Source organism: Polyodon spathula, chromosome 9 (genome assembly GCF_017654505.1).
Source record: "Polyodon spathula isolate WHYD16114869_AA chromosome 9, ASM1765450v1, whole genome shotgun sequence".
NCBI lineage: Eukaryota > Metazoa > Chordata > Actinopteri > Acipenseriformes > Polyodontidae > Polyodon > Polyodon spathula.
Window position 1 is genome coordinate 24,171,163 of NC_054542.1, and position 63,453 is coordinate 24,234,615.

The 63,453-nt window shown below is 38.0% G+C and overlaps 1 protein-coding gene across 4 annotated transcripts; it reads left to right on the forward strand.

Moving 5' to 3' along the window:
• Nucleotides 1-3,868: 3,868 nt before the first annotated feature.
• On the forward strand, nucleotides 3,869-55,189 carry traf3ip2l (TRAF3 interacting protein 2-like). Of its 4 annotated transcripts, XM_041258937.1 has the most exons (11): nucleotides 3,869-4,045; nucleotides 5,751-5,782; nucleotides 28,357-28,440; nucleotides 38,606-39,252; nucleotides 46,808-46,850; nucleotides 48,391-48,458; nucleotides 50,421-50,518; nucleotides 50,994-51,062; nucleotides 52,518-52,637; nucleotides 54,109-54,183; nucleotides 54,862-55,189. In XM_041258937.1, exons 3-11 carry the CDS (start codon nucleotides 28,400-28,402, stop codon nucleotides 55,006-55,008), a joined length of 1,308 nt encoding a protein of 435 aa, XP_041114871.1. In that variant the 5' UTR covers nucleotides 3,869-4,045; nucleotides 5,751-5,782; nucleotides 28,357-28,399; the 3' UTR covers nucleotides 55,009-55,189. The 4 variants fall into 4 exon arrangements, with proteins under 4 accessions (XP_041114871.1, XP_041114870.1, XP_041114872.1 ...); XM_041258936.1 differs by lacking the exon at nucleotides 5,751-5,782; XM_041258938.1 differs by lacking the exons at nucleotides 5,751-5,782; nucleotides 28,357-28,440.
• Nucleotides 55,190-63,453: the final 8,264 nt, after the last annotated feature.

Sequence of the window (63,453 nt, forward strand, 5' to 3'; positions counted from 1 at the left end):
TTAGTAATTGAATCTCAGCACAGCTGTATATAGTCAATTTTCACGCACACAAGGTTGAATGTTCAGTAAGTGAAGAAGGGGAAAATTATTAAGAAATAACAATTGTTATGCATGCTGGCTTTTAAACCCAGCATGATACTTGTTATTGTTTGCTTGTTTGTTTGTCTGTCTGTCTCTTTGTTTGGCCATTATGCCGTTTATTTTCAGTGTTTGTGTTTTGTTAAGTCTTTTTATTGTGTTAAATAATGTGCTGCAGCACTTTTCATTACCACAGTCTGTTGTGGAATCCATTCATTTGTGACAGTTGCACCTTCTGCAGCCTCTTCTAAAAGTGTCTTGCATGATGGGAAATGAGATTCTGTGAAATCAGGATTTTTCCACAACCTAAATTTAGTTGTGAATGTGCTCACTTCATCATGCATTGTGCTCACCAGCTGCCCAGGACCTTGTAGCTTCAGGTTCAGGTTGTTCAGTTCATGTGTTATATGGCTCATTGTTTTGGCTGTGAGTTTGAGACCCCTGTTTTTATAGACTGTAATGGCACCTCATCCATACATGGATTGTGCAGAGGTTAGTCTTCAATAAGTTGCTGGAACGTCTAATATCCCATTCCAGGTAGTGGATTTCCATGACTACTCAGAGACCTTACTCTTAAAATCTGAAGTAATCAGATTGTCAGTTTTTGATATACAAAGCAGGCTGGAAGGGATTAGATTATATAAACATAGTGTTATAATAACACCAATTATATTATATTACTAAAATAAACCTACAGTAGAAATTGCACAGGCTGAACAAAGCAGTACAGGAGGGACTGGGTAAAACCAATAATGCCAGAACTCAGAATAATCTGAGCCCACAGACCTCCAGGACATGTATAACTCTACAGAAAGTGCATCTTCTTCAGCGTTGAATGGTCTTAATGCTTGGGGTAGCTCTTCCAAACAGGACTTCTTTGATGACAGCATTTAAGCTTTATATACTTACTAGAAAATAAACTAAATGAATAAATCACATTTCTAGATGTAAGACACACAAAACAAAAACAAATATATGTAAAGAACAGAAAAGTTAATAAACAACAACAAAAAAAAACTGTTATATTGGGTTTAAAATGTGAGATTAACAACTCTCCGCCACTTCCTTATCTTATCTGAATGCTCTAATTGGAACATCTCCACCTAGTAACACAAATCCTAGAAAAAAAACCTAAGAAAAACATCAACATTCTCCAGGATTTGATATAAAGTCACTGTTCAAATTATATAGTGGTTTTAAAATGGATGAATAAAAATACTTTTTAACCATTTGGACCCATAATATGATTAACAACCTAGTGTATTAGTGTAAGGACTAGTGCAATTATGGTCATCATCAGTGATAGCAGATTAAATACCCTGACAGTAATACACTATACACAATTAAACTATAATAATAATAATAATAATAATAATAATAATAATAATAATAATAATAATAATAAAAGCCTCGAGAAAAAAGAAAAAAATATATTGTTATTGGACAAAATGATCATAGAGGGAAGGTAGTTTGATTGGCATTTCGTATTTCAGGAATTATTCTCCAGGACAAAACTATTGCAGTTTAATAGGGGACACTTAGTCCTATCACAATGAGGTGTAATTATTTTGGGGAGTTGTTTTTATATACTGGGGCAAAAGCCTCTGAACACTTACAGGTGTAATATAATAGACCTTGTTTATATACCAACTTTGTGTAATTTAGATAGCCTACGGGCACCTCATGATGTACACAAATATATATTTTAAAGGATTAATAATATTAAAAGAAAATATGAAGACAAGATTTTGTTATTATAATAAAAATACAAACTTTTATTCTGCGTTCTACTGTTCCGGCATTCCACCATTCCGGGATTTACCCAGTCCCAGTTCAGGGAGGGGTCAGACTAAAGGGACAATACTGGTGGCTGTGAAATTTCACTAAACAAAATGAGGACGCGTATGAGAAAAGAGAAGCCCTGGCAATTGAAGTTGCTGGGCTTTTCAAAAACAGTGAAACTCAATATGCGAGCAATGATACTTAGATACCATAAAAATGGAAATCAGCTCAAATGTAATTTGATGCTGCTTGTTTTCAAAGTCTCAAGCAGACACCTGAAGGGCTGGCATTTGTCCTCTAGTGGCCAGTAACTCACCGAGCTGCTGGGTATAAGAGGCAAATAGTTTTGCATTGGGATTGAAGAATGCTCACTGACTTTCAGTTCTTCTGAGCTGTTGGGGGAATTGCTGTGGTGAGGGCACCCAAAAAGAAAGGAAGGTTTTCCAGTTCAGGAGAAGGCTGAACATTACTATGTGTGTAGATAAGGATCTAAAAGAAATAAAAACACTTATTGAACAGCGTCTCTATCACTTAAGTGTATTTGTGTACTTATTTTAAATTAAATTGGTATATTCTTCAGATCTTTTATCTGGTTTGCAGGCCTCATTAATACACTAAGTGGTTTACATAATCTTTTATGAAAGATATGCAATCAAATTTGTTCTCTCATCAAATCAGGAAATGCAAATCTTCCACTTTTATTTAATCCATTTGTATTTACATTTGGCTAATTTGATACTGCAATAACAGCATACAGGGAAGATTACTGACAGAAACAAGAAGCATGGTTCTGTAGTCTTTATAATCAGTCTGGGTGATTTTTATGCCATTCTACCCAATATTTATTTCTTACAGATTTGTTGTTTCTAATAACACTAGTATGCTCACAGAGCCTAATGCGGCGTAATCCAGTGAACTGGAGTGGAGCCAACCAGTCTACCTGAGTTGGATCTCCTGATAGGACATGTTGATACTGTGCTGCTTGTATGGAAAATTAAGCTTCTCCCTGGAATCCTTCATGTACTTGAATGTAATTCCGAGAGCCATCCATCAATTATCATTAACCACTTAATCCTTTACAGGGTCGCGGTGAGCCGGAGCCAAACCCGGCAGACACAGGGCGGGACTACACCCTGGACGGGATGCCAGTCCATCGCAGGGCACCACACACACACACAGAGAGGGCTATTTAGAGTGACCAATCAACCTGAACAGCATGTTTTTGGACTGTGGGAGGAAACCCACGCGAACACAGGGAGAACATGCAAATTCTACACAGACAGACAGCTTAGACCGGAATCGAATTCAAGACCCTGGCGCTGTGAGGCAGTAGCGCTAACCACCACGCCACCATGCCGCCCTATTTCCAAGACAAACATCCTAAATATAATGAGTTATTCATATTTATATAAGGCGGGTTTAAGGTGTTCCTGCTTTGTAAAAGTGCCAAGGGACATGTGCTTGTAGTGTTAGCAGCTTGTGTGCCTAAACCTCAATTCATTATGTCTGGCTTTTGTACTTTCATGCCTCTTTCAGTTGCTCCAAATCGTGCCACCTATTTACCAGTTCCAATTCCAGCACTTAAAAAAAAAAAATAATAATAATAATAATAATAATAATAATAATATAAATAATTCCCTCTCACTGACATCACATCTAATGAAAAATCAGTGTCATACTTCTGTTTAGTTTTACCTGGTGAAGTCCAGTGTACCGTCCCTGTAGGTGTTAGAACCCCTATCTGAACTCTGAAAGTAATTTTGCTGCAAATATACAGTACAGTAGGTAGTACTGTCAATACATTGTTAATCTAATGAGAGTTACCATTGTATTTTTGGTCAGTACCCCTTTAAGCAAAAACATAATCTACAGTTGCCCGTAATATTTGCCAAACACTACAACAATATTCAGAAACGAAAGCACCTCTTTCAATCATAATTGGTCGCTCGTCATCCTGAATTTGGAAGGTAGGTTAGCAAGAAGAATTTTTCCAGTAGTGGTTCAACAGTAGCTCCTCCCGACGAGACGTTGGTAATCTCGAGCGCAAAGTACACTTGTGCGCAGAGCGAGGGCGATTAGTAACGTCAAACTGAATTGAACTGAAACTGAACTGAAAGTAAACTGGTTACTTGACCTCGTTTGGACTTTTTGTTGTAGCGAATGTGACGGAATTCAGAATGAAGAAGTAAGTGCTGTATCTAACTATGGATGTATGTACTGTAATTATTTATCTATATATTTCATAACCTGATCTTGCTGGTTATTACTTAATCTGCTTCACCGAGACTCCTAGCCCCCACCAGGTGTTGGTTTAAAACTTTAAATATATCTCATTTTCTAGATTTATTTATTTTTATTTTTTTGTAGAATTTCTACAGCGTTGTCGACAGTTTGTAGTTTACTCTTTTAGATCGACCAATTACTAATATTGACACCGGTGCACAACAAAAACACAGTGGGGTTGTATAAATTAAAAAAAAAAAGGAAAACATGCTTACTAGACTCCAGTGAATCGACACGTCAGATAAAATGATCTGTATGTAAGTGTTATCTACATTACCTGTAGCCAACTTCCGTGTTTTGTTTCGTAGTTTGCTGCCATTTCGGCTGCTGTACCCGTAAACACACAACTAAGGTCGGATAGTATATTTCAGATTAAGGCGGATGCTAAAACACCGGTTACGTATTTTTTAGAGCTGGCTAAATTAATACCTACACTCGGTGCGTTAAAATGATTCCAGATGAAGATTAAAGTTTATTAAATTAACAAGATATGTGTGTTCGTTGGTGCATTTATGTTTTGATTTATGTTCTTTTTCTCCATAGCTTTGTTGTGCATTTAGTGCAATAACAGGGTTTGCGCCTTGGATGGATATTATTATTATTATTATTATTATTATTATTATTATTATTATTATTAGCTGTACTTTTTCATTTTATTTTAAATAACAAGATGTTTTATGATCAGTTGTTTATGTACAGTTTAAGCGTGTCTCCAAATTAAAGCGCAGTATACATATTCTATAGACTCCTGTACCGGGAAATGGATTTGAAAAGTAACACTTTTGACATTGTGCCCAGTAGTTAAACAGTTAACTTTATTGTAATAAAATTATTACAGCAAGGTTGTTGGTGCATTTATAAATCTGACACGATATTGTTGTCTTATGCACGTTATGTAGGCCTACTTAAAATACAGTACCTGAATGTAATAACCTCTTTTCACTTAAATCATAGTACGACTACGACTACTACTACTAATACTAATAATAATAATAATAATAATAATAATAATAATAATAATAATAAATTTAATTAAGACCTTAATTAACTTTTAAAAAAATTTAAAAAATCTGTCTAGAACCCAGGTAGTGTATTGTTGTTGATTTTATGTAGAAGGTGTTAAGTTAAGGTTTTATGTAATGTTTCAGTAGCATTCATGGTACATGGATACATACATAGAATTACAGTCTTTTTAAAGTACAGTTGTTTTATATTTCTAACTTGAAAAACATGGTTTTATATCTATGGACAATTGTAACTGAACATGACTCAGCATAATTAAATACAGTATAAGGAAATAATAAGAAAACAATATCTGAATGCATTACTTGTTTGTAGTGGACTGCACATTTATTTAATAAAACAAGGGAACTAAGTACATTCACTGTACAAGTGAACACATTTTTAATACATATTCAAAAATAAAGGCTATACTGTAGTAAAATTAGTAGAGGGATTAAACAGTACAGTACCTATGTTTAAATCTGAGGTGTAAACAGAGAAATGTTTACTCAGAGACTTTAGCCTGTCCTCGGGTGTTCAGTGTCTTTGTCATGAGGCTGCAGTGCTTGAAATCTGTTTATCAGAAACAACCTTTTCTTTTACAGGGTAGTTTGCTCCAGTTTTATGAAAGGATACAGTGAGTAAAAGCTGTTTCTCTTGTTTAAAACACTTTGGAAATCATAAACTTGAAAAAAAAATGCAATAGTTTGGCAAGACTTTAAATTATAGTGCATTAACAGTGGTACAATTACATTGTGCTGGGTAAATTCAGAAGATTCCTGTTGTTACATAATAACTTCTGTGTATAGTACCAGATGTAATTACATGCAACGGTTATGCTCTTATTACCCGCTGCTGTCAAGGAGATATATTGGTGGCAGTTTGTACCTATGGCATATGTCACATTTGTGCGTATACCTGGAGAACCACCTACCCACTTGTACTGAAACTTGTTCCACCAGTAATTTATACTTGTAGTTAAACCCAATTTCTATCCTGTTATTACACTGCTCACACTTTTAGCACAGCAGGAATACGTCACATCTGAGTGTGAGTTTATTATTAGGAGTTGTTCAGTTCATACAGCTTTGGAGGAAGAACATTTTAATAATAAACTTATTTGAATGCAATTTTGTATTGGTGCAGAGCTTGTGTGAGTTCCTAACCATGGTATGTTCTGTATGCCCTGTAAAGATAAAGTAAAGAAGGATCATGTTAACACATTTTCGTGAAATCAGGCCATTATTTCATCAAGAAATATTTTGTTTAAACAAAGCACTGGGAATCTACTAGTGCCAGTTTGCAGTGGTACTGTACACATAAACTGAAGATAAGGCACTACTTCACTATTAAGAGAAAATATCGAAGCATTCAAGCATTTTTTAAGGTGACGTTTTGCTTTTTGTATTCAGACTTGTGCATCAGATATCACAGGCAAGGTGATGGAACATCTGATTATAGCAGTACAGAATATATAATTCTTTATGATAAGCAGCACAGAAAATATCTTGATAAAGAATACAAACAGAAATTCTGGAAAAATGAGGATATCGGAAAGTAAGCACTATTGATATTTTAAAATAAACACTACAGGTTTTCATTAAATGTCCGGGCATAGCTCTAGAAAGTGCATGCCATGAGATGCAACGGCCCATTATTAAATATAGACTGAACTACAAAACAAAAGAGGTCCTGTCTGTACTTCTAATTTTGTTTAAACAATGTTTGTGTTGCCAATAACATTACTTGAGATTATTTGTTACCAATACAGCGGCCGATCTGACATGACTCACACAGTCTCCCAGTCACTCTCTCATGCTCCGTTTTTATTGGCACCCTGGGCTCAGTGTGCCTGTTTGTGCAACACATACAATCAACCATATATACGGGACTCGGACATGAGTCGCTTCTGCAAAAGACTTGGATTCGACTCGGACTTGACCATGTTTGACTCTGACTCAAATATTCAGGCTCCGTGACTCAGAGATATTAATGATGAGTCCCTTTTAATTTTCTGTTACACAAGTATTATTACAGTTACTAGGAAACTGCACAATAAAAACCCACCCAACAAAACATCCAATTACTGGTTAGCCCTGTTGTCTTTGAAGCCAATCATAGTAAGAAAAAGAAATTGGAAGCGAGTTAGGTTGTAGCATAACCCCCCCAAATTCATTGTGTAAGGATTTGCCTGTATTTAGCTCCATCCATTTTGCCCTCTACCCTGACAAGCTTCCCAGTCCCTGCCGATGAAAAGCATGCTGCCACCACCATGTTTCACAGTAGGGATGGTGTTACTGGGGTGATGTGCTGTGTTGGATTTGCACCAGACATAACGCTTTGCATTTAGGCCAAATAATTCAATGTTTGTTTAATCGGACCACAGAATCTTTTGCCACATCTTTTCAGAGTCTCCCACATGCCTTTTTGCAAATTCCAAGTAGGACTTTACATGGGCTTTTTTCAGAAATAGCTTCCTTCTTGCCGCTCTTCCATACAGGCCAGATTTGTGGAGTACCTCAGCTATTGCTGGCACATGGACCGTTTCTCCCATCTCAGCCATGGAATGCTGTAGTTCTTTCAGAGTTATCATTGGCCTTTTGGTGGCTCCTCTGAGCAATGCACTTCTTATCTGGCTGTTCAGTTTGGGAGGACAGCCTGCTCTAAGTAGACTCTGGGTGGTGCTGTATACCTTCCACTTCTTAATAATTGATTTGACTGTGCTCTAAGGGATATTCAATGCCTTTGAAATCTTTTTATACCCCTTCCCTGATCTGTGCCTTTCCACAACTTGATCCTGGAGTTGTTTTGAAAGCTTCTTGGTCTTCATGGTATATCTTTGCATGCACTACCCAACTGTGGGACCTTACAGAGGCAGGTGTATTTAATCTGAAATCATGTGAACCACTTTTATTGCACACAGATGAACTCCATTTAACTTATTTTGTGAAGGCAATTGGTTGCACCTGAGCTTATTTAGGAGTGTCATAGGAAAGGGGCTGAATACTTATCTAATGAAAACTTCTCAGGTTTTTATTTTTAATTGATTTGTTTTACCCCCCCCCCCCACCAACCCCCCACCCCCCCCCCCCCCCCCCCACCCCCCCCCCCCCCCCCCCCCCCCCCCCCCCCCCCCCCCCCCCCCCCCCCATTTTTTCACACATTGAAAGGGTTGAGTAGGTTGTGTAAATCAAAGGGAAAAAAATCCCATTTAAATGCATCACGATTTCAGGTTGAATACTTCCTATAGGCACTGTATGTACATATATAGTGAAAGATTAACTTCGACTGCCCTTTTTAATGCAGACACAGACACATAATTGGAAAGTTTAACCACTTTCATGTGAATCTATTATTTACAGAAATAAAAGAAAGAAACACAACAAAAACTAAATCTCACATGGAATACTAACTAACACTTTAGGTGAAATTTTCTAAACTAGCACTGGACAGCTAAGCTGTTTACCAGTCACATAAAAATCAAAAACAAAACAAAAAAAAACTTTATATTCAGGTTACAAAAACAAACACAAAAAGAGGTTTACACGCTACCTTTTTATTTCTATTAAACCACACAAGTCTCTTCAAAATGATTGCCCCTTGTCTTCACAATGACTGCAAACTGCCCTGAACAAACATTTGTGAACTTCCTTTATATTTGCTTGGTTGATCACAGGCAGGTGACACTCATTTATTAGAGTGACAAGTGAATCTTATCATAGACCCTGGAGACGGGTGGGCCAACGGGCCACTGCCCACGCCCACGCTTTTAAACAGAGGGGCGAGAAGAAAAAAAAGTATATTTTTTACTATAGCTTTAATCTAATCATTCTTCCAAAACACAGATGAGTCAGATAAATCCATAAAGTTAAGATGACACCAGAACTGTGTTGATAGACAATAATCCTACAGTTTTGCTAGCTGTGCCTCCAGCTTCTACAGAGATACACTGAATCTTTTAACAAATCATATGGAAAAGAATGAGCACAGAGAAGCTGAGTTTATGTGTGGTAGCTAATGTTGCTACATTTGTCATCTTGTAATACTATAGAGCTGTTGAAACATGTTGAAACATTTGTTACCGTTTCATGTAATTTGTGTCCAAAGCAGTAAATATCCGTAGAACTTAAAAAAAGAAAAATAAAAAAAAACTAGCTCCATAGGTTATAAAACTAAACAAATACTTTGTAGTCAGCTGTTTTAATATTCTTGATCAATGTAAATGCTGTACAGGGTCATTTTCTTTTTTTGTTTGTTTTACAAAACAAACTATTTTGAAGTTGTTTGTGGGATACCACTCACTGCTCAACATTCAGATAACAAGCTCATTATTATTATTATTATTATTATTATTATTATTATTATTATTATTATTATTATTATTAGTTGTAGTAGTATTGTTGTTGCAAACTTAAAATAACCAGTAGACTATAAATATATAACTTGATTCAATATTTGACTTAGTTGTTAAATTAGATTAATTTATCCATAGAAATAATTGATGCCAACACCCCCCAACCTTGGCGCCCCCACTTTTAGAAAGGCTCCAGCACCGTTGAGTCTCATCCTGGCTCCCTAACCTGGCATTCTGGGGGATGCAGTCATATATATATAAGGATATTCCATACACATACATACAGTGGCTTGCGAAAGTATTGACCCCCCCTTGGCATTTTTCCTATTTTGTTGTCTTACAACCTGGAATTAAAATTGATTTTTTGGGGGTTTGTATCATTTGATTTACAGAACATGCCTACCATGTTGAAGATGCAAAATATTTTTTATTGTGAAACAAACAAGAAATAAGACAAAAAAACAAAAAACTTGAGCGTGCATAAGTATTCACCCCCCCAAAGTCAATACTTTGTAGAGCCACCTTTTACAGCAATTACAGCTGCAAGTCTCTTAGGGTATGTATCTATAAGCTTGGCACATCTAGCCACTGGCAAAACTGGTCCAGCTCCTTCAAGTTGGATGGGTTCCGCTGGTGTACAGCAATCTTTAAGTCATACCACAGATTCTCAATTGGATTGAGGTCTGGGCTTTGACTAGGCCATTCCAAGACATTTAAATGTTTCCCCTTAAACCACTCGAGTGTTGCTTTAGCAGTATGCTTAGGGTCATTGTCCTGCTGGAAGGTGAACCTCCGTCCCAGTCTCAAATTTCTGGAAGACTGAAACAGGTTTCCCTCAAGAATTTCCCTGTATTTAGCGCCATCCATCATTCCTTCAATTCTGACCAGTTTCCCAGTCCCTGCCGATGAAAAACATCCCATGGTGTTCTCAGGGTGATGAGAGGTGTTGGGTTTGCGCCAGACATAGCGTTTTCCTTGATGGCCAAAAAGCTCAATTTTAGTCTCATCTGACCAGAGTACCTTCTTCCATATGTTTGGGGAGTCTCCCACATGCCTTTTGGCGAACACCAAACGTGTTTGCTTATTTTTTTCTTTAAGCAATGGCTTTTTTCTGGCCACTCTTCCGTAAAGCCCAGCTCTGTGGAGTGTACGGCTTAAAGTGGTCCTATGGACAGATACTCCAATCTCTGCTGTGGAGCTTTGCAGCTCCTTCAGGGTTATCTTTGGTCTCTTTGTTGCCTCTCTGATTAATGCCCTCCTTGCCTGGTCCATGAGTTTTGGTGGGCGGCCCTCTCTTGCCAGATTTGTTGTGGTGCCATATTCTTTCCATTTTTTTATAATGGCTTTAATGGTGCTCCGTGGGATGTTCAGAGTTTCGGATATTTTTTTATAACCCAATCCTGATCTGTACTTCTCCACAACTTTGTCCCTGACCTGTTTGGAGAGCTCCTTGGTCTTCGTGGTGCCGCTTGCTTGGTGGTGCCCCTTGCTTAGTGGTGTTGCAGACTCTGGGGCCTTTCAGAACAGGTGTATATATACTGAGATCATGTGACAGATCATGTGACACTTAGATTGCACACAGGTGGACTTTATTTAACTAATTATGTGACTTCTGAAGGTAATTGGTTGCACCAGATCTTATTTAGAGGCTTAATAGCAAAGGGGGTGAATACATATGCACGCACCACTTTTCCGTTATTTACTTTTTAGAATTTTTTGAAACAAGTTATTTTTTTCATTTCACTTCACCAATTTGGACTATTTTGTGTATGTCCATTATATGAAATCCAAATAAAAATCAATTTTAATTCCTGGTTGTAAGGCAACAAAATAGGAAAAATGCCAAGGGGGGTCAATACTTTCGCAAGCCACTGTACATGTTTGTGTAGGTCTTTCTTTGTTCTTCCATACTGCAGCTTGCACCTGATCCATATTGCCTTCAGTTTATATCCAAGTTTTGCATGACAGGGTGGTGATTGCTGTGTTTTTCGTCCAAAAATTGAAGCTGTTTAGGTTTTTGTTTACGCAGCGAATTACACTTTTTTTTTCTGCAGCGATTACACTGAAGTGTGAAAGGTAGTACTCATTTCCATAGATTCATTTTTTTTTTTTTTTACCATAGAAAACAGTGAGTAAATGCTGTGGCATGAATAGCCCTTAAATTTTACTGTTTTTTTCACGTTTTGAAAAAAAAAACATTGCACACTGGAGTTAAAAGTTTAGCAAATCTCCCAAAAGACTAAGACCCTGTCAACATATCTAACCAGTGGCGACATGCCTGGTCAGGTGCCTCTCCAAATTTCTGACATTGGCTTTTGGTGGCCTCAATACGCTTCAGTCAGTACCGCTTTCAATTAGTATACACATGAACTGCCATTCACAACTGACCAATGACATGCTTGCTATCTGCCAAAGCGCGTATTTCAAATTTCTGTTTGTGATTGGGTTGTCATTTGTGAGAGGTTCAACCTTGAACACTTCTGAATGGACATTGCACACAGCTTTCACACTTTACAGTCCAAACGGATGCGCAACATGACTTAACACTGAGTGAGAGACGTGAAGTATGACTTGACAGCGGTAAGAGAAAGGGAAAAAATGCTATTTGTTTTGGTCTAAACGGCAGAAAACTGTTGATGAACCGTCTGAAGACAACAAGCTAGCAGCTACCACCGGCACTCCTGCGCCAGTCAAACGGCAATTAAATTAGTCAGGATTTGTGAGATTAAATAAAATGGTTTGCTTTGCTTTTAACAGAAAATGTTAGTTAACAAAAATGAACAACCATAAATACGAATGAAATTATATAGTTATTTTTATTTATTATAATGTGAAATTGAAATCTGATGCACATGTTAAACATTCAATTAATTTGCTTTGTATTTCCTGTTTTGTTTTTAATCAGAAGTGTTCTAAACTGAATATATTTTTTAACTATTTTGCACAATGGTGTATTTGATTATTGGATCTAATGTTAAAAAGAAAAGATTGTTCTTTATTTTTCGAAAATAAAACATCAATGCACGAATAAGGTTGTCAATTGCACCACTGTGATTACTCACCTTAAGGTTGTCATTTTCATCCTCTCCCGAAAAAAATCCTGGCTATGCCACTGCTGCCAGGGTTTATTATTTAAAAATAAAAATATATATTTTTATGTTTTTCGTAAGTGGGTAGAGAATATGTAAGTGCACAGTTTATTTTAAACTTTCAAACCTTAATAACATAACTAAAGAGTGTCAGTCAGTGAAAATATGTGCTAAAACGGAATGAATTTGATGTTGCCCTGTACAATGGTAAAACGACAGCTACATTTGGAGTTTTTCTACAACAAAAAAGCTAAACCACCAACGCCAGAGACAGAAACTGAACCCGACTCTTCAGTAGTTCAGAATGTTATTAACAGCACGAGAGTGTGACGATACTTCTATTTGAAATGCTCAGGTTAGTGCAGTTGCAGCTGTTGATGAGAGACCCTTGCCTGTAAAGTGTTGTTTCCAGCTCTTGATTTTGACAATCAGGTGTTCGTGATGAAAGATCTGGTAATGTTAGAAAGCTAGCTTAATGTTTACATAAAAATTGTTAAAATCGTGCATCAGGTTTGAGCAAGGTTTCGCTTCTTTAATTATTTTTTCTGGGGGGAGGGGGGTGCTGTGCCCCACCAGTTTCTCAAGCCACAAGTTGCCACTGTATAAAACTGTGGCAAAGTGCCCACCCCTGTGTGTATTTTGTGTTGTATGTTGTGTGTTAATGTTGGTGTACAGTCATTGGTACACAGGATATAAACGGGTCTGTGTAACACAAGTGTTTAAAATGTATATTTGTAGTTAGGCACGAGGATTGCACAGCATTTCACATGCAAATAAAATGTAATAATATGTGAACACGGGGAATTGCACTTTATTAATTCACGTGCAGTTGTACCGCGACTCCAGTTGAATGATTGATTAGCAATCGGGTCTCGGTACAGCTGCATAAAAGCTGCATGTTTTCACCCACTTGGGATTGTGTGTTCGATGAGTGGAGAAAAGGATTGGAGACGGAAGTAATAATAATAATAATAATAATAATAATAATAATAAATAATAATAGTTAAAATAGAAGCTCACCATGTTTTGTCTGTATAGTCCATTTTGTTTGTCTCTTTATTTTGGCTACCAGTGCCCTGTCCTGTGTTTTTATTTGTCTTACAACCATTTATTTTCTGACTGTCTGTTCATTTATTAAATGCTGAGCGAGACCATTCGCACAGCTCCACCAAACTCAACCTCTCTGTCGTTTGTTTCCTGGTTCCTATTTCTGGGCTGACGTCCCCCACTCCGTCCGTCTTTGTGACAATAACATACAGTATAACTAACACGAGGAACAAAAAGCAGCAAGTGAAGTGTTTGGTTAAAAATCAGGCCTGATTTGGGCCAGCCCTGCCCAATATAAATCTGACTAACTTTGGCCCTTACCATCAGAGTGAAGTTGTCAGTACACAGGTTCTAGAGGCACATCATGCCATGATCAACAGAAATTCCTGAAAACATCTGGAAAAAAAAGTTGTTGATGCCTATTAGTCTGAAAAGGGTTATAAAGCCATTTCTAAGGCTCTGGGGCTCCACCAAACCACAGTCAGCCATATTGTCCAAATGGAGAAAGTTTGGGACAGTAGTGAATCTTCCCAGGAGTGGGGCCGTTCTGCCAAAATCTCTCCAAGAGCAAGGCGTAAAATCGTCCCGGAAGTCACAAAGAACCCTAGAACGACGTCCAGGGATCTGCAGGCCTCTGTCGCCTCGGCTAAAGTACGTGTTCATGACTCCACCATCAGAAAGACACTGGACAAAAATGGGATTCATGGCAGAGTAGCAAGGCGGGAACCACTGCTCACTAATAAGAACATGAATGCTCATCTCAAGTGCATTCCACAGTAAGAACCTCATACCAGTGGTCAAGCATGGTGGTGGCAGTATCATGATTTGGGGATGCTTTGCTGCATTAGGACCTGGACGACTTGCCATCATTGAAGGAACCATGAATTCTGCTCTGTATCAGAGAATTCTACAGGAGTATGTATGTCAGGCCATCCGTCCGTGAACTGAAGCTGAAGCACAGCTGGGTCATGCAGCAAGACAATGATCCAAAACACACAAGCAAGTCTACATCAGAATGGTTGAAGAACAAGAAATTTAAATTTTGGAATGGCCTAGTCAAAGTCCAGAGCTAAACCCCATTGAGATGTTGTGGCAGGAACAAGCAGTTTATGCTTGAAAATCCACAAATGTCACTGAGTTGAGATTTTGGTTGAAGATCTGATAACATTCAGTGTCAAAAATATACAAAAATGCACTGCAATCCGGCACGCTAAATAGTTACACAATAGTAATTTAATCTGGCCCGCATGAAGCTGCATGCATAAAACTCAAGTAAACAGTTGTGAAACATGTGTAGGCGATGTTGTGCATTGTTTATGGTTAGTTCTGTTATAATACCTTGCTACCACTTTAAGAACTGTCGCATTAGCTACCGTAAATTGACACAGTCCTGGTTTACAGCAGAGATAAGAAACCATACAGACCGACACGTGTTCGGGAGGAGCAAGTAAACTGACAGCTTTTTGTGCCATAAAGTCCAACATTTTGTGCCATAACAATTGACAAAAGATAATTGATCAGATCTAAACTTTTTTTTTTCTCCGTTGAGTCAGCATCAGTACAAAAAATATGAGTGGCACTGAGACTATATGACATACTCATCGTAGCAGTCACTCGAAAATATATCGTGCTGGGATCCCCAACAAACGTAAATGAGCAAAGAAATGTCTCAGTCTAAAAGAAAAAATTGACCACGAACACAGGCAATTTCAAGAACAGTGGACGTTTGATTGTTTTTTGTAGAGTACAAACAGAGAGCAACATGTTTGATTTGCAAGAAAAGAGTTGCCGTTTTAAAAGAGTACAATATTAAATGGCACTATACAACAAAGCATGCAGAGCAGTACGATAAATGTCGGGGAGGAGAGAGAGAAGACAGCTTTGCAGTTAAAGAAAGGATTAGTGTTGCAGCAACAGCTTTTACAGAAAGTGAAAAAAGAGTCAGAGGCAGCAGTTTTGGCAAGTTATGTGGTGAGTGAAATGATTGCTAAGTCTGGGAAGCCGTTCACTGATGGTGAATGTAATAAAGACTGTATAATCAAAGTGTCTGAGGTCGTATGTCCTGACGGGAGAAATGTTTTTAGCAATATTAGCCAGTCTGCAAATACAGTAGCAGAGTGTGTTGTTGAGCTTTCTAAAGGTCTAGAGGAGCAGCTCTGCGAGAAAGGCAAAGCATTCAGTGCATGCTCTGTCGCGCTTGATGAGAGCACCAATTTGGTTGATACTAGTGCGCAGCTGGCTATATTTGTTGAAATGTGTGAACTACATTCGCTTCAGGGGCTTGCAGCACAGACAGTTTCGTGCTTTCTTGGAGGAAATTGAATCCAAATATGGTGACTTGCTATACTTCTGAGAGGTGCGTTGACTAAGCAGTGGCACTGTTTTAAAGAGATTGAGTTAAAAACAGAGGTGAAAAGGTTAATGGAGGAGATTAATATGTCAGAGTTTGAAGACACATAATGGATGATGGATCTTGCTTTCCTTGTTGATAGCACTCTAGAGTTGAATAATCTAAACGTGAAGCTACATCCTGAAGGTTTCAACTGCTGAGGCCAAACATCAGCAGACTCACAGAACTGAAGCGTTGCCAGGTGTCTGGCAAACACTAAAAAATCTTTGGCAAACCCAAATTGCTAAAAAGTTCTATGACAGTTCAGTGTAATACTTCATGAAAGAAGTTATTTTTTTGTTTGTTTGTTTTTTTTAACCAATACCATCTTTCGTGATGTCATTGGCCCTACATTAGGATTTCAGGGTCGACATTGGCCCGCATGTAAATTGAGTTTGAGACCCCTGCTATACATGCTTTCACAGAGCACCAGATGTTTTCTTTGTTGTTTTTCTTGTACTTAGCGATTAGTCTCTCTGATGTGAAAAAGACTCCAGTGTTGTCACTGATAACTATCTCATAGACTCACACTTGAGCAGTGTCGCTAACAGGTTTTTGCAGTATTCTGATCTAATAGAAGATAAAACTTATGAAGATGTACTTAGTTGTGCACTTGCATGCAATGACAGATGACCTACTTACTGGAAACAATTGGTTAAATTTCTGTGGGAGAGTTATATAACCCACTTCATTCATGGTCTTAGGTGAACTGAATATAAGGCTGTACATGATCAAAGGTCCGGGGGCTGCTGTGTTTGGGATGATACAGAATTTAAATTGCCCTTTTAATTATCTCCAGAATCTATACACAGCATTTTATTCCAGTTGACATGGAAAGATTTCATGTAAATGTTTAATAAATTACACAGCAGCAATACTCTTACCGAAATGTCAGGATTCAGAATGCCTTATATATTGTTCTACTTTTGGCTGCATATGCTTTGAAATATGCAAGTGCAATCCTTGATTATTTTTGGATTAAAACATACTTCTATTTTACAATAACTGTACTTTTTTAGTTTGTAGAATTTAAATGTTTTTTTTGTGTGTGTGATCAATTAAAGCAACTGTGTACTCATTGTATTCATGGTTTATTTTGTTTATGAAAAAATTATTGCATGTATCACTTTTTTTTTTAAGAACAAAAACATTCACACTGTGCCACTTAAAAAACTGTGTTTTAGAATTTGCTTCAGTTAAAAAAACTGGTTAAGGCAGGTAATAGACTACATTCCAACAATGTGCAGTCATGTGGTAAAGTGCTGCTTTAAAGTAAAAGAAAATGCAGTGCCTCATAAAACTACTGAAATGTCGAAGAAGCAAACAAAATTTGTTTTCCCCAAAGGTCAGTAGCTTACTGTGGTGAACCCTAACAAACAAGTTTCCAAGATATAGTATTTAACTGGTCAGCAAATTAGCTGCTAGTACTGTGAGTCAATATGGCCTAGATTGTAATACCCTCAATAGTCATTAGGCAGTCATTCTGTATAATCCATTTAAGAATAATGGTACTCCAGAGGTGGTAATGTGCTGAGATACAATATGCAACACAACGCATTTTAATACATTTAATACAATCCAAAAAGAGCTGTACTTTATCTTACCAATTTCCAGTCTGAGAATTCACTGACTAAACAAACAAAACCAAAAATGATTATGTGATTAAGATCTGAGAATAAGAATTATTTAGACTTTTGTGTCTGCCATGTAATCTAGCAGACTACCACCATTATACAAATGTTTGCCTGGGATGAGGATTTTGAGTGGAATACATTTAAGAAATGGGCATCTTTGCTTATAAGTGCGCTCCATTTTTATAAATCTTTATAACCGTTATCTTTATAATCAGAATTGTCTGCCACTGAAAAAAAATAATGAAAGTAAAAGGCTATAAATCTGGGTGACATTTTAAATTAGAAGTATTTCCTCGTCATAAATTTTTAAATGCTGACAGATATCTCAGTCACTTTGAAGCCAACATGTCGATGACATAATTGCAATTTCGAAAACCATGCTCTGTGGTTGTACTCAGACATAATTTGCATGTGCTTTGCCACTTACAACCGACCATATCGACAATGGGGGTACTAGGAAAATAATAACACAAAATGTTAATATCTCTTTATAGATTATTTTATTCTTTCTGCATTGTGTATAATTGTATTACATACATTAGTATGAACAATGGTTAAATTGTGCCAGATCACACTGGCTCCAGTACCTTTTTGTCTGACAGGGAAGAATTACAGTTTGCAACTTATTTTTTGTTGTAAAAAAGAACTCTTTGTAAATAAAATTTACAATAAAGCTTTCCTGTTCATGAAGCGAATGACACAGGTGTGCTTTAATTAGATGTTTTAGGATGTGACATCCATGAGTAAGAAAATAACTTTTTTTCACTTTTTTCAGTATTTTTCACAACCCAAATGGCAAAATGCCAAAAAAAAAAATAGTGTTTGTAGCTCCAGTTCATTAGATTAGCTGGCACTGTTCAAACCTGAAGATTATGTTAAAATATGGCTATGCAAAGGTTGGCATGCAGCTACCGACACCAACAACAATAGTGTACAAAAAACAACGAGAGTTTATATGGAAAGTAGTGCAAATCAAGGTCAGTACATTAGATCTAGAAACAAAAATGCTGTCCCTCTTCCTAAATTATAAGCTCCATAACTTCTTGTTTATAAATTTTCACGAAAACCAATTGGACATCAAAAACAGCTGAGTGGAAACTTATAATGTCTTAAAGTTAATTACTCGGAACATAAGAGTGACACGCCCTTAAACTTAGCGATTAACAATTAGAATTCTAATGAAGAACGTTTGGTTTTTGGCTTTAGATTAAATGGCTTTAGGGAAATTCTTATGCTGAGAATATAGCTGTAATATAGCTGACTGTATTTGTGCTTGAGTCAATGTGAGAAAGATAAAGTAAAGCTAAATGTTAATTTAGGAACTATAAACATTTGAATTTAAGATAACTGGGTTTAGTCTGTTTCTGAAGCTGTTAAAGGATTTGCTGTGCCCGGTGTACTGGACAGGTCAGGAGAGAGGTTTTCAGGCAGGGAACCACACTTCACAATCAATCTAATTTGAATTATTTTATTAATGATTAATGTCTTGTTGGGTTCAGTACAACTTACATTATTAACTAAATTAAATCTGCAATAAATATCTTTTTTGTAGAAAAGCAGGACCTCAAAGCACAGAGTTCACCTTTTGTAGTGTGTTTTGGCTTATTTGCACTGGGACAATTATAGCCCTGTTAAAAGCAATGCAATCTTTAAACTTGCCTAACATGACATGCTTTTAACAAGGCAAGTTTAAATTAAGGGAGACGCGGAAGCAGGTCCGTCCTGATATTAATCAGTCATCTCTGTTTCCTCAAGTCAAGATACCCGATAAGATTAAATTCAGCTTTTAGAAAGCAATGCACTGACATTTTATGTGCACAAGCAAGCATTTATATACAGTATATTGCTTCATAAATTAGGCTACACATAGAAGCTCATTAAAAAAAATATTATGATGAAACTGAAATTGAAAAGAAGATTTTATTTTGTTTGAAATGCCATACACACTTACACATATGTTTTGGCATTAAGGATGAAAAGTGCATTCATGGGGGTGGACGATGGTAGCTAATCTATCAGTGGGTTATTCCTAGTCTCTTCTGTGTGGGTGCTGGTGAAAGTAGGCAATGCAGTTGGTGTAGGTAGAGTTTCGATATTGTATATTTTGTTTTTATGCTTATTCTTTGAAAAGAGATGCAGTGTTTTCCCCAGGTCAGTCCAGGAATATCACAGTGTCTGGGGGTAGTCCAAAAACCACAAGCACTATGACTTTCCATCCCAGTCTCAGTGCACTACTGGCTGAATTCATGTTTATGACCAGTCAGACTAAACTACGGGTGAATTCACTAAAGATGTGCTATTTGTGGACCACATTTTACACAGGGGCATTTGTTATGAGATTCTATTGTGCATGGATGTGGGTCATGGTTGAGCTAGACCTGGATGGGAAAACATAGAACAGGGTTCTCCCCTGGAAGACAAAGAATTAGAACAGTAATAAGAAACTGAATAATGAATAATAATTCACCCTAATTTGTACACAGGCTACACCCTGATAATACATAAAAAAAAAAAATTCACCGTTTATCTTTTTAGCAGTCATTTTAACATTTCAGCCTCTCAAAGTGCTTAAAATGGAAAACCCAGCCCTTCAACTCTCTGACTGGTTAAATTTAATGTCAAGACCTAACACAGGAACATAGGTGTCATGTGGGTCCAAAATTTTTCTTCACCCAGCGCGTGCATGTGATCTAGTCTGCTAGCAGCACAATCAATCCTTATTGTTTAAGGCAGGGTTCCCTAATTCTGGTCCTGGGGGAACCCCTGTGTCGTCTGGTTTTCATTCCAGCTGAGTTCTCAGTTACTTAATTGAACCCTTAATTGAACTATTCATTATCTTAATTAGACCTTTTTAATTATTTTCACATTTTAAAACAGTTGGAGATTTCAAGTTAACAATACCATTTTATAAGTAACTTGAAATCGGCAACTTTTTAGGAGCTGAGAACAATTAAAAGGGTCTAATTAAGCACATTAATAGTTCAATTAAGGGTTTGATTAAGTAATTGAGAACTCAGTTGGAATGAAAACCAGCAGACACAGGGGATACCCTGGTTTATGGCACAGTAGCATCTGCAAGACGGGTGACGCTGGGCGGCAACAGCCTCTTAGCCGGGCACCCTGTCTGGCTGAAAAGCCCTTGGGAGAACTCTGTAAATATCTCAATATTATGTAGGAGCGCTGACTCTTAACAGGGCATGATTCCATGGTGTAAACAGCAGTTAATATCAGACTTAGGTGTACTATAGTGTTGTATCTCATTACAGTATTGCGCGATTGAATTTAAGGAAGGCAACAACAACTTTTAACAAAGTTTTATGGAGTCAAAAAGCATGGTTATCAAAGGGATATTGTTTTATATTTATTTTGATTATAATTTGTTTTAGGGAGTTATAGTATTTCATACTGGAACACAATAACTGTTTTACCCCTTAACATGTAAATATTATATACAAGGCAAAAGAAAAAACCCTCCTATAATATGACGTAATGCGCTGGTTAAGAAAAGGCTGCAAATAATTATTTTATTACCTAAGTTATAAGGCGTTTCAACCACATACAGTGTTTATTTTTGGCACATGTCATGGCTGATATAAAACCACTGTTGATGCATTTGGTTACCTCTGAATGTTTCAGAAAGCAACTGTTTTTGATAACCAAGCTGTCAGTTGTCACACCAATACACTGAATTACAGTAGGGACTTGTTTTGTAACTTCACACTGTTTCAGATCAAAACCAGGGATATGCAACCTTGCTCTTCCAGTCCATCCAGTTTCAGTATGGTTAATTCAATAATGAACAATCTGCTAAACATCTGATAAAAAAAGTCTGTTACTTATTATCACACTCTGCTCAATATCTATCACACAAATGATTTCCACCCTAGTTGATATCACTTTGGGAATTAAAAAGAACATGAAATAAAAGTATTTGAACATTAGCAAGAAATGTGTTGTACAGTACTATAATAAAAAATTGACAGACTTATTTTTTGTTGAATTCACTGCAGCTGGCTGTAGCAGATGTGTTCCTATTGGCTTGTTAGTCTTAAGTCCATTAGTTGGCTACATTGAAAAAAAAAAAAAGTAGTTTTATTCTGCCAATACCAGTGTCAGGATTTTTTGCTCCACTGACATCACTGTGATATAATTTCTTATTGAGCAGTGTTAAATCGGGTTAATGATGTATTATTCCTTCTGGGGATATAGTGGAGGTGGGTGGGCACCAGTCCATGGGTTTAGATTATAACTAAAGAACCACTTTTCCTATGTGGTCATAGTTACTGACTTTTCTAATAATGATGGCTTTAAATTTGAATTTCCAGCCTTGGTAGGGGATGTAAGACACTGGAACGCTGGTACTTCTTAATAATAAGGTTATTTGTCTAACAAAGTAGATAAGCAACCTAAAAACTCCCTTGTGTTTCGTTTGGCTTTTCACTGTGGTAAATGCTCACTCTTGTGTCTCATACAAACCCTTTCAAAATAAAGTAATCCTCCTTAAATTCATGTCAACAGGATGTGACTACGAATAAAAAGAGAGAAAAGTGTCGGGTTCGTAACTTTCAAAGCTAATTGTCATCAGATAAGATTTGCGAGTTTCCAGTGACATATTATATATTGAATGACATTAAATAATTTGTGCAGTGGAAGGTTTGTCATGCAGTCTATCGCGACTAGGGTTTGATACAAACTGGTCTTTTAAAGTCCCAGTCCAGGAAATCCGTTCCATTACACACAACCGTTTCCCCAGCAAATCTCATTCTAAACCACTAAGGCCAAATGTTTAACAGCTTTTGGAATTTGTGATGTAGCAGCGCTGGTTAAAAATAGTTTTCATTTTTTTTTTTAATATTAAAAAGAGGAAAACTGTAGGTGTATTTTTAGTTTATTACTCTGGGCTGCCAGACTTTCTAGATTAGCATCACCATTATGGAATCTTGTATGAGTTTGAAAATCTGACTTTAACTTTGTTTGGTGTGGGTTATAGAAGACACTAGAGCCAGCAGTCATTACAGTCCAAGCCAAACACAACACATGTGCCTTTTTAAGGATAAAGACCTGACATTTCTAGGTACTGGCTTTATAATAGGTGCACAACTTGGTGACTCACTAATTCTAGTTCAGATATGGGTATTGTAAAAGAAAAATTAACAATAAGTTCTTTATTGTTTTAACCTCTAGCCATATTAATGATACAAACAACTCCCTTTCAGACAGTGGCTTATACTGGGCAACAACGGGCAACTGCGACAAGTGTGAGTGGTGTTGTAAACAAAGTGAATGTCCAGACTGTGTTCCCAAAAACGTCTGTGTTTTTATTGAAAAGAACAGAAAAGGACTAACCCTCTATCAGCGATGGTATTGGGGGAACACGGCTGGCTTACAGGCCCAAAACAATAACAAAAGTAACAATTTATCACAATCCTGTGCACGAAAGTATGCTCTCCAATCAACGGGGTTGGTGAGGAGTGCTGGTGTCATGAGGTGAGGGTAGAGCTCAGTAGGTCGGGCTGGCTCTGTGGCTGCAGCCCCAGGCTTCATACTCCTCCCCTGCGAGACACAAAAACAAACAAAACAAATACGCAATGCTCCGGCCATATGTTATGTTTCAGCGCAAGGGCCATGCTCACGCAGCTGCATCCCCATTGTACTGCCCAACTCCTCCCTGCAACCAGCCCTATGCCCTGGTGTAACCAATCACTGCCTGGCCCGCAGCTGATCGCATTGGAATCGTTTCAAGTACGTGCAGCTACGTACTACCTCAAGATGGCCAACTTCCTGTTTCCGACCACCGTCGAGTCGACCCGTCTATGGGGAAGTGTACTACCAGCCTTTTAGAGGCTCTCAGAAGTATTCACCCCCCCTTGGACTTTTCCGCATTTTACTGTGTTACAACATGAAATCAAAATTGATTTAATTAGGAGTTTTTGCCACTGATCAACACAAAAAAGTCCATAATGTCAAAGTGAAAAATAAAATCTACAAATTGTTCTAAATTAATTACAAATATAAAACAGAAAATGATTGATTGCATAAGTATTCATCTAATTAAGCTCTGGTGCAACCAATTATCTTTAGAAGTCACATAATTAGTTGAATGGAGTCCACCTGTGTGCAATTAAGGTGTTTTACATGATTTCAGGTTAAATACACATGTCTCTGGGAGGTCCCACAGTTGGTTAGTACATTTCCTAACAAAAACTACATCATGAAGACAAGGAACATTTAAAGCAAATCTGGAATAAGGTTCTTCAAAAGCATCGATCAGGGGTAGGATATAAGAACATTTTCAAGGCATTGAATATCCCCTGGTGCACAGTAAAGTCCATTATTAAGAAATGGAGAGTATATGGCAGAAAAGGCCATCTTCAAAAACTGAGTATCCGGGCAAGAAGGGCACTAGTCAGGAAGGCCACCAAGAGGCCTATGGCAACTCTAAAGGAGTTACAGTCTTCCATGACTGAGCTGGGAGACACTGTGCATACGGCAACAACAGTCCGGGTGCTTCACAAAACTGTCCTTTAAGGGAGAGTGGGAAAAAGAAAGCCATTGTTGAAAAAAACTCACATTAAATCTCAGCTAGTTTGCCAGAAGGCATCTGGGAGACTCTGAGACCAAGTGGAAGAAGATTATATGGTCTGATGAGACCAAAATAGAGCTTTTTGGTCTCAACACTAAGCGCTATGTTTGGTGCAAGCCTAACACCGCACATCATCCTGAGAACACCATCCCTACCGTGAAGCATGGTGGTAGCAGCATCATTTTATGGGGATGCTTCTCTGTGTCAGGGCCTGGAAAGCTCATGAAGATAGAGAAATGGATGCAGCAAAGTACAGAGAAATCCTGGAGGAAAACCTGCTGAAGTCTACAAGAGACCTGGGAATTGGGAGAAGATTCATCTTCCATCAGGACAATGACCCCAAACATACAGCCAAAGCCACACTGGAGTGCCTTAAAAACAAAAAGGTCAATGTCCTGGAGTGGCCCAGTCAAAGCCCGGACCTCAATCCAATTGAGAATATGTGGAAAGAGTTCACCAAAGGTCCCCATCCAACTTGACGGAGCTTGAGCAATTTTGCAAAGAAGAATGGGCAAAAATTGCAGTGTCCAGATATGCAAAGCTGGTACAGACTTATCCAAATAGACTCATGGCTGTAATTGCTGCCAAAGGTGCCTCTACCAAATATTGACTCAAGGGGGTGAATACTTATGCAATCAATTATTTTCTGTATTTGTAATTAATTTAGAACAATTTGTAGATTTTATTTTTCACTTTTACATTATGGACTTTTTTTGTGTTGATTAGTGGCAAAAACTCCTAATTAAATCCATTTGATTCCATGTTGTAACACAATAAAATGTGGAAAAGTCCAAGGGGGGTGAATACTTTTGAGAGCCACTGTACATAGAACCCTTTGTGGTCGTGAGGGAGATTTAAAGCTTCAATTTGATCTCTCTTTATCACAGCAACTTGCAGGAAAATTGCCCATTCTATAGCAAATGCAAAATTGGGCACAATTTAAAGTACAGTAGTCCCTGTGATTGTTATTAATTGGGGTCTGTGATCAGTAGTAATACATTTTATACAGACTTGAAAAGTTTTGCCATGCATTAATGTACTGTGCTCAGTTCACATGAAGATTATATTTCAATTTCACAGTGTGCTAACTGTGCACAACTTCATTACTGCAACATGTGGCTAATGAATCCCACGTGCAAAACCAAAGCTACTGTATAGCGACTGGTGTAATGTGGGCATTGAAAGAGAAAGTGGTTACAAACTGAATACATTACTTACCAAAAGAAGGTGTGACTTTAAGTTTCTTCAGTCTAAAAGACAGTACACAATTTGAGTTATTTTTTGCAATGCAATGCAGTGCAAAAAATAATGCAACTACAATGCAACTGTTGTATTCTTTGATTTTCCCAGTTAAAAATAACAATTTTACTCCCATATTGATTTAGCCTCCGGACATAACAATGATGTAACTCTTTTACAAGCCATTCGGAGATGCTTTGTTTTTGCTCACATATCTAGAAAACTCTAGTTGTAACTAAGTTAAAATCATAAAAACTAACACAGTAAAATCATTGGGAGGGAGCTCAAACGTATTAGGTATTTAAAGACTTTATTTAATTAGAATATAAAATACAAAACAGTTTCATAAATATCAGTAACAGCATCGTTTTCAGCTTATTTTCTGGTACGGCAAGCACATTTTGCTTCTCTTTCAGCATGTTACTTGCTGTCATGCTTCGTCTGAAGAAATTTAAAATTCGCTTAACTCTACCCAGCAAGCGAGCTACAGAAAGTATTTTCAGTGTACACTGAGATGCCAAATTCAAAGTGTGAGCAAAACACTTAATGGGTGTCATATTAGCTTCATGAGCAGCAACAACCGTATTTGAGGCATTATCAGTCGCTATTGCGGGGTCCTTGTCTGCAATGCTCCATTCTTCGATAGACGATTTTAGCAGATCTGCAATATTCTCACCGGTATGGCTTACATGTAAAGCCCTTGTCTGGAGGATGTTCGAGACCAATGTCCCGTCCGTGGATATATGGTGACAGGTAATTGTCATGTATGATTCTGTTGCTTGTGAGTCCAGCTGTCATCACTCTTGCATGACGTGTCGTTTAACATGCTGGTATAAATCAGGAACAGCAGTTTCAGTAATGTAACAATGGGTAGGAACAATGTATCTTGGCTCCCTTTATTTTCCACATTACAGTAGGGACGCAGATCCTTGCAAATAAAATGCACTGTGGACTAGGTTATATTTTTAGCTTGCACTGATGTTGCAGATAATTTAGAGTTTTCTAGTGTAGGTAATGCATAACGAGTTCTCATGCTTCCTTTGCCATTGCAGTCTGTAACTTGTGACGAAGTGCTCGCCTGTGTGTATTTTCTGTTATATGTTGCGTGTGGTGTGTTAAATGTTGGTGTATAGTCATCGGTACATGGGATATAAACGGGTCTGTGTAACACGAGTGTTTAAAATGTATATTTGTATTTAGGCACGAGGATTGCACAGCACTACTCGGGGTTGTGTGTTCGGTGAGTGGAGAATGGGATAGGAGACGGAGGTAATACTTGTGATAAGAATATTAGTTAAATATCTGCTCACCGTGTTTTGTTTAGTCCGTTTTGTTTGTCTATTTATTTTGGTGAATGTGCCGTGTCCTGTTTTTGTATGGTTACAACCCTGTATTTTCTGTCTGTTCTGTTCAGTCATTAAATGCTGAGCGAAACCATTCGCTCAGCTCCTCCAAACTCCACCTATCTCTCTTGTTGTTTTATTTCCTGTTTCTGGTCAGACGTCCCCCCCACTCCGGCCGTCTTTGTGACAAACTGCAATGGTGATGGCGATGATGGTGGTGTGCCGTCAGTCTGATGGTGTTGTTTTAAGTGAAACCTGAGATTAGTTGTTTTCCCTGAATATTGATTCGATCCATGCATATTTTACACACAGCTTGAGGTGAGTCCTTGACCAAAAACTATAATTAATCCACACTGTAGATTTTAAACAAGCTGGAGCAGGCCGCATTTCGCCGTCACCCTCCATAGATTGATGTGATGATTAAGAACATTAATAACCCGCCTCCGCTCAGCTTCCCGTGGGCTTGTCGTAACATCCTTAGCTACACACTTGGTATGTGAGTCTGCTAGGATACATACGAATAAATAATATTATCAGTGTTGACACAAATTAATTCACAAAAAAAAGCACGGTATGGGTCGCTGTATTGATAATCGTATCGTCAAAAAAACGTTTGCAGTTTATCGATGTATCAGCACACCCCTCCCTACATGTGACCATGTGGGTATAAGTCGTAGTGCATTAATTTGAAAACTCCTTCTGTATGAAACAATACAATATATGGTTTCCCATACCTAATTATATTTTAAATAACTTTTATGATAATATTTAAATTTGTATCAAAAGTAGGTTTAGCAGTGAAGAGGTCAATACATCTGAAAAGGGGGAAAACACCCTAGTGATTGAAGTTTAGATTGGTCACTAATATAGAAACTGGGTTTGAACACATACTGTAGTGTCTCAGTGGCTGAGATAAATTCAAGCCCAGGATCTTATTAAATAACTCCCGCCTCCCCAGTGTTGAAAATAAATGCTGAGAAAGACTTTTGGAAACTTCGCTTCATCATTCTCCACCTGGAAGGACTGTTGGTGTTGCTCTTTACAGTGATGCAGGCTGTGTTGAGTCAGATCGAAACCAATGCGGTATTCTCAGAAAATAGATGTAACAGAACTCTTACCACAGCCAACGCATTTACCCTAAGCCACATGTAGGTACAGCGTAAAAAAGATGATGAGAGTTTTTTAGAGCTTGAACATTAAACAGCCCCAATTATAAAGAATGAATATGCCAGTAAGTAACAGCACAGCATTTTCAGCTATATATATATATATATATATATATATATATATATATATATATATAATTAGTGGGCTTTATTAATGATAGTCGGAACAAATGGCAACTTTTTATATCATTCAAAATCTTCGTTTATAATACATTAGACCCCTCTTTATTGGCACACTAAGATGTGATGAAATACAGCTCCCTGTTTATATGATCACAGAACATGTTAATAGGTGTCTCTAATATCACATGTAGAATAAAAAATCCAAAAGTTCCAAGGCAGATTTTGTATTCTTTTTTTGTTGCAGGTATCTGAAAGCTGTGCTGGATTGACCAGGGCATCGTGTTGCAATGATGATGTTACCAACATTGCCTCAGATTTCAACACAGAGGTAACATTTCAGACACAACAAACCAATGTTATGATCTGCAATGACTCTCTACCTCAAGTGACCGAGATGGATGTTTCATGTATGCAGCCTTAGCTGAAGGCTGGGTTCACCTTCTTGTTATATGATTTTATGGGTACCTTTCAACAGCAAACGGATATAGTCCAGACTAGTTTAATGAAAAAAGAACATTCATATTGAGAGGTTTTATTTATTTTTTTATTTGTTATTGTTGTTTTCAGGTTATATGGACAATGTCATTGTTTTAACCGGATAGTAAGCTAATAGTCTGTAGAGTGGATACTCCTATGATCTTGCCTTACCTTGCATACTGTTAGAAGCCTGTTCTTGGCAAGCGACTTGTTGATTTATAAATCAATATAGTCAATTGGTACAATCTTTCTTATACTGTTGCACCTTTGGAAGGTGTGGCTTGAATACATTCTTCAAAGCTAGTAACAGGCACCGTCTGTCCTTGAGTAAGAGAGCTTTCAGTGTTTTTGTTTATTTTTAGACCACATGTGTACTTCAGATAATTGCAGGGTCTGAAATAATCGCCTGTCTGTAATATGCAGCGGGTCTGCTGGCAAATATTGTAAATAAATGGTAGGTTTCTATTAAACTCCAGGTCTCTGTCATTGCCATTGAAGCTGAGGAATGTGAGGAGGAACTTGAGCGTAATGAGGTGACAGCGATAAGTGACTCAGGATTAATAAATAATAATAATGTAAAAAACATAATTTAAAGTACGCCTACATGTAATGCATATTTGTTTAATGCAGTTATTATGTTATTAAAAGTTCTGATAATTTGAAGCGTACGGAAAGTAGGCCAGTGTGACAGGTGCAAGTGGTGTAGTGCAGAATACAATGAAATCCAAGCAGCGATTCTTCAAAAAACGTCTGTGTTTTATTAAATAAAACAGCAAGAGCCGTCCCTCTACCAGCAATGGTATCGGGGGTACATGGCGAGCGTTTCAAGCTCAAACAAAAACACAAACAATTGCAAGTTCCCGTCCAATGCATGAAACTGTGCTCTGCAAAAGTTGGGTCTGTGGTGGGTGCTGTTGCTGTGCGGTGAGGGAAGTGCTCGGTGAGGTGTGGACTGGATCCGTGGCTGCAGCTCCTCCTCTGCAATAGACAAAAACAAACAAGTAACAAAAATCACAAAACGCAGCTCCGGCCGTCAGTTTATGTTTTCAGCGCAAGGCAGCGTACTGACGTAGCTGCTTCCCCTTTGTACCCATACACTCCTCCCTGCAAACAACCCGTTGCCATGGTTTCTCCAATAGAGGGCCATACCGCAGCTGCTTGCAATGGAGTCGTTCCAGGTACTTGCAACTGCGCGCCCCTACTAATATGGTCACCTTCCGGTTTCCACCTGCCATCAAGGCGGTCCAACTGGGAGGTAGCATACCACCGTCCTTACACAGCGCCGTTTCTTGATGGGAGGGAGATTTACAACAGCCTACAACTCTTTCTCTCTCTATCACAGCCAGATACAAATCTCTTAGTGTATTTTAACATGTTTTGTTGTATTAACAATGTACAAGTTTGCGTTTAAACAATATATTATTTTTGATAGTGATGCTTGTTGCTTTTATTGTTTGGTGGTGCTGGGGGGAGGGGGTACGTTTGCTGTTATTTTTTGCACAAAGTGCAGGTGTCGTTTATGCAGCTTATTTTTCGTGGCTTGGAGAAAAACAGCCATGGCCTTCAGAAACTGGAAGTCAGTAAACCTCCAGGTTGTGTTTTAAACTTCAACACACAAATGTTAATTCAGGCAAGTGAACCTATAATAGATCATTGGAGGAGGTGTCAAAATAAGTTAAAATACTGTCCCATATAGATTATTAACAGCATTATACTTCATTGGTAATTTACGCTATTCACATCGTATAATCGTTAGTTACACAAAGCATTTCCTATAGAGTTACAAATCAATCAACCTATTATTTATTTTTTTAAAGGTTATAAACATACCATGGTGAGTGTTGTACAGCCAGGGGCTGTACCTGGGGTCCTTTACCCATTCCAGGGCTTTATGTTTAGATTTTTAACTGGCCCCTTGGGCAACTGAGCTATTGTTTTTATTGTCCTGAATGCAATTTTATGTGGCCCAATATATTTATATATAATTTTTCATGATGGTTTTTATTTTCAGTATGTTTCTAACTGTGTATGGTAACCAAAGAAAGCCCACATCTTAAAAGAAAGTGGCAAAACGAAGCCTTTCAATGTATGTTACTTCAGCCATTAAACATGCACACGTGTGCTTGTTGGAAACCAAAATACTATAGTCATGATTTGAAAATGTATGTATACAAATTATACAAATTTTCACAAGCAAAGACACAACCAAGTTGTTACCATATGGTCACAGCAGCGCTAAAACTGAATTATAATAATCATAATTAGGGATGGGTCAGTGTAGTCAAATACATGATTACATGAAAATAAATTAAAAAAAAACAAAAAAACAATTTGAATAGCATATTACATATATCGAATACACAAACCTTATACATTAGCTACTAGTAAAAGCCAATGCATCTTTATTACATTTTTTTACAGTGGCTCTCAAAAGTATTCACCCCCCTTGGACTTTTCCACATTTTATTGTGTTACAACATGGAATCAAAATGGATTTAATTAGGAGTTTTTGCCACTGATCAACACAAAAAAAGTCCATAATGTAAAAGTGAAAAATAAAATCTACAAATTGTTCTAAATTAATTACAAATACAGAAAATAATTGATTGCATAAGTATTCACCCCCTTGAGTCAATATTTGGTAGAGGCACCTTTGGCAGCAATTACAGCCATGAGTCTATTTGGATAAGTCTGTACCAGCTTTGCATATCTGGACACTGCCCGTTATTCTTTGCAAAATTGTTCAAGCTCCGTCAAGTTGGATGGGGACCTTTAGTGAACAGCAATTTGCAACTCTTTCCACATATTCTCAATTGGATTGAGGTCCGGGCTTTGACTGGGCCACTCCAGGACATTGACCTTTTTGTTTTTAAGCCACTCCAGTGTGGCTTTGGCTGTATATTTGGTGTCATTGTCCTGCTGGAAGATGAATCTTCTCCCAAGTCCCAGGTCTCTTGCAGACTTCAGCAGGTTTTCCTACAGGATTTCTCTTTTTTTGCCCTCTATCTTCACGAGCTTTCCAGGCCCTGACGCAGAGAAGCATCCCCATAGTATGATACTGCCACCACCATGCTTCACCGTAGGAATGGTGTTCTCAGAATGATGTGCGGTGTTAGGCTTGCACCAAACATAGCGCTTAGTGTTGAGGCCAAAAAACTCTATTTTGGTCTCATCAGACCATAGAATCTTCTTCCACTTGGTCTCAGTGTCTGCCAGATGCCTTCTGACAAACTCTAGCTGGATTTGATGTGAATTTTTTTCAACAGTGGCTTTCTTTTTCCCACTCTCCTATAACAGCCAGTTTTGTGAAGCACCCAGGCTGTTGTTGCCATATGCACAGTGTCTCCCAGCTCAGCCGTGGAAGACTGTAACTCCTTTAGAGTTGCCATAGGCCTCTTGGTAGCCTCCCTGACTAGTGCCCTTTTCGCCCGGATACTCAGTTTTTGAGGACGGCCTGTTCTAGACAGACTCACGGTTGTGCCATATTCTCTCCATTTCTTAATAATGGAATTTACTGTGCTCCGGGGGATATTCAATGCCTTGGAAATGTTCTTATATCCTACCCCTGATTGGTGCTTTTGAAGAACCTTATTCCGGATTTGCTTTGAATGTTTCTTCATCTTCATGATGTAGTTTTTGTTAGGAAATGTACTAACCAACTGTGGGACCTCCCAGAGACAGATGTATTTAACCTGAAATCATGTGAAACACATTAATTGTACACAGGCGGATTCCATTCAACTAATTATGTGACTTCTAAAGATAATTGGTTGCACCAGAGCTTATTTAGGTGTGTCATAGCAAACGGGGTGAATACTTATGCAATCAATTATTTTCTGTTTTATGTTTGTAATTAATTTAGAACAATTTGTAGATTTTATTTTTCACTTTGACATTATGGTCTTTTTTGTGTTGATCAGTGGCAAAAACTCCTAATTAAATCCATTTTGATTCCATGTTGTAATACAATAAAATATGGAAAAGTCCAAGGGGGGTGAATACTTTTGAGAGCCACTGTAATGCTGACACTTAACACGTGATATGTCAGTCTTAAATCAGTTGTTATTTGCATATTGTAGCGACCTGGGAATACTGCTTAAGGCACTGCGCCTGAAAGGACACTATATTTGTCTGTTTGTTTTACGGCAGGTGCATGTATTTTTCGGGCAGGGACCATGCCGGAGAGGGTTGGGTTGAGAGAGCAGGGCATAGTGTGTGTGTGTGTGTGTGTGTGTGTGTGTGTGTGTGTGTGTGTGTGTGTGTGTGTGTGTGGTGTGGGGGAAGGTAGAGTCAGAGAGAGTGATGTGCTACAGTGATTGGAGGAGAGCAGGTTAGGGTGGGGAGCCTGCCAGATGGGGGGTATCATTTCTTTTTATGTAGACATGATTCAAAAACTTCGGTGCAGCAGCTTTCAGAAGAATAAGGACATCCTCCAATATACCTTGTTTCTGTACCTTTACTTGAACTCCTCCAACTGCTTCCCAGATAAACCACGTGGCATCACATAACAGTTCTTCTTCAGGGATTCTGTTAAGAATATTTTTTTGAAGAAGCTTCTCTCACAGCATGTTTCACATCCATTCCCCATGCACTGTGCACTATCAGGATCACATACACAAGCTTCCACAAATTCCCTGGAACTGAACAGGTCTTTATTTGGTACATGTCTGTGAAGGCATTCAAGGAGGAGGTGGAGACTCTCGTGGTAAATACACAGGCAGACATTGAGCACATGAATGGATCGCAGCTCTGCAAACTTTGATTTTCCAATTGCTACTGCAGAATACTCCTTTTTAAAGCAACGATAAGCTTCTAAAATGACATTGATGGGTGACGTCTTTGCATTTTTGTCTTCTCCACACCTGCTTTCACCATAATAACATCTTTCATCCCTGGTGCCTATCTTGTAATGTCAGTCCTTTCAAAAAACTGTTTTACAAGCCTTTTAGTTTCTTGGGATATTCCCACATAATTATTTTTCTTGGTCGTTAGCAGTGAAACAGAAAAGGCAAGTTTTCGGGTGACAGCCTTTTGTTTTGAGGGACTTTTTGGCAATACGTGGAAAATGCATTTTACTGCCTTCCCAAGGGACTGTGCCGACTTAAATGCCTTCGGTGGTGACTGACTGCCTTGTTCTGGTGTCATAACAACTGTTGGATGTTTCTGCTGACGGCATTTATGTTGTCTCTCCCGTGCAAGTTTTCGCACCCTTTCAGCGTCATCCTTGTTCTGAGTTAGCTTTTTTAGTATACGCTTAGCTTGTTTTCTGTTTCTTTCCTATTGCACGAGCGTTGACATAAATTTTAAGTTCTCCAGATGAAAGATAGCATTAAACCTATTAAAATGACGTCTTGTGTTAATATAATGGCATGACAATGTGCTACGTGATGTAATTCATATTTTGTTTTCAGGGTAAGATGTCTTTTATTTGCAATCCCGTCAAGCTTAGTATTACTTAGGACATTATTGTCACATCCATAAGTCACGTCCATAACAGTAACGTCCATAACACTAATTTGGGCAACTGTTATTAAGAAAAGGGTCAAAGTTTTTATCCCGTAACATACGTTTTAAAAAGTTAGCTTTGCAGAGAAACTTTGAAAAAAATATAATGTAGTATACAACTTCTATAAAATCTTTACCAAGAAAATGTTATGGACGTGACATTTGTTTTTTTTATAAGCACCATTATTTTTAATTGCTGTAAAATATTTTTAAGAAATATTTTTTCAAGAAAATATAATATTATTAACTTGGCATTACATAGCCATTGAGTTTAAATGGGGCATATTTACAAATGTATAAATAAAACATTTATCCAACAATTGAAACCTGAAAATGTATGAAAGTCAGACTTCTGAAAATGTTGCTTTTTTATTTTTCAATAGTAACTTTAAATGGCTATAAAGTAAAGAAAAAGCATAAACTGAACAAAAATGATACAGCATGCAAAAATATACATATTTCAGTAAAAATTGAGTGAGAAATTTTTTGTTATAGGCAAAAAAAAAAAAAAAAATTCTGGTTATGTTCCAAACCAAATGATACCGAGAAAAGATAAAACCAAACAGAAACTGAAAGCCACATGTTTTGTACAATTAAAAAGCGTCAGCAGTCTCAGGGCTAAGCTGGCTGTGTTTTCGGGAGCTCTTTGGAAACTTTGTTAAATGTAGATGGTTTATATTAAGATTCCTTAATAATTTGAATATGGTATGTGACAGGGTCTTGCTCGCGTCACGTGTGTGGGTAGCCGCTGATTAAGCATACAGAGAGACACAATGGAGGTGGTGTTGAAAACGCCAGCACAGGCATGCAGGATTAAAAAAAAAAAAACAGAAATGAAAGTAAATAAAGGTGGTCATGTGACATTACCAGCGATGGTAACGCACAGAGGACTAATACAGCAAGGTGTACAAAAATGCAAAATAAAACACAGTATAAAAAACTACAAATAAAAGGTGCCGTAAAAACGGCTAGCACTACTCCCCTAAACAGGAGGTCCCTCTGGAATCCAATTCTCTCTATACTGTAGGCTGTTTTTGCCTGAAACTGAACCCTACCCCACCTCTGGATATACACACGGCCGCCGGCGGCTGCAGTTTCTTCTTGCGTGAATGCTGGAATCCTGACCCTGGTTAACCCATGCAGTAGTCAGCAGTCTCCAGTGAGATTCCAGACCTCCATAGTGCCGAGTCTCATGGCCTTGCAGCGGCCCCGAACCATCTCCTGCAGATGTTTTTGAATGGTCAAGACCTGCCCACATGCTGAGTGAGAACCAGCACAGCCAATCACTTGCTGCCCTTTCCCTCAAGCAAGCCTAGCAGGCAGCAAGTCTCAATCGAGTGCCCGTCTGTAAAAAATAATTCAATTACACAAATCAACTCCAAAAAGACACAATAAACCCATTCTCACATACAAATTACACCAACACTAATTACCTATCATGCAGTCCAATCACCCTGCCACAAGGTAACATAAAAGTTATGAGAAGACTTATCTGATTGATTACTGGATAACTGCGGCTTCATACTTAGCCTGGGTGTTCAGGTTTGCTGCTGAAAGTTTCTGGTGCTAGTACTAGCAGGGATACCCTAAACCTTTTTAGGGCTGTAACAAAGGGTATATTTTGACCTTCAAAGTTCGGAACACATTACCAAAGGAAGGTTTGAACCTTCAGTGGTACTAATGTGCATAATTTACTGGTGACGTCACCATAACTACAAGTTTATAGTTGATTGTCCTATTATGTATTTTACAGGTAATCCATGTAAATGGAACGAAACATTCACATGTAGTTTAAAAAAAAAAAAAAACATTTTACAGAACAGTAATCATGTTTACACATGATACATGTTGTTTATGTACACGTAATTGTGCGGCTTGTGATATAAGAAGTAAGCTTGCATTGCAGCGGCACCTTATTGTGGCCAAACTGCAGCTGACTTAGGCAAAACAAAGAAACAGTCACCGTTCGAAGCAGGTTATCAGTCATAATCAAATTTTACTACTACTAAAAATAATCCATCCATCCATTATTTGTAACTGCTTAATCCTACAGAGGGTTGCGGTGAGCCAGAGCCTAACCTGGCAGACATAGGGGCTCAAGGCGGGATTACAATCTGGGTGGGATGCCACTCCATCGCAGACTAAGGAGAATAAGTACAAGAAGAACAAAAAGAAGAAGAATAATTTATGCTTGTCTGATTATCTCGGAAATTGGTTGTGTCTCAATGATACATCAACAGTTGCTTGCACAGTTTGCATTCAACTTTTTTTTTGGTCGTCCTAATAATGAACAAAAAAAAAAACAGCAGAGGGTTTCAAACATTTCTTTCAATACAGCTTACGCTCTACAGTGGTTTGCTGTTGAAATGGCAAGTGGACGGTGCTCAGTTTTTAAAATTATTAGTGTTAGGGTATATTTTGTATATTTCAAACATACTCTACCATAGTACTTCTCTTACTCTGTCATGTACACTGTGTATTCAGTACATATTTTACTGAAGCAATACAACCGCTATAGGTACCCCCCCCCCAACCCCACAGTGGTTTGGTATAATATACCCTGCCCCAATGCACGGCAGCAGCGCCATATAGAATTTTTACATATAACGATTTAGTAGTGGATTTTAATACATCTTTTGTTTAAGTAATGTGCATTATACAAATCAAAAGATTGAATTTTGCATGTGATGTGTTGCTCATTGTTTTTGACATGTTCCAGGGTTCTGACCGTATACACTACCTGGACAAACATCCAGTATTTATTACATGATGCTGTTATTAAAGCACAGCATGTCCAAGCTTGTGATCTTCAGTTAAAAAAAAAAATTTGCACTACAAGATCTGTTTGTGTAGTCGCTAGCCCCCAGCTAATTCTTCAGTAGTAACAAAAGTGTTACAAAACACACTGCAGTGTTTACAAGAAACATATTACTAACTATTGCTCTTTCCCGTGTTGTCCATATCGCATCATTTTGTTTGCAACATATTCCTGCTTGTATTTTTTCAGTCACACATTATAGGTAAATCTAGGAAGTTGCTTTTTTCCCACTTTTATTTGCTAACGTTGGCCAGAATGTTTCTTCTAAACAGTGTATTCAGTTTATGCTGTCTCTGGCAATAATGCTGGTGCTCTGATTGGAGTGAGTGGTGCATTTTGGGAACCAAAAACCAGCATTGTTGCAGGAGTGAGTGTGATCTGGCAACATGGGACTCAGCAAAGGTAGCGTAATGTGTTTCTTGTAAACTTTGCAGGGCATTCTGTAATGGCTTTTTTTTGGCTATATTAAACAATGTGAACAACATTAACATTTAGGTTGGGTTTGTCTTGAATCAATCTGTATAGATAATAAATTTAAATTGTTTGTTTTGCATTTCTGGCACACAGAGTTTAGTCTCATGTCAATCGTGTTCCACAGCAGACGTGGCTTACATACATTTGTAAGTTAGAGCTACTGATATCTCCATAAGTACTCATTCATTGTTTTGCAAAATGTCTTTCCAAACTATTTTGATGAAGCATCCTCCTTGGGGGAGCTCGGGTAAAATCTAGTTCTTTATTCTGTTTATATGACCTTTATTTCTGGACATAATGCTTTGAGATATTGTCTTCACACTTGAGACATTCGATCGTGGGTATCATACCAGAAAAAATGTTCTGATTTTATAAAGTTCCTGCCACCGCAGTGTCACAGCCTAATGTATCAGAGACTATTTGTGCCAGTGTGTTGGTAATCATTAATGCAGAGCACACACTATAGTGATTGCATATTTGGTACACAGTTGTATTCTATGATTCTTTCAATAACGTTCCATTACACATGAAAAAAATAACCATTTCACCCTCACATTGTTTTACCCTCTGCTCATATCAATGATACACATCAGAGTTTTTTCACATTTCCGTTGGGTCAGAGATACCCCTGTGGATGCTTTGTTATGTTGATTCGTGGGATTGGTTACTCTGTGCATGTTTATTTGTTCAGGCCTTTATTTTCACCACAAAAGATACTATAGATCTAGTTTCTAAACAAGTTTTCAGTTAGGGGACAGAAAAGTGTTGGTTTGGCGTCGGTAACTCAAAATAGCCTATATTTATAGTGCTATGTATTTACTGTTTACTAGTTAGGAGAAAAATCTAGCTTAAAAACATTTGAATAATACAATGTTTGGCAAGTGTATTCTTCTTTTCAACTTGAAAGAAGCAAGGTTTCCCTCAGTTCAGGCTGTGGGGAATTCCAAGATTTCAATGCAAAAAATGCAAAAGACAAAAGGGCACATTGAGTCATGAAGTAAATAAATAAATAAACAAATAAATAAATAAAATGAACTAGTTGGGGACCTCAACACTTTTAAATATAATTTGAAACTAGTATATCTAGTTTGCTAAGATATACAAACAAAAGTATATGTGATTTCATTGTATTGTTAGGTATTTACTGTAAATGTGATACTGTAAATGCAGAGAGCTTAAAAGTTCTTCCTACTCCTTAACTGTGATTTTCTATCAACAGGTACAAAACACCACCCAGCCTCTCTTCTTCTGGGAACTACCCAGAAGAAAACGACGAGACTGCGAGCAGTGACTCTCTCCTTGACACACACTCTGAGCCCTTCCCCAGCTCCCAGACCAGGTCTCCCATAAACAGTCAGCATCACATGGCCGATGGTAACCACCACGGAGTAGCAGGGGCCCAGTCCTGTTACAACCCCTTCCGGCAAAACGTGGCACAGCATCTCCACAGCAATTACCAACAGCAGAGCCACTTCCACAGTCCCATTGGCGAGTGCTCTAGCTGCCCAGACACGCATGCCGGAGCCTGGCCCAGCATCAGCTTCAGCAGTGGATGTGGCTCCAGCGGTGCTAACCCCAACAGCCTGGCTTCTTGCCCGCCCTCTGAACACTATATGAGCTATCAGAGACGGGACTACACCAGCAGCCAACCACATGCCCCATCTCCTGCTGTGGGCAGCTATAGCCTCAGCATTAGTCAGCTGGAGCCGCCCTTGTCCTTGCATTCCGTGCCCCCCACCGGGACCGCTAACCCCTTTGTACAGCCGTACCCCTACAGACCCGCTGCATGCTGCCCTCAGTATCCTGTCGATGAGCTCAGCATGCAGCCTTCTCATCCTCCTGGATACTATCTCCCCAGGACCCCAGGTACATGCTACTGCTTTTTAACGTGCATGGGCTGAGCATTAAAATGCACTCAGATTCTTCAAAAACACACAAATATTAAATTATTTTTACATGGCTGACCTCCTATTAAATGTATTTCATTTGTAAATATATGACAATCTGGTTAACACAACAAACTACTTCTAAAATATAAGGTAAATAATTAGATAATTTTTTTTCCTTGAAATTCCTTCTGTTTTTTGGTCTTAAAGGTTGGTATTCTAGCTTTAAAAAAATAAGTAAAGCATCCCAAATTTTTTGAAGGTTTAAAAAAAAAAAGGAGCGATTTTATTGCAAATGTATGTCAACCCTCCTAGGAGCAAATGGCTGTGTGCTGGTAGTTAAGAGTAAAGCTGTGTTTGCCACTCTGTGGATTTTGTTTTTATATCTTATTGTTAATCTACTCTATTTAATTTAACATTCAGACCCATGCAAATGTACTTAGCGTCTTACAAACTCATTTGCTCCCACATGGAAGTAGTGTTGTTATTTTGTTGGCTTGTAACTTTGTTACTGTTACAATGGCAATTAAAGAACTGCAAAAAAGGAACTGTATACTGCACCCTATTGTACTTGGGGCTGTAGTCCCAGATTGACTTGTGACAGGGTCGTGTCACGGCCAGGGCCAGATTAAAGGACGTGGGGGCCCTATGCATATTATGGCGAATGGTGTTAATTGGCATATTGATTAATCCGGCCTGCGTTGGGACAAAGCTTGAGCGGGGAGCTGTGAGCCAATTCTATATGGAGTGGGTGAACAGAGCAGTGAAGTTGCTGGAGCTGACATTTCCTGTCCGCTCTTTCACAGCACGGTTTTATTTCTCTTAAATACATATTCGGCCATGGAGTTTGCACAAAAATATATATATATATATATATATATATATATATATATATATATATATATATATATATATATATATATATATATCCTTGATTGTGGTGGAGCTGCCATATAAAAATTTGAGATATGTCATCAGTGTGTCCATCTGTCTGTGTTTATTACATAGCCTATGTTGTTCTTACACAGTTCCACAGTTATGCCCCAATACAGCGCTGCGAAAATGGTTTATATTTTCTACACTCTTAAGGACAGTTCATACACTACACTGTGGTCTGTTAACCCCATTGAGACTCACTCATTTGTGTTCGTGGGTTGATTTGAGCTCCGTATGAGATATTTGGATACAAACAAGCCTAGTATAAAGCTAATTTGATATGAATCATATGCAAAGTTTGAAATGTGTGAGTGCACTGTACACTACATCATAGCAACCTGTTAAACTGTTGACTGTAAGATGATATTTCCTAACTTTTACTTTATTTTCAATTTCCACATTTTTTCAGTACCAATCAGTAATAATGAGAAAGCGTCTTCGAATTAAATTAGATAACTTATCTGAACACTTTATGTAGGCTTTTGTCTTTGCTGAGACTTGATAAACTGTGTGTGCCTTTATTGCCTTGTACCATATGACATGCAAGTGATAATAGTTAAATCTCACTGTTGTTAATGATCATTTTAATTAACATTCAAACATGTGTGGGAACAGAACACAAAATGATGCAATCACAGACATAAAAAAGCTTCAGTCCCAGTGTGTGTGTGTGTGTGTGTGTGTATGTGTGTGTGTGTGTGGTCCTATATATATATATATATATTATATCATATATATATAGATATATATATATAATATATATAGTTTTGTTTTTACAATGGTTTTTTTTATTTTTGTTTTTTTTCCAAACCTGTTCGTAGATTCCTGAAACTAACCAATAATCGCATTGCATTCAGTAGAACAAAACAATGTAGTTTGGCAAAAAATAAGGGGAATAACTTTTCTGTCCACATTTGCTGAATTGTGAAAACAATTATATTAAAAGTAATTAAGGGCCCCGTTCAGGTGGGAGTTTCCTTGTTTTCTGAGCTAAACATGTACCACGTTTTAACGTGTACCGCAAAATAACACCACACCTGTAGAAAACTGTGTGCCCATTTTGTAATGACGCTATTGGGCTTAGTTGGATTTGATTTTTTTTTTTTTGTAGCAAGAGAAACAAGCACTATGGACTTAACTGTTCTTTACGGCTGTACACATTCACATTTGAATTTTCCGCCTTTTTTTCTGAAATTCCAACCCCCAAATAAAAAAGTAAAGTTTCTAAAATTTAAAGGGGCTTGCTGTGCACATTTGAGACAGGACAGATTTTTTAATTGGGCATAAAACTGAAATACATCAAAGCGTAAATTGAACCTGATTCATACATTTCATCCTGCAGACTGATGCCTCTGACATAGGAGGACTAGGGAGACATCTCTCCCAGGAGGTAGAGGCCATGGGGCATTTGGTATTGTACATTAGCAGGATTAATGCCTAGCCATCATAAAAGAACAAAATTAACTGAAAGCAAGCCTCTCGTCTTGTGTGTGCGGGCCCGTCCGACCGCATGCAGTTTTTGTAAAATGTCCCAAACAAATGGCGACCTCTCAGGGGCCCCAGTTCTGATGGGGGCCCTACGCTATAGCGTAATTTGTGTATAGGTTAATTTGACCCTGGTCATGGCCAAGCTGTTACCGACAGGAAGAGAGACTCGGACGGGAAAAGCTGCAGGTTTTTAGCACTGTTGCGCATGTTTATTTAGTAACTAGACAAATACTACACAAACAAAAACACATTAATAAACAGGCGCAGTGGACAAAGTAGAAAGGTCTAGAAAAACTCACACAGAATACAGGACAAACAGCACACAACACACACCTTCTCCAACACCAACATTAACTCCAACAACACCTATGATTCCCCTTTTTATACACCTGTGGCTGGGGCCTCGTTAAGCATTCATCAATCAGTTATTGCCCCAGCCACATTCCTATGTGCTTACTTGCAGGGAATTTAACCCCCTCCCTGCCAACCCAATACCCCCCCCCCCCCCCCCCCACCACCACTTTTTACACCGACAGTGCTTCTGTCCTGCCACAACACTTTAGTGTTATAAGTGTGCTGTTGTTTACAAAAATCTTGTTGTTTTCCGACTTTAGAACTTAGCAGGAACGATTCTTATAATGTGCAGACATATTATGATAATCTGTCGTATCACTATTATTACGAACGTTTCATCACACAATGTATAAACAACAGTAATGTTTAACTTTTTTTTTTTTAGATCATCTAGTACCCATGGTTACTATATATATATATATATATATATATATATATATATATATATATATATAATATAATATAATATAAATATATATATATATATACATCCCCAGTTAGATTTCACCAGAAGAGGACAAGTGAAGCTGCTACAAAGAAATAACCCACAATTGCACAATGTAGCTCTAGAAAGTTGGATTTTCATAAGTTCATAAATAATAACTCCAGTGTTAATCAACAGAACTTTATGTAACATTGATTTGGGCATTTTCAAGTGGTTGTTATGCCTATCTCTTTATTAAATAATCATGCTAACATGATTTCCGAAATAATGTTAATATCTTAACGAGCAGTGCTTCTTGCTAGTATTTTGTTTGCATGGGAATTTAAAAGCAAATCCGTGTTAATTTTCATAATTTGTCAAGAGTTAATTTGCACTTGGAAAAGGAGGGTTCTAATTAACGAAAGACTATAAATCACCTTGAAACAGAAATTTAACAGACCGCGGCTGACACTTTCACCTTCACACATCTGTATGCACATATTGTAACATCTCCTTATAATATTGTTCGGTGGCTGAAGTAACTTAAAAAAATAGGTGGTGATTAAGTAGATTCAAGAAAATGCACAGAGTCCTTTTCTTCAATCAGTTGCCAGGTTTATTGAAATATGCAGGGAGTCTGGTCCCAGGTACAGGACAAACAGAATACTCATCATTACAATGTTTGCATGACATTAAATACCCTTCTGTATAGATGGTCCACCTCCCCTTTCTCTGACACTTAACCAGTTGCAAAGGTAATTTAATTTATTGTGTGAGTGTGTGTGTGTGTCTGTGTAGTCTATTGTGACAACCTCTGAACTCAGTGCATTCTTCACACTCCTGGAGAAAAAAGGTCCATACATCTGCCTTTTGTTATCTTCTTGCGACCCCCTTTGATCCTAGTGGCATTATCTCTTTCGATCTCTCTGAAGTCTTTAGAGCCTGTGCTAATTGTAGTCCACAGCATTGTTATCTCGTTAGCTTGCAGTCAATGTTGGGCAAGAGCTTGTAGACGCAACGTCTCTATCAATGGTTAGCAGTACATGCAATTTGAACCAAACAGCCTGCTATCTGCAATATTAGTCTCTTTTCAGAAAAGAACACCAGTATAGCTCTGCCAGTCCACATGCGTAGCAAACTGCTAATCAATTCTCGATCCATGTTTTCCAACAGTGGCTATTTCTATTCATGTTGAGTTTATGTATCACAGAGGCAAACAAACAGTACCAGAAAAAATGCATGCTTAGAGGAATTCACTGAACAATTAACTATCAGCAAATTGTGTATTGGGTTGGGGGAGTTCGATCGTAATTTTAGAAGCTTAATGTATAATGAAGTGTTACATACATGGTATACAGTATAGTATACACGTATAATGACTAACAACTACAAACGCAAATAGCACATCAAACATATTTATTTATAGCCTGCAATCGTACATAATAAAATACATATATAAAAGTAGATGTCAACATAAGAAAATAAATTCCAACCAATATACATAGATGGCTTACCCCCGTCCAAAAAATAAAGTTATTTATTTTTTTAAATCTGTGCCGTCCGATTTTTACACTACAGATAATTGTAAACCACATTGTATATGTGAATTTATCTAAATAAATGTACATTCTGCATGACAAAATGCACTTTACAAATTATACACAAAATAGATATTCCCATTATCTTTTATGTCATTTCCATTTGGCTACTGCTTGCAGGTGAGACAGCCGTCTCGTTGTATGCTAGTAGTTTTCATATAAGCAAATTATTATGCACTTTTTTGGATCTCGTTAACATGCATTAACAAGTTCTCCTTATTTAGTCTTTGACAGGAAGTGTTCTACGTGACCTGTGACAATTAAGTTTTTTAGCAAGAAGTGCGCTCATTAATGACCTTGTCGACTCAAATTCAAAGCATTGACGGATTGATTTAATTAACACATTTTGTTTGAAAATCACTTGCTACTAAAGCTTTCGTTACTATACCACAAGTTTGATCCTTTTTTTATTTTTTATCCTGCCCAGAATGTCTTGAAGTGTAAGGTAGGGCTCTGACACTGAATTCTCCCAAAGGGATGGTTTGACTAACTTGTTTTACTGCATTTTGCTTTAGTTAAAACACAGCAGAATTTACCAGTAACTGAAAGCATGAAAGGAGCTGACAGGGTGCAGCAGCAGTTGATTCTCAATAGCATTGTACCTTCAGAGAAGAAAATATATTGCACACACAAAGATGAACAAAATGTGTAAAGGGTGTCAGTTAAATAGGAACAAAATCAAGGTATCTAAATTGATTTTTAGTTGAATTGCATAAAGCTAAATAGCTGACCAAAAATTATCAGCATTTTCTGAAATCATACATTGTTTGTGCTGGGAGGGGGAGACAGGCAGTGGAGGCATAGGAGGCAAAAATGAGGACCATTTTAATAAACATGAAATGTTTACATACCTTCCTGAAACAGTATTGTACACACCAGAAATGTCACTTTTATTAGTTCATGATAATTACTTTTGGTTAAAAGGAAAAAGATCCTGTTAGCACACTTTTCATTCACACACAGTATGGGGGAGTAGAGAGTCTAAAAGGCCACGGAGGGTCAACAAGCTCCAGTATATCTCTCACTGTGTATGTTTAAAATGTTTCTGGGCCTACCAAGTCCCTTTCTGATGAAATGTGTTTATCAGTAAAACATACTAGTGTATAGCATGGGTAATAGTTTGAATGGCAAATGGTATACATTACCACTTTAGATTAAATGAAAATGCTATTCATTGTTCCATTAAAATTGTATCTTGATTTGTTTTCCTGTATTTCCCTTGCTATACCAATACATGCAATTCATTCAAATAAATACAATAATAGAAAAGCCAAAAGAACCTCATACAGTCCCATAAAAAAAAAAAATTCACAGTTAGTGTGCTGGTCTATTATAGTTACTACATTTTTACATATGATTCTGAATAATGCCACATACTTGAATTCGATCAATGTAATCAAACAAACAAAACCAATGTCTCTAATACAGGTTTTGAATTCAGGTCGTTTTTGTTTTTGTCACCAAGTTGTTGTCAGATGATGTTGCCCATGTCGTTGTAACCCTGTCACTTGTTTTTGCAGCTTCACCCAGTTGGCTGCTTATTATTTAGATTTTCTAACTTGGACAGACTCGACCTCTTTCTTTTTAACAAAAAAATGGCCAGCTTCAGCTTTTCACTTCATATGCTGCATTTTCTTAACAAAGGTTTAGGGTATCAGCATTAGCTGAATCGGTAAACCTTTGTAGGAAAGTAGGAAACGGTAAACCTTTCAAAAGGGTATGTTTTCACATTGAGTAATTCCATTTTATTTTGAAAATGTTGGGCAAGCTTCAGATTTCATAATTGAATAGGAACACGCTCTAAGCTCTTGCTGTATTTGCTGATAATATTGGACAACCACTTTTAATTCCAGTGAGTCATATCTAATTTGTATTGCCATCGTTTCGTAGGTCTCACTTTCCTATATGAATTGTGCTCATATGATATTGAAGAGAATTTGATTGTATTGATTGCCAAACATTGCAAACTCGTCAGTCAAAGGAAAAGCAATGATTTGAACTTGGAAGCCAGTAAGAGTTCTTGTTAATGTAATAAATGCAGTAGCAAACAGTTAGAATGTTTTTAGTTTATTTTACTAGAAAAATATGAATTAAAAAAATAGTCAAGAAGAATCACAATCAGAAAGTATTTTCAATATTAACTGCATTCCTTCAGAGCAGGAGGTGCTGCCTTTTTTAAAAAAAATAAATAAAATGACGCTTTTATCATAATGTGTGCATCTTTCATATAGGAAAGGTGAGATCTACAAATTGTTAGGTACATTTTTTTGTTAGCTCTGTTAGTCCCCCAATGATGCAGCAAGGCATAAACCTACATGGGTGAATGTGTTTTGCTTTTGGATCCAATGAATCGCAAGATCAGATCAAATTATTTTTCTTGGGTGTTGAATCACTCTGAATTCTTTTGAAAAGTGATTTATGGCAAGATATTTCCTGAATTTTGTTGGAGGAACAGATACCTGTCTTCACTAGATTTTTCTTCACTCATGTACAGTACTATGAGTCGAATTTATAACAAGTGCAAGTGCAAAGAGAGTAATTGAAACTTACCCAGAACAATTTAAATCACTCTTTCTTGTAATTGCAAGGAATATTTGCCATTGCAAATAAGGTCATAACAGTATTTTTTTACTATCACAAAAAACATTGAAATTTAAACTTTGCAGTTAAGACCTTGATAAATCCAGCCCCTGTTATGATGATTGATTGAACTTCAATGCTGTCATTTTGAACAGGTGCCCCTTGCTGCAGACCTCCTGGAACTGGCACCACTCAGAGGTATGACTTTGCTGTTTACTTTGTAACTGGCCTGGTGTTGGATTGGTAGAAGCCAGGGTCAAATGGGGAGAAGGTTGGAGGTTTATTTTAATATCATTTAGATATACACTGTCTGGACACTTTATTAGGATATATACCTACCACCATTTGCCCTGATCACAGCCTTAACACGATGTGGCATAGACTCCACAAGGTTCTGGAATGTGTCTCGAGAGATGGTAATCCATTTATGGGTAGATGTACTAAAGTGTTGCTCCTGTCGCAATATTTGCAAAGCAGTTGCAAACAAGTCGGAAGACTAGGGTGAAATGTACAGTTCAGTTAGCGACTTTTTAGGGAATGCTTTGCGGTGGCAGTTTTTCTGTGCGGTTCAACCATAGATGAATATGTAATTATGGGCATTCCTGCAACACATATTTAAATTTGTGTATTGCGGCTCTTTTCATTAACATATTGTCTCTCAGTACATGCGACAAAGTGTATACTCTTAGAATTCTCGCAACGAAAATGCAAATTGCAGTATGTTTGCGCTGCGACTGGATCATCTTAGTACATCTACTCCTTAGTGTTTTAATATTTCATGCAACCGGAGCAAAGGTAGGCAGAAGGTCTTGATGACGAATGTGTCAAAACATGGTCAGTTGGATTGAGATCAGGGGAGATGCCTCCATTCTCTGTCATACTCCTTCAACCATTCAGTCACATTGTATTTTCGTTATTGCTAGAAAAACAATGAATGAATGTATTTGATGTTTCAGGTATGATTACTTTATTAGTGTTTCTCTGGTACAAGGCACACGGTTCCTTGTTTCTTTGGCGGGGGGGGGGGGGGGGGGGTGTTCAGGAGCATATAAACAAAGGATTACAGTTTATTTACACTTACATACACTATGGACTCCGATAGCATCACATTTAAGCATGAGAAACCTTGCAGAAATCAACCAATGCAGTGCTCTAACATAATGCCAGATTACGTATACAATTCACAACGATGTATATATAATGTATATATATATATATATATATATATATATATATATATATATATATATATATATATATATATATATATATATAGAGAGAGAGAGAGAGAGAGAGAGAGAGAGAGAGAGAGAGAGAGAGAGAGAGAGCGAGAGAGAGAGAGAGAATGGGATAGTTAGCTGTTTGTAGATTTCATTTACCAAATGTAAATACTATCATAGGCATATGTTACACATGTGTAAAGATAAGGGTTAGGGTTAATTTGTATGTATTTGAAAACAAGAAGAATCCAATTCATAACAGTTGCAGACTGCTAACCTAGCAACATTACATTTTCTACAATGTTTCTGACCCATTACACAGTGGTTTGGTTATATAATCAACCCAATCATGAGTTTGATACCTAGACAACTATGTAAACTATTGTGGTGTGAAAAAGCTAGCTGTAATCCTCCCAATAGTCCTAGTGTAGATTGATTTGATTAAAAATCATTACATGGAGAACACATTGCTGTTGAAAAAAAAAATTATAGTATTTACTGTTGTGTTTTTTTTGTAGAGCACACACCACAACAGAACCCTCCAAAACAAATGGCATGTACAGCATGCCTCTCCCTCTGGAACAGAGTAAGTGTTGTTTGTAATTTGCCTGTCTGAGGCTGGATTTCTCAATGTTGGGTTGTGTCAGTACACTGCTTCCTCTTTCCTAACTCCAGAATGTTCTGTTTTATTGAAATATGTAAACATGTAGGAAGGTGACGGTTGATTGCAGTTATTGTTTTGTTTCTAAAAACAGCTATGACGGAACAAATACATCAGTGTGCAGCTGTAGTCAGGCCTCATGCAGTGACTAATCTTTTTTCAACAGATTTTATTTGCATTCTCTGCCAGTGCTGGTACTGTACAGAGCACATAGATAGCACCGTGCTAAAGGTTGGCGCCAAAAAAATGACTTTCACAGTTACGAAAATGAACTAAAGCACAAAAACATTACATGCTCGCAGCACAGCAACACCGTGCCAGTATAAAACGCGAAAGGATGTCGATAAGGTGCGGTAAAGCATTGAAATTAAAAAATATCGCGAGGACAATGTGTCCCGGTAAGTAAAGTGTGGGAGTGCCATGCCAGCCTGATGTCACAGTGTCATGGAAACCAGCTATCACATGTAATTGATTAGCTATATTTTTTAGTCTTTTTTATGTCTCTCATAACACTAAACACTGTACATTAGGTCCACTTCTTCTGTTTAGATCATTGTATTTCTCAAAAAAGATTTGCTAAAAGACAAAATATTAATGACAGTAAAGGGACACAAATCCTTATTAGCACATTTGTTTTACACAACATTGGTTTTGATGCCTTTGGCCAGGAATTAATCTGAGGTTTGCAAGAACGAGGATAATTATTTTTGATTCGCTCCTAAGACTTTTAAAGGTAAAAGTAACTTTTTTTATAAAAGGAATAAAACCATTCTAACAGTATAATACTAGCAAGGAATTATTCACTATCTGCGACTTCAAGTTGTTTCTTGACACTTTCATGGCATTAAAATGGTTTTGTTGTTTGTTTGTTTTTAATCATTGTCATAAGGCCCATGGTGTGTTCTAGTTTTGTACTTTAGAAACAAGCAGACTGACGTAAACGCATGGAAAGTATATGAAAGGTGTGACAGTGCATTGCATCCCATTACTTTGTTTTCTTCAGATATTTTAATTGAAACAGAAAATTCAATTACAACTGTGACTTTGGTAATATGATTCTCCCAATTAATAACCCCCCTAAAAAATAAAAAAAAATAGTATTATAAGTAAGAACATGGAAAGTATTCTCTAGGTGTGGCGGGGCTTCCCATCGGTTCTTGAAAGCGAATCAACAACTACTGAAACGCACCATTGTTGCTACCGTGCTACCGCTGTGAGGGAGAGGCAAAAAAGGAGAAGTATAAAGCAAAACATGCAAGAGTAAATGTGTTCTCCTTTTTGTTCTTTTTGTTTCAGACAAACATTACAGGCTTTTGTTTTATGGATCAGATATAAGTTGGGTGTATAGTGTTATTGCTTTAAGAGATGCCATCCTGTGCAGTTTGTATGAGAGGATAGCAAAGTTAGAGCTGGCTCCTCAAACTGTGAGAAATGTGTTTAACTTAAGAACAATGCTGTATTTTCTATGCATGGGATAACATCAACAGTATACATAGTGAATAATGTACTGGAATTTTGACAAACACCTTACGATTATTGGTTGATTTCTGATATGCGATTTATAATACAGCAGATGATGCTTTGCTGATAGGTGAGATAATATGAGGGTTAGGGGTGTGCTTAACTATTAGTGATTATCAGCACACACCTAATAAGGGTTTCCACATGTTGTGTTTGTTGGTTTTCAAATAAGACTCAATCCAGGTTTGAACAGTTGGCATTATCAGCAATGGATGACAAATACAACTGAACTGCTGGTATTTTAGTTACAGTCAAATGAATAGATATGTTCAGCAAGTTAAGGTATTAAGAAGATAATACATAGATGCATCAAGATATGCATTAGGTGTAGTATACTGACCTCTTTGTTGTTCCTATTTTTTTCAGGGAAGGTCTTTGTCACATATGAAGCAGACAGTGACATGCACGTTCGCGAAATCTTAAACTTTGTCTCTTTGCTGAGAGGGAATGGATTCGACACACATGTAAGGGAGCTTTCAGTATTTTATTTGTCATTGTGGTCAGTGGCTTTCAGTGTTTGTTTCTGTAAGTAATAGTTTTATTGTATGTGTTGATTTGTGAAAGCCACTGAGGTTTGAAATGCTAATGATGTCATGCATTTTTGGTTATGTCTTATTTGTTTCAAGATTCAAAAATTAAATGCCCATAATGAGTAGTTAACTGACAAATTACTTGTTCTTCTATATTGTCATAAAAGAGAGGAGAGGTGAAGAGAATGGAAGCTCTGATTATTAGCGCAATCAGATTCTGTGTGCGGTAATAGATATTAGGAATGTTAACAGTAGAAGGGTTCAGAATTCCAAGCCCAGACCGTGATAACAGGGTGCAGTCTATCGGTATGTTCCTGGGGGTCGTTCTTGTACCTACAGTTACAGCTGCTTGTTTAACATTATAAACTAAGCTGCCTGTTATTTTATTACATTGGATTTTTTTTTTCAGATTGACCAGTTTGAACAGCAGTATAGAAGCATAAGCAAAATTGACTTCATGGAAAAATACATCAGTGAGGTAAGGGAAGTTCAAAAGATTTGAATCTGTCTGAGAAAATAAAAAAATAAAAAAAACTAACTCTATGAAGTATTTAGTTCTGCCATTGTTTAGATCAGTTAAATGGACCCCAGTGTATCTCTGTCAATGGTTTGTTGCGTACTCTCAGTCTCACAGTCAACAGAGACCTAGGGTTGCAGCTGGGCCTCTCTCTGCAAGTAGGTGGATACATGCTTGTCTCATAGGTGGCTATTATTGTCCCTATGATGTCCATGTAGCTCTGTCTTTCATTGTAGTGTCTACTTTTGTAAAATGTCCTTAAACAATACTTTTTTAATTACATTTTTTTCAAATCAGAATTTTTGAAAAGTTTATTATAAATAATTAACCATGATTGCCGACAACACCTTTTTTTTTGTAAAATATTTCTATTTTGTTATTTAGAGCCATAGAAAGAAATAATGGTTCATTTAATATTTATTTATAGTTATACTTTGGGCTGCAGCGGCAGGCTTATCATGGTTAATGGGTCTGTTCAAACCATTTATATTTGTTGCAATACAAGACAAGATTGATTTATAAGAGTAATAATTTTCTAAACGATTAACAATTTTCTAATCGACTATTAAATAAACGATTACATGTGCCCATCCCTAATACTGAGATACATTAATTAATTACTGCGGGGAGGCATGATGGCGTGGTGGTTAGTGCTGCTGCCTGGATCCTAGGTTCAAATCTGACCTAGGGGTCTGTCTTCTTGGAGTTTGCATGTTCTCCCCATGTTCATGTGGCTTTTCTCTGGGTACTCTGTTTTCCTCCCACAGTCCAAAGACATGCTGTTCAGTTTCATTGGTGACTCTAAATTGCCCTCTGTGTGTGTGTGTGGTGCCCTGCGATGAACTGGCGTCCCATCCAGGGTGTAGTTCCATTTGCCCACTGTGTCTACAGGATTTGGGTGCGGCTCACCGCGACCCTGTAAAGGATTGAGCGGTTAATGATAATGGATGGATGGATGGGTGGATGGTTGTGTACTGCATTCAGTAATTAAACTAATTTGGACCTGGTGGTGTACAGGTAATCACATTGTTTGGAAAATACAATGACAACTGTGAAACTGTTTACATGATTTTCTACTAAAAATAATATTAATACAACCCTTTCACCTCACTGAACTGTAAATGCCAGGGCTGAATAACACATTTCTATGAAATAGGGAAGCTCAATAACAGAAGTGTCTGGATAATGGGGTTCAGGTAATCAAGGTTTTACTGTACATGTTTGTCAGTGTGAAACTTTCTCAATGTCACTCCGTAAGTCAGTTCAAGTTAATGATTCTCTTTTAACAGTTAATTATTTGAGACTATGTTGCAAATTGTTGGAAATTATTACATACATGTTTTGATTGTCTATGACGACTGCAAGCAGCTTGAACTGACTAACAGTGTGACACACTCTTTCTGTTTTCGTTTGCAGAAAGACTACTTGATTATTATAGTAATCAGCCCCAAGTATTATGAAACTGTCAAACCATGTCAGTATAGCAGTATAAAGAATGACGAGAGTGCCTTGCATACAGTTTACATCTACAAACAGGTAGGACATTTTTTTTAATTCTGCTATCACACATCCCCATTGTGTCACCAGTTGCTTCCATGCTCCCCCATATCTTGAATTACAGGCTCTATTTTAATGTTGTGTTTCCCATAATATGTACCTATGTATCTTCTGTAATATTCCCATACCTCTTACTGAATAGCACTACATGTAGTACAATGTAAAGCATGACAATAACAACTACTATAACTACTATCATTTCATCATAATTGGAATTTGCCCCTATTCAAAAACATCACTTAAGTATTCCAAAACAGTGGTGCTGGTATTCAGAAAGCACCCTATTTAGTGTGACATGTTGTTTTGAAGCTTACTGTATTAGTAAGTGAAACCTGTAATGTGCTCATACCCACACTGAAGGAACAATGGCACTATTTTAACAATAAATTGTTATATATTGTATAATATATTTGGCACCAGCGAAATTAAAACATTATACTGCCCCCCGCTCACCAAGGGTATGAATTTCCCCAGTAGCTGGGATATTTTTCTCACTCATCCAGTTGTAAGGGCATTTTTACGGTTCCTAATATCAGGTCTCTAATTTGTGGGATGATGAAATGTAACTGAGACAGATGTTTGTTTGGTACAATATGTTGCTACATGCACATTAGTGGAAAATCCCTACAGTACAAAATATCGTTAAGCCCGATGCACACAGGACTAAAAATCACCACATAAACAGGACAGGTGGCCTTTAAATTTGTACTGACATCAGTGAAATTTAGTCCCGTGCAAATCGTCCATTTCATTTTATCCCAGGTAATCTCAGAGGTCCTTTTGGACATCGGGAGCTTTTTAAAATTTCAGTCCGGATGTCCTATGTCTTTAGTCAACCATGCCAGTGTTATGTTAGAATTAATATAAGCATTTCCGCGGTATTCGCCTCAAAGCAATACCAGCCTTTACAATAAACCATCATAGAATATTAAAATTGATACGATCTGTCCTGAGATTCTACAGTTCAGTAAAACGCTTCCTCCATCTTGCACAAGTTGTTTACATCTAGTTCATTGTTTACAAAGCATGCACAAAAGAGCTCTCTCTGGCCACAACATCGCATTTCATGTGGAATTTACCAACTTTCCAAAATGATCTGGTAGGTTACTTGATGTCCTCTGCTTTTGACCAACTCTGAGAACTCCTCATTTGTAGTCCCATGTGAATCGTGCTTAAGCCACACTGTTTTCATACTTCCCCACCAATTTTGAACCAAAGCCATTTCAGATATCTATGATATCATGTATCTCCTCATTGTCGTTTATTGCCATAAGGCATACACAATGTAAACAGCTATGGATTTACCCATCCAGGTTTTAGGGTGGTATTAGTGAATACTGTACAGCTAACTATTCATATTCACTGTACCACACACTCCGCGGACTGCTTTTTCAAATTAGTTTATATAGAACATTCTCCAACCTGTATGTTGTCTTTTTCTTTTTTTTAGCTACAAAATGAGTACATCCAGAATGGCAGTAAAAATTTCCGCTTCATTCCTGTTCTCTTCCCTGGAGCAAAGAGGGTATGTTTCAGAGTTACTGATGATGTTCTGTTGTAATAATATACAAATTGTCAACCTGATCAAATCCATTTGCATCACTACTGTTTAAAACAGAAGAAAACACTTTTTTTTACACAGAATTATAAATTCATAGAATAGCCTGCTAATTAAAGTAGTATCTTAAACACACTGGGAACATTTAAATCAGTCCCAGTTAGTATGGGCAAATGGTGTGCTAACAGACAAACCTTGATGGGCTTTCTCATTCCCAAACTTTTCTAATGTACGTACACTAGAATATGTTCTGACAATATACTATTTTTCAGCAGTGATTTTTTAAAATGATCACACAATGATCGCAAATGCATTGCACTCTGTTTCAGTATCCACTAACTGATCAATAGTAGGAGGGTCTATGAAATGAACCAACTAAAACTTAGTGCATAATATTTGATGGTATAATTGATGGGCATGCATAGACATGTTTAGAAGAAACACACTGTCATGCTGGAAGGGGTGTAATTGTAGTACACGTTATTTTCTAGATAGGATTAAACAATGAGATTTGTATAAACCTGGTTATGCCCCATTAAATACCCTAGTGACATTTTCAAAACGCCTCCAACTCACAAAGACGGTACAGTAGTTTGTCTAGATCTGAGGTTCAGACCTTACTCCAGTCTGTCTCTTCCCCAACAGAGCCACGTGCCTTCCTGGCTGCAGAACACCCACGTGTATCACTGGCCCCAAGACATGCAAGACATCCTGCTGCGGCTGATGCGTGTGGAGAAATACAACCCCCCACCCGTCGGAAAGCTCCCCACCATCTTCTCTAAGCGCATTTAGGAGCCTTTCTCGGGACCTGCGCAAAAATACTGGCGCTGATCAACTTCACTTCTGAGAGCATGCTGTTTTATGAGACTTCAGGTCTACGCAATCACTGCTCTTTTCAACCATTTTAAAACAGTACCCCATTCTTCTTGAGTTTTCAGCTCAAGTACCCCCCTTTACAATTTTCTCTCTACTGAATGGTACCACAGTTGCAATAGAAGTCAGAATAATCTGATTAACACATTTATTTTTTCCTGTTTATTTAATATATAAAATATATCACAACAGTTTGGGACTGGCAAACTGCTGGTTTAGGACAGAATGCCAAACCGTAATTCTTAAAACTTTTAATCATAGGTCTTTGGATGCACAGAATCAAAAGACAGTATTTGGGAATCTCTTCACACATATTCGTTTTCTATTTGGCAAAATAGTCTGCACTGTAAATGTTTATCATGTTACCTTTTACTCCCATCTCGGCATAACAACGGCTCGTGACTTGTTTTAGACAGGTGAACCACCAATCACAAAATAATTATTACCATCCCCACCCAATGGCTGACTTACTAAAAGTAAATTGACATTGTTTATCTGATTCTGTATGCCTCTGCTGAGAGCATTTTCATGCATTCTAATAAAATTGATTGCAGTCACTATGCAAAATATAGCCCCATCAATTAAAAAAGTAACATTAGCACTTTAAACAACACACAGCTTACAGAAGACGGATAGAAGTTTTTATAATCAATTGGCAAATTAGAACCTTAAAATCACATTATTTAGTTCTACAAGTCATTACACGACACCAGCGTGGAACATTCGCTATAAAGACACAAATACAATATCACAGTCATTCATCCAGAACGAACAAGCCGGTTTGTTTGCAGCAAAAATTAACAGTTTTACATCCATTAAAAGAGGTAACCTTACCTTATTTATAGTGAAGATCAATCCTTCTTTCTTTATGTTTACCAGAGCAAAAAGGCAGAAGTATTGTGCTTCACTGAGTAGTATTCAATTATACAATGAGCAGCACAGAGGGCTCTCCATAGGCAGAATCACCAGACCCCTGCTTCACCCACCCTAATATCAGAGTGGAATCTGCTCATACTATACTAACTTTTGAGCTGCTAAACAAAAATGAAATATTTATGCACAGTGGTTTAGAGATAATATATAACACAGTTTAAAAAATCAATTCAAGATCATTATTTTCTTTTACTTTCATTTCCATGACCCCTATGACCCTTAGAAGTGCCCCCGGTTAAAAACCCCTGCTTTAGAAGAAGGTTACATATCACCTGGAATGCCAGCTATTTTCTCATTTTTAGCTGTGGTGTGATCGTTCCAGAAGGGAGGGGGGTAGGGTATCGGGGAATCATAACGGGCATTAGGCAAAGGTGTTCAGTTTCTCATTCAAACCCTGCTGGACAGATAAATGCTTCCACTCAACCCTGTCTTAACATATAAACTTGTCTGTGACGAAGGAATCCGTTGTGTTTCAAAATGATGTATCACTTAAATGCAAACTCAGAATTATTACAAAACAGTAGTGCTTTTACAGAACATCACAGGGAATTGAACAACAATGGCCAAACGTTTTGCATCACTTAGAATTTTAGGATTGAGATATAATTAAAAAAACAAACTATACAAACATAATTTAGATATTTTATTTAACATCCAGTAATCAAAAAAATTACAAAATGATATCGCAAAAGTCTACCAGTAACCGTAATAATAGTACAGTATTTCATGTTAGATTTCATTGATAAATGAAATGGTAGCAGTATTAGTCCAGAGATGATAGACAAAGAGAAGGAGTTGTGATACCTTTTATTGGACTAACTAAACAAAAAATAACCACAAGTTTTCAAGACCTCACAGGTCTCTTTAGTTGAAAGTAGGAAAGATAGATGTTTATGTTATTAATTAATTATGACTGTAAACATCAATCTCTCCTACTTTCAACTGAAGAAGAGACCTTTGAGGTCTTGAAAGCTTGTGATTATTTTTTGTTTAGTTACTCCAATAAAAGCTATCACATCTCCTCCTCTTTCCCTATGTTAGATTTCGAAATGACACATTTGTCAAATTCTTATTTTTTATGTTAAGTATATGGCAAACTACAAAGCTGTATGTAATTCTGTATGTAATTCAATATGTTAGCATAACATTATTCGGCAGGTTTTATTTGACTGTGTTGCAGCATTTTTTAATTCTGTAGGGTGGTGCAAAATGTTTGACCATACCTGTAGACTTTTCTTTTCCCAGGTTTTTTAATTGACTTGATAGAGAACCTATAATGGTTTATCTTTTTTTTTTTTTTTTTTTTTTTATCTTAATCTTAGTTTTTGATCAACTCCCTAAAACTTGGAACCCTCAGTGTTTTTTATTGTATGTAGTAATTAGGGGAAGTAAATGCTCCTAAGAATTCAAATAGTTTAAGTTGTCAGATTTAGTTATGCACATACATTAGGCTATTACTGAGTGAGCGCAATACATACAGTAATAGTATAACAGATAAATACACCAGCATGAACAGTAATGGCTGAGTTTGCAACAGTTTGAAAGAGTTACAGAACCCCTCACATGTTGATTGTATCATAATGATATGTATATTCTTTAAGGTAATCCTGATTGGTTTGATATTTGTATTATTTGGGTTCAGGAATCTGCTGGTAATCTATCTTCTATAATATATCCAGATCAGGCACCATACTGCAAAGTTGTTTTGTTTTATGTTCCCTCACTAGCCACACATTTCAACCAGAGCACTATAAATACACTATAAAATAAATTCTCCTTGAAGAAATGTATATATGTCTAGCTGATCTGTGACCCAGATGTGTGAATAAAAGAAGTGTTTATGTTGAAAGTAGATATGATACGATACTGACAACACAAGACACAGGTACGACAATGTAAGGCATTATGCAAACTGCAGGGTGTTCTGTGACACTTTAACAGTGAGAGCTACAGAATGTTATGCTTTCACAAACAGGTGCCTTTCTTGATTACATGACTAAACTTCTGAGCTAATGCTGTTTATCACAAGCTCTGCCAATACACATGCCTAGTACTGTATTTAATATAATTTTAACACACAACTTTCAACTGCATTAGACTAAGGTCTATTGCCAATACTATAAATAAATGCTACATTGTTAGTCGATTGCATCAAGGTTTGAATGATATGATCCCTGTTTTTGTTAACTGTGTGACTGTATGTACTTAATGTATTTTCTGTTTCACAAAGAGCTGATGTTTTCTTTGATGTGCACAATCTCTGTATAAAGCAAGGCTTGTCAATGCAGCTGGTAATGGGGCATTTCCAAATTAATACATTGCATTACTAATTTCAAATTCTTAAAAATATGTACTTATACTTCATCTCTGTTCATTTGTCATGTTGAAATATGTTTTCTTTGATTTACAAAATAAATAAACAAATACGAGGAAATATATTTTGTCAAGCATTTAAAAAAAAAAAAAAAAAAACATATCCATTGAACAAGCAGGTGATTGCACATTCCTGCCTAATAAGGGATTATTACTAATTGGAAATTTATCCTAGGATTGCATTTTAATCCTATCAGTGCTAACTTTATACATTTTAAAAAAATAAAAAACAACTAAAACTATGATAAGTGTATGCACAACATTCATATTTGCCTTTACTAGAGTTGCCAGTTGTTCTTTACTAGGGTTAGACTTGAATGAAGCCAAAAGTTCCAGCTGCCTCAAAACATTAAATATTAAAAATACTTAATAAAGAAACATACAACCCGACACAATCCAGGATTGGATGTTTGCTGTAGCATGTAGTTTCAGAACTGCCCATGAGAGATTTGCATAGAGAATGGCATGACAGGAATTACTTCACTGGCCAACTCCTTTGGACAAAACAATGCCGCACCAGCACTCCGGGTCTTCAATGAACGACAGCAGGGGCTTCACTAGCTATATATAACAAGGTGACAGGAATAAAAACACTTTGTATGTGTCTGTATGTATGTATGTATGTATGTATAAGTAATGAGGCAAGGATAAAAAACACCTTTTGAACATTGTGATGGTACACCCTGCCTCTGTGTTTATTTGTTTTTTTAGGGTTTTTTTTTGTATTGTTATGATTTAAATGTATTGTTTGGTGTTTAAAAGCACAATGTTTGCTATTTTACAGCATGGATGGGGTTAAAATTTCTCACCCAGCCAAGTGGAGCCAATTTGGAGATGGACATGCATATATAAAGAGCAGATCAGCTGCACATTAGAGGATGGTTGGTTGTTGAGAGAGGAGGAACGAAAGAAGTCATATATAAAAATAACAATTGCTACTAGCTTGAAACCAGCATGATATGTATTTTATTTAGTGTGTGTACTGTTTTGTCTGTTTATTTTGGCCACCACAGTTTTGTTTTGAAGAAGTCCTTTGTTTTGTTTAAACCTTTTATTATTTTTATTATTAAAGAAAGCGCTTTGCGACTCAACCGTAGTACCTCGCCTGTGTGTTTACTTCTTGGTCTGTGACCTTACCACTCGACTATATCCTGTCACACATGGAATTAACAGCACCTCCACCTACCCAGACCAGGACAGGACTGCGAGTACAATTTTTTTTTTTTGAGAGAAGAGAATGGAAGAGGGTCTGTAGTGCCTACACTGAACAGAGGTGGGACACCGGCAACTGCCCCTTTTGGAGGGACCAAGAAGAAAGAGAGCTGCAGAGGTGGTAGCGGCTGAAGAGAGGGGGGGCTCTGCTTGTAGAGTATGGGCATACGAAGACCCCTTCTTATGGAGGTTGCGGTAAAGTGGAATCGGCGGAGGAGTGGTTCCTACAGGGAAAAAATCAGTCCTAGCCAAATGCCCAAAAGAGGAAGAAGGGGAGGAATGGCTATCCCCAGAGTTAAGCTGCTGCAACCTCCAGAACTCAAGAGGGGGAAGTCCAAGCATCGAGTGCCCACGAGGGGGGAGCCCGAACATCAGCCTCCCACGAGGGGGAGGCCCCTGAGTGTCCAGCGCCCACAAAGGGGGAACCCAACGAGGGGGGTGCCCGAGCTTTCAGAACCATTGGGAGAAGCCCCGCTGTCTCCAGTGCCACTGTTGCTACTGCCGGAGTACCCCACACCCCTGCCAACAAAACGACAGGATAACCAGTGGGAAGTCTACCTCCGTCTTGTCAAGGTCTCGAGTGAGTGCCCCGCCTTCGAGGAGTGTGGGTGCTGTGGTCAATTGCCCCATCCCAGGGGAGGAGGAAGCACTGGAATGCCTACCTCCGCCTTCTCGAGGTCTCGAGTTGGTGCCCTGCATGCAGGGAGTGTGGGCCCGGAGGAGGGTGAGGAGGAACAGCAGCCAGAGTGCCTTGCTCTGAGGTCAGTACTGCAGTTGTCTCCAGTTCCACTGGGAGAAGCTCCACTACCTCCACCAGAGGAGGACTATCCACTGCTCCAGCTTCCACCTTCAGAGGGAGACTACCCGCTGCTCCACTCTCCAGCACTAGTGGTAGACTACCTGCTGTTCCAGCTTTCACCTCCAGAGGGTCAGCTCCTGTCGTCACCTCCCAAGGGACCACTCCTACTCTGTCTTGCTCTGCCCGGGGGCTCCAATCCTTCACCGCCCGGGGATGCCAAGCTTTAATCAGACTTTGAAACAGATGCTAAGGCAGTTTGTCAGCCAAGAGCAGAAACATTGGGCCAAACTCCTTCCCTACCTGATGTTTGCAGGTGCCAGAGTTAGACCGTGTTTTCACTCTTTGAGCTACTTTATGGAAGGCAGCCCCAAAGTATGCTTGATCTTGTAAAAGAAGGGTGGGAAGAAAAAACTTAAAAGTTCCAAAAACAGTCAAATATGTAATACTGTTGAATTAGCCTGGAATTGGTTGGTCGTTTGGCGCATGAGAACTTAAAACTGGTTCAGCATCGTCAGGTGCAGCAGTACAACAAACAAGAATTCTGGCCTTTCGACCAGGAGATAAGGTACTGGTGCTGCTTCCCATGCTAAGTGTCTGGGATCACATGAGGTGATATGGGGAATTGGTAAAGTAAATTATGAAATTAGACAGCCTGATCACAGGAATGAATTGCAAATATTTATCATATTACAGGGAGGAGTTTGGCAATGGGATGCAGCTACGTCAGCTACACTGAATTGGTCATAACGCACTGGAATGCTGTGTTTTTGTTTGTTTATTTGTGTTTGTGACAGATTGAATGACACTTGGTGTTAGATCTCCTTCCCGACCTGTGAGAGCACTAGAAAGAAGGAACGTAAGAAGGAGTAGGTGGAAGTCGGCCATTTAGGAAGGGGGCAGAGCTACGGCATCCAAGCTCACTGACCCGGACGGTAGATGGCGTGGCATCTGAGGATTGGAGGAGCGGATGCACTCGTTAACCTAGGGGTCATGGGCGAGGGTATAAAAAGGGGGTGTAGCTTCAGTGATCTGTTCCTTTGTAGATGGTTAGTAAACAGACCTAGAAGGAGCCTGTAAATTCTGAAATAGAAACCGTGAGTGTTCTGTGTATTCGTCTGTCTCGTAACACTGTTTGTTTTGTGTTGTTTGTCTTTAAAGAATACTCGCACGATCCGGAGCTGTAGCCGCAGGCCAGCATTAACCCAGACATCAACACTCACCTTTCACTTTGAAACTGTCTTTGCACCACGAGCACTTAATTCACGCACTGTAGGAACTGTGTCTGTGTTTGTGTTTTGTGTGGGTGAGGAAAGACGGGACTTTTTGGTTGCGGGTCAAACCTGTGGGATTACAAACAGGAGTGATACACGCCGCTGTACCACTTCCATCATTGTTATTGTTTGCAGGTTTTGCCATAAGGCTCTGGACATTATAATCATTAATAAACACCCTTGCACCTGTCAGTCATTCATCTGTGTGATTAATCCGCTCTGGACTGCACTCACCTGCACATACGTATTCACCACTTTGCCACAGTGTTGCACAGGACTAACAAGTCAGGAGCTGCAGCCATGGCTACAGTGTCCATTTTAGGACATCTTAAGACCTCACCCCTCCTCGATTCAATCCTCACCCCTCATCGAGTCAATCGTCAGACATCAGACCTCACCCCTCCTTGAGTCAATCCTCAACCCTCCTCGAGTCAGTCGTCAGGCATCAGGCATCAGTCCTCAAGTTTTTTTGTTTTTTTCGGGGAGAGTGAGGGCTTGGACAGAGTCGTCTGAATCAGCCAATCAAACAAGAGCAAAAAAACTTTTGGTGCTTCGATTGGGTGGAGTCAGCACTTGTAACATGCTCCCTAGACTCTATAGTATATTCTGCTCCAATTCATATCAGCTTTGTCACAGTGATTAATCAAGTCTGATTACCCAGTACAGCTCCAGGGTTACTACCTTTGTCCAACCTTTTCTTGACTTGCTGTGTACTGACCTCAACATCTTGCACATAAACAACCTAGTTAAAAAACAAGAGATCAGCTGTATGAAGATGTTATATCTTATTCCTCTGATGTGGTAAACGGCAAGCAGTGTTTAGTTGTGTAGCATAATGCAAGCATACCTTACGAGTGAGGGACCCCAGACCCCCAGATCAGGCTAGTTTTACTTAACTTTGACCACTTTGAACTCAGGAGTGAAGAGTTCATTATATAATGGAGCTCCTACAAACTCAAAAGGTCTGCTCCTTTAACATGCAAGTGGCATTTTTGGAACGAAAGGCTGATGCGTTTAAATCTTGCATTCCCTTACAGTCTGAGAGATGTTGCAATGTTGGGCAGTTTGTATTGATTATTGTATGTAGTCTGACATCAGCCCATACAAATCAAAACACTAGGGACATGCTACCATTAAGCAGGAAACACATGAACATCATAACATATAAGCTAAAAGCAAGAACAATTCACAGATTGATCCTAGTGCATCTTTGTTTTTGCTCAAAAGCCCTAACTCATCGAGCTTTGTGAAAAGAAAAACAGCTATTCTCAGAAACAAACCACAATCTCCTCCTGACTAGCACGGCCTTCCTCTGAAGCAACATGTGGTTGGGCCAGCTTACTACCTTGCATCCCTAGTGATGTAGACTACTGATAGGAGAGAAAACAGTTACGGTAAACAGAGTTATAGGCCACTTCCTTCTATTCGACTTCATGTGAAGAACTCACGAGATACACCACTGCACAGCACATTCTCAGCAGTATCACATCAATAGGTGTACTGGCGAGCCAGCAGATTACTCCTCTGAAAAGCACACAAGAAGTCAACAATTTTGAATAGCAGTGAAATTCAGTAGTTATATTAGCCATAGTCTTCCTGCACTGTTTGTTGGGAGTTTCTTTTGCAGAATAGAAATAACTCTTCTTTTAATCCTACCCCCCCCCCCCCAATCTTTTACAAGATTTGAAAAACTTAAAATGCACATATCGTTACCCGTTAAGTCATACTATTGTCCACATACCTTTTTGACTTTGATTTAATTGATAATTTGGTAGT

Excerpts from the sequence above, each read along its gene's own strand:
- traf3ip2l (XM_041258937.1), top strand. The coding sequence starts at position 28,400 with ATGATGATGTTACCAACATTGCCTCAGATTTCAACACAGAG. Across the intron at positions 48,459-50,420 it reads GCCTCTCCCTCTGGAACAGA|GGAAGGTCTTTGTCACATAT; the intron begins GTAAGTGTTGTT and ends TATTTTTTTCAG. Across the intron at positions 52,638-54,108 it reads CAGTTTACATCTACAAACAG|CTACAAAATGAGTACATCCA; the intron begins GTAGGACATTTT and ends TCTTTTTTTTAG.